We start from the raw sequence: 72,089 nt of genomic DNA on the forward strand, positions 1-72,089 counted from the left end.
ATCACCATGTAATAAGAGATATCTGTCTCCAGTGGTCACACAGTTGGGTCTGGTTAGGGTGTTTAACCATTTGCTGCATCTGAGATTTATACTTTATATTCTTTGGAACGTAGAAGTCTCACTTACTTTCTTCTTGGTGATAATTTTGATGGCTACCTGCATCTGTGGAGATGTAAATGATGGCTAGTAAAATTTGATTAATATAAACAGCGAAAGGAAGCTCAGTCTCTCTCACACACACACGCACACTCACATGCACACAAAAGAGAATAGTGATAGATATTTTGTAATGTAATCTTCTTAAATTGGGATATGAATTCAGTAGCATATTGTTACTTTCACCTATTCACTTGAAGCTGAACTTTTTAGTAGGTTAGGATTGATAATAACTGTGCTAAAATGTACTTATATTTCAGCAATCTATTAGCTAGACTTTTGTGGACTTTTCTGACATGGGTATCAACAAAGCTGACTGGGTTATCCTTTTAACTGTAGAGGACACATTTCTTAATAAAAATTTCATGAATGGTTTATATCTTAGAAACACATAACAACCATAACCAAAAGACATAATTAGTTCAGAAATATAAATGATTAAATATGGAACGAAACCCTGCATACCAGTAAAGCTGATGCTACAAGGCACTCTAGGAAAACTTGTTAAAATTCCTCCTTAACTCTTTTCTTTTAATAGTTGTTAGTTTGACAGCAAGAATTTCTCCCTTTGTTTTTAGTAGGAACAGATAAAGAGGCATTTTGTTTGAATGAGAAAACCACATAGTTATACATTTTCCCATTTAGGTTGTTAGATTATATTGAGCAGAGGTCCTGAAACTACCAGAGCATTGTTAATCAACTATACTCCAATATAAAATAAAAAATTTAGAAGAAGAAAGCCAAATAGAAGTTACGCTGTGATTGCTTTTGTTTCTTTGGATTTATTTTTATCTATTGTGAAAATAAATTGATTTTAATATATATTAATGTGCTTAGTTGGGACACACACACACAGCCTTTTTCGTCACTTTGACAAAGAGAGCTTCTTGATCATTTTGCCCAGCAAATATGTCCCAATTTGCATGGTGTGAAGGAAGGTCATCTCCAGGTCACAGGAGATCTTCCTGAACCATGCGTCACCTGAAATCCCCTTGTTTCCTCTTCAGGACTGGGAATGCCTGCCCAGGTGACTGTGTTGGTCACCTGCTAAGCTGTGTCCGACTCTGTGCCTCAATGGGCTGTAGCACTCCAGGCTTCTCTGTCCTTCACTATCTCCCAGGGTTTGCTCAAATTCATGTCCATTGAGTCAGTGATGCTATCTAACCATCTCATCTCTGCTGCCCCCTTCTCCTTTTGCCTTCAGTCTTTCCCAGCATCAGGGTCTTTTTCAAGACAGCTCTTTTCCAAACACCTTTTCATTAGGGCCTTTTCCAAGGTCTTTTCTAAGTCAGCTCTTTGCACCAAGTGACTGTGGCTGGTGACAAAAGCATTCACCATTATGTCCACTTCTTTGGGCATCATCAATAAAACAGATTGGCCCTGTGGTCCCAGAGAGGTGACTTGTGACCAGTAACAGCTGCTGCTGTTGATTCCTTGTAGACATTTCTGAAGCCTCCAGATAAGGCAGGTGCTAACACTTCTCTCTTCCCGTACATTTGTCTCTGAGCTTGTGCTCACGTAAGGAGGATCAATGTATAGATTATTAACCTAACCTGGTATGTGATGTCAGGGAATGACTTGCAGTTCTCTTGACACCCAACCCCAGCCCTTGAACAGAAAAAACATTTCTTTTCACAGAGTAGAGTCAGACTATATGATAAACACCTTATCAGGTAAAAATCAGATAAATTAAAATCTGGGCTGCTTAACTGGCTTTTTTTAAAAATCATGTTATCCAAAATTAATTCTTAATTGATTACAATTCAAAAAAATCCAAATAGATTAAAAACTTTAAAACAGTTTTGGCTCAGCAGATTCAAATTATTATATATATATATATAGAATGGATAAACAAGGTCTTACTGTATACCACAGGGGAGTATATTCCATATCTTGTGATAAACCACATTGGAAAAGAATATAAAAAAGAGTGTATATATATGTATAACTGAATTACTTTGCTGTGCAGCAGATATTAACACATTTTAAATCAACTAACTTCAATTTTAAAATGTAAAAAGAATTACTTTAAAACAAACTTTTAACTGTGGTAAAAACTTTTTCTTATGGAAAAATTTAAGCATATACAGAAGTAAAAAAGAATAGTGTAATATTCCCTCTGTATCTATCACACAGCTTCTTGCTTTTTTTTTTTAATAGTATTCTTTATTTTTTAGGACATAAAAACTGAACAGACATATACCCACATACGGGCTTGCCAGGTGGCGCTAGTGGAAGAATCCTCCTGCCAATGCAGGAGACATAAGAGATGTGGGTTTGATCCCTGAGTCAGAAAGATCCCCTGGAGGAGGGCATGGCAACCCACTCCAGTATTCTTGCCTGGAGAATCTCATGAACAGAGGAGCCTGGTGGGCTACAGTCCATAGGGTCACAAAGAGTTGGACACTACAAAGTGACTGAGTACACACACACATACCCACGTACTTCCCTTCCCTATCTACTGTTTCTACTATTATCTCTTACATTAGTGTGGGACATTTGTTACAATTAATCAACAATGGATGTTCATGCATTATTATTAACTAAAGTTTATTCAGTTCAGTTCAGTTCAGTTCAGTCGCTCAGTCGGGTCCGACTCTTTGCGACCCCATGAACTGCAGCATGCCAGGCCTCCCTGTCCATCACCAGCTCCCGGAGTTTACTCAAACTCATGCCCATCGAGTTGGTGATGCCATCCAGCCATCTCATCCTCTGTCGTCCCCTTCTCCTCCTGCCCCCAATCCCTCCCAGCATCAGGGTCTTTTCCAATGAGTCAACTCTTCGCATGAGGTGGCCAAAGTACTGGAGTTTCAGCTTTAGCATCAGTCCTTCCAATGAACACCCAGGACTGATCTCCTTTAGGATGGACTGGTTGGATCTCCTTGCAGTCCAAGGGACTCTCAAGAGTCTTCTCCAACACCACAGTTCAGAAGCATCAATTTTTCGGTGCTCAGCTTTCTTCACAGTCCAACTCTCACATCCATACATGACCACTGGAACTAAAGTCCATAGTTTCTATTAAATTTAACTCTGTATGATGCAGTTTTATGGCTTTTCACAAATGCATAGTGTCATGAGCCAACCATTATAGTATCATATAGAACATGTATTATTTTGAAATTATTTTAATTTAGAAACAGAAGACATTTTGAAAGAAAAGAATGAAAGGAAAACAAAAAATATTTAGGCAAATGTTTCCTCCATAAGGGCTTACTTGGTGACACAGATGCTGAAGAATCCACTTGCAATGCAGGATACCCAGGTTTAATCCCTGGGTTGGGAAGATCCTCTGGAGAAGGGAATGGCTACTCACTTCAGTATTCTTGCCTGGAAAATCCTGTGGACAGAGGAGCCTGGTGGGCTACAGTCCATGGGGTCGCAAAGAATTGGACATGACTGAGCAGCTAACACTTTCACTTTACTCCATGAACTCAAGTCGTCACTGGTTCAGCAATCTCCAAGATGAAAACCACTTCTCTAAGAAGGTATTAATCCACCAACAATGACGTTAGTAATAGGCATGTAGATTAATTTCACAAAAAAGTCAAATGAATCCCATTATAGCAAATGAAATTATAGTTTGTTGCTCTAAGAATCCCCTCTTCTTCACCTATTCATCCATCTCCACTCCCTCTAAACTTTTGGAGGCTACTGACTCTTTTACTGTATTTTCACAAAGTAGTGCCTTTTCTCTAATGTCATATAGATAGAAACATGCAGCGTAGTTTTTTCAGACTAACCTTTTGTACTCCATAATATGCATTTAAGGTTTCCTATGTCTTTGTATGACTTGATGTGTGCTAAGTCACTTAAGTCGTGTCTGACTGCGACCCTATGGATTGTAGCCCGCCAGGCTCCTCTGTTCATGTGGTTCTCCAGGCAAGAATATTGGAGTGGGTTGCCATTTCCTCCTCCAGGGGATCTTCCTGACCCAGGGATTGAACCTGCATCTCCTGCATTGCAGGTGGATTCTTTACCCACTGAGCCACCTGGGAAGCCTGCATACATAGGTCAGTTAACTGCAAACTTGTGATAAAGGATTTAAAAGTGCTGAGGTTACAGTGATGCCTGAGTATATATAACCTACTTTACTGCTTTTTATTGTAGTGGAGCAATTATTTTTTGTAGTCTTTTCTGGAAATGTCTATTTTTATAGTTAGGCAGACTTAAGCTATAACTAAAAGCTGGCTAGATTTTGTATCTTAAAAACCTTTCATGTTAAAGGGCTAAAGCTGGCTATACACTTAAATTCCAAAGGGAAACTTGATATTCACTGTTTAAGGCCAAAGTATCTTTTCTAATCATATTCTAAATAAAGTGTTGTATAGTGCAAATCCTTGTTACCACCTTAAAACTGTGGCTGCCACACAGCTGGTGGCATGTCATAGTGGAAACAATTTCTTACCTCACTTAGGAAGATGTGAACTCCAGTGTGGCTCAGAGATCACCTTGGATCAGATACCATGGCTACCAGGCTCTAGACCTTTCGAAGCCCTTATTCAGTTCTGCTAACTCTGGCTCAACGGCAAAAATAACTCCTCTTTCTACTCAAGGAAAACTTTGTGTATATAGAATGTACTTGCTGGGAAACATTGGATGACACTTGAGTTTTTTCTCTTAGTCAGAAAAGCTTGTATTTTCTAGGCTGAAGGGAACAAGGTCGTTTTTTCTTTTTCTTTTTTTTTTTTCAAGCTGGAGTAGTTGGCATTTTCCATTTTTATTAGTTGTTCTACTATAAATCTGCTCTAGAAGTGATGAATGTTGATGAAATTAGGGTAATAGCTGTCCAAATATAATGTGATGTTTGTTTTTTTGTGGGGTGGTGGAAAAACATAACACCTTATGACATTGATCATCTTCAGAAAGTGAATCCCATTTCAGGAGGAAATAAATTTTAGGAAAGAATATCATAAGAGCTAGGATGTTTTCCCCTGAAAGGGTAAGGAAAAATATTTGGTATGTGTTAAGATCAGGGTTTTTAATGAACTGAAGAAATCAATCTGCTTGACCACAACTTGATGTTTATAAAGGTCTTTAAATCATCAAGCTCAGGGTTATACTCTGTTGAAGTTCAAGAAGCTCATCCTATTACATATTAGTACTTTTTATTATAGGAAGAAATATACTTCAGGATTTTCCAGCCACCAAGTATTAGTCAGGACAAGCTTACTGCTCTAATGAACAATTCCAAAGTCTTAGTGACTTAACACAATAATATTTCCTTTTTACTGATGTCATGGTACAATGTAGGCTGAAGGGAAGGTTTGAGGAGAGGTCTCTTTCACATGGTCATTAAGGCCATGGCTCATTCATCTAAAAGATCTTCTACCTCCAGGCCTTTGGAAACCACTTCTGGATCTTCAGCATCTGGTCTGCAATGAGAGATGAGAGGCGGGAGTGTTTTTATGGATCAGGCCTGAAGTCAGCAAACATCGTTTCTGTCCCTTGTTCCACTGGCCAGTCACAGAGCCCTACCTATCTGTGTGGGAGGCGAGGAAATGTACTCTTGAAGTATGCCCACGAGAAAAATAAAACAGGCTTTAATGAATCAAAGTCATCTCTGTCACTTATGACTACACGCACATATACATCTGTGTAAAGAAGATTCATAGCTCTGAGAACCTTCAAAATTGGATGAAATTTATGGTTACATTGCTTATTTAGCCTCCTTCTGTACTTTTAGGAATAATTTACTGCATTGACTTGATTTCTTGTATTTTTGGAAGTCAAAAACCTAAACCTCAACTTTTTCCCTGAATAAATGGTCGTCCTTGAATGAACATGCTGAAAGATTTGAGAAGTTTAAGCAAGATGTCCCGAGTGGGGTCCCACAGTGCTGGACGGTCCCTATTCACCCCGTCTTCTGCTGCTTGCCTTGGCGGTGCTGGTGGAGAGATGAGAGGAAAAAAGAAGATTCATAATTGAAAAGCACAGACAATAGACTTGAACTGTTTACTTTGGGCCGATGATGAAGGGAGAGAAGGAACAAAAACCCTCTTTAAAAAGCCATATACTGTAAAACCTGACCTCTGACTAATCTATGAATTGCTATTATTGGGGATCAGCCCAAGTTGACACCTTGAAAACATTCAAGAAACTCCCACAAACATTTCTTCAAGTCATTCTTTTGGCACCATGCAGAATCTTTTCAGAAAAGAAAATTTGCTGCAGCTCTTTTGGGTTTGGGAATATGTTAATTTTATGGACATCCCCACTCCCAGTCATTGAAGTCAGTCCTCAACTATGAAAGCGACTACAGGTCTAGGGAGGCAGTTTCCCTCAGGACTGGACTTGCCGCCTGAACTTTAATGTTCCGCTGCATTGAAAACGCATAGGAGAAATCACAGATGCGACGCTTTGGTGAATGGTTTCCAGTCTGTGGAGAATCAGTAGACTTCCGGAGAGAGGGAGTGTTGGAAATGTCCCAGTGTTCATCACATGGGTTTCTGTTCAGAAAGCCACTGAGCCTAATTCATCCTCCTGGAATTCTCCTACCCTCTTAGTTTTCCATATATTGAAAGGACATTTCTGAAAGGAATGAAATGAACTGAAAAAGTATGAGTGATTTCAGAAATAAAGTCACATTTAGATCTGAATATCAAAGGAATGAGTGACTCATGTTTCATAAAGTTCTTTCTTTTCTTCTTCTTTCCTTCCTCCCTCCCCTTCATTCCTCCCTTTACTCCCTATCTCCTTCCTCCCTTCCTTCCTTCTTTCCTTTCTCTCTTTTTGATTCTCTTTAGAAAATGCTAGTCTGAAAAGTAACTGACAGTGTCATAACCACAGAAACAGTTGGTGAAAAGCTTTAGTCCCTAAAATTTACAAAATGGAAAAAGTAGAAGTTAATTCTCTGCTTTTGGCAAACATAAGAATTTATTTGCATTTGGAATCTGCATCTATTAGTAAGGTTTAGAGAATTTTATAAGATATAAGGCTATATTTATGGAGATATTATTTTAGCTGATAAATGTGGAATCCTAATGATTTATATTTCGCCAACTGTTTCAGTGGTTATGACATTGTCAAATGCTTTTCCAGTGGTCATGTATGGATGTGAGAGTTGGACCATAAATAACGTTGAGTACTAAAGAATTGATGCTTTGAACTGTGGTGTTGGAGAAGACCCTTGACAGTACCTTGGACTGCAAGGAGATCCAACCAGTCAATGCTAAAGAAAATCAATCCTGAATATTCATTGGAAGGACTGGTGCTGAAGCTCCAATACTTTGGCCATTTGATGCAAAGACCTAACTCATTAGAAAAGACCCTAATGCTGGGAAAGATTGAGGGCAGGAAGAGAAGGGGATGACAGAGGATGAGATGGTTGGATGGCATCACTGACTCAATGGACATGAGTTTGAGCAAACTCTGGGAGATGGTGAAGGACAGGGAAGCCTGGTGTGCTGCAGTCCATAGGGTCACAAAGGGTCAGACATGGCTGAATGACTGAACAACAAAATTATTTAGAATTTACATTTGCTTCAAAATGTTTTCTTAAAAATATCATTTTGTATGTAATTTAATGTGAAATTAATTAGATCCTGAGGCTATTTCTTTTTTAACCTGGATGGAGCCCATAATGGCTTATCCCCACGGTTCTAGTGTTAAATGGGTTTGTACCTTCAGCAAACAGAGTCCTTTGTTTAGGGGGCAGACTTCTGTTTTGGCTTCCCGGGTGACTCAGATGGTAAAGAATCTGCCTGCATTGCTGGAGACCCAGGTTTGATCCCAGGATCAGGAAGATCCCCTGGAGAAGGGAATGGCAACCCACTCCAGTACTCTTGCCTGGGAAATCCCGTGGACAGAGGAGCTTTGGTGGGCTACAGTCCATAGTGTTGCAAAGAGTTGGACACAACTGAGTAACTGCCACTTTCCCTTTCTGTTTTATATTCTCAACTTACTCGTTGGAAGCATCACATCAGGTGAGTTTTAGGAATATCTGGGGTAGCTTCAAATAGGTTCCAAGAATCATGGAAAGGTCTAGAACTTTGAATTCTCAAGATGAATCTGGAGAGTAAGTGCCTGTAAATGTACACGTCTCAGTATGGGGACATTTCTTGTCTCCTGGGGCAGGAAATAGAGTGAAAGGTGAGGACGGGGTTTCTATTTGGGGGACTACTTTTGGAAGTTTATTATAAAATGTAAATAATGCTTCTTCTGATGGTCCAAGCCTGCATGAACTGTGAGACGACTTGGGCTTTGTCTTAGGCCTCCCTCTTCATTGTGCCAACGTGTCCCATTTTTATGGCTTACGTCATGTCCTATGGTGTGTAATTTCTTATGTTTTACATATCTCTTGGCAAGAACATAGTTTATTTTAAGAGTTAGTGGTTCATGGCTGCAAGGTTAGTAGTTTTTGAGATTTTCTTTTGGGGGATGTGTGTGTCATCTATGAAGAAGGTGTAAATTTTTGGCCTTTTTGATCCACTGGGCCCCTTCGCCCTGAATCAGCAGCAAACTTTAATGAGAACACTAACCACAAGTGAACAGCACTTTTCTCTGCCATATGAATGTCAGAATATTTAACCAAGTGATGCTGACTGGCAGTGCAAGGTAGTAGGCCAACTTTTAGGCAGTTTAGGGGTAACTTTGGCTTATGTGGAATTACTATAGAATCATAATCCATGTGATAGCTGTGCCTGTACTCATTTTTTAGTTTTAGGTTAAAATTAGAAAACCACAAAATCATGTTAGAATCATTGGGTGACACTCAAGTTTGCTCTTCAACAATCATGTAGAGGATTGAAATCAGAAATTGTCATAGTTGACAGTTTCTGACCAGGACTCTCAAGTTGTGCACCAGAAAATTCCTGCCCAGAGAGCTCCACACTCCACAGAACCATTTTTCCTTTTCTTATTGGCATTCATTTCAGAGCCAGCCCCACAGATAGTAACCCTTCCTGGAAGTGACAGTGCTTGCTTTTCTTGTTTTTGAAGGCTACAGGAAAGTAGGAAGCAGTTTCTGAGATGAAGGAAAGCAGTTTGTTTGAGTGTGGAACTATGTGTGTGTGTGCTTACGCTCAGTCGTGTCTGACTTTGTGACCCCGTGGACTGCAGCCTCCAGGCTCCTCTGTCCATGGGATTCCCCAGGCAAGAATACTGGAGTGGATTGCCATTTCCTGCTCCAGGGGATCTTCCTGACCCAGGGATTGAACCCATATCTCTTGCCTTGACAGGCAGATTTTTTACCACTGCACCACCTAGGAAGCCTGTGTGAAACTATAGATCTGAACAGTATTAAAAATTTGATGTAAAGTCAGTAGTCCTTCTGTTGTATTGAAAAATTAATGCTTGATAATGCTATGGAAATGGGCTTCTAATACTTCTTATTCAGGTTCAGAGGATAACAAAGGTGTTTCTCAAAGCACTATTTGGGTGAAGAATGTGTTTGCCTCACCTTCTAAGCCTGGAGCAGAGGAATGACTGAGCTGGGTCAATTCAGGGACTATCTGGCTTTAAACCGATGGTCACTCTTGGTTTTCCAAACTCCCCTCTCTCCCACTATGTACATGCTTGTGTGCTTAGTTGCTTCAGTCATGTCAGACTCTTTGAGACCCCATGGATTGTAGCCTGCCAGGCTCCTCTGTCCATGGGATTCTCCAGGCAAGAATACTGGAGTAGATTGCCATGCCCTCCTCCAGGGGATTGAACCTGTGTCTCTTAAGTCTCCTGCCTTAGCAGGTGGACTCTTCACCACTAGCGCCACCGGGGAAGCCACCACTCCCACTCCTAAATCACCTACCTCAGGTAGATCCTTATGAAAGGATCCCCTCTTATCACAGATATACAAAACTTTTATTGTACATATTTTCTTATGTTTCCTCAGAAATACAGTACTTTCTTATGTCGAGTATGTGTTGTCAGAAATTAAGAAATACTAAGCTTTCCATAGAGGTGCAACGTTCTGTCAACCAAACCCAAATAACCACTTCAATAACCCCTAATTGTCACTGACTGTATACTTCACACTTAACATGTAATCATCACAGACAGTGGTTTCATAATTAGCCCCCGACTGACTAAGGCGAGAAGTGTAACCAAGAGAGAGGGGTGTGTTGTGTACAGCAGTTGCCAACGCGACAGGCAAGTGGATCCACCCTTCCTTGGGCCAGAGAGGAAGGTTACAGCAGCTTTCCCCCTTCCCCACTCATAAAACATGCTTCTGCAAATATTCATGTTGATCATGACTCTTCCAGTGTATAAAGGATAGTCATCTCTGGTTGCTCTTTGGGGAGAGAGCATTCTCACAGTGTAAACTTGATGCAGCAAATTATAGGATGTGTGGCCAGTTTGGAAGTGAGACTAAAGAGTCCAAGTTGTAAATTCTTGTCCCTTTCGAGTAGCAAGTTAATTTTAAGTGCGTAGACATCATCTACACATTTAAGCTTTCCCAGAGTGTCCTGTGGCTCAGAGTTATTTTGAATGGTGAATATATTCAGGTTGTATTCATTTTGCCCTGGTGACCACTAGGCTCACAAGGAGGCTGTGAACAAAGGCTGTAAAAGTGGGTGATCGGTGACGCCAGACCCAGGTGTTCTAACCTCCTACACTATTGCTCAGGGTTTCTTTTCTTTTCATTTTGTTTCTTTTTTAAAATGTATTTAATTTGGACTGTGCTGAGTGGCTTGTGGGAACTTAGTTCCCTGACCAGAAATTGAACCCATGATCTCGGCAGTGAAAGTGTAGAGTCCTAATCACAGGACTGCCAGGAAAATCCCTCTTAGGGTTTCTTATGACTAGAAACAGATTCCTGAAAAGTAGGAGTCTAGGATTCTCCCAGGAACCTCCCATCTCCATCTTTACCCTCTTGGGCTGCTCCTTCTTCTAAATAGTAGCATCATTCTTTGCCTTTGTCTTTTTGCTCTCATTAATCTATCCTTTCATCCAGTGTATAATTTCTTGGCTATCAGCTAGCTACATACGAGGCAGTAGGGATACAAAGATGACAGGGCACAGCCTCTGGCTGCAGTGAGTTCATGTGGGGGATAGATATATAAACAAGTAACATCGACACGGTTGAAAAAGTGATATACCTAGTATTATGAAGGCTCAAAGGGGACATGGTAATTTTCCTGGGAGAGTTTGGGTTGGATAGCTTGGTAGAAGAGTTGATTTTTATGATGGTAATGAAGGGTAGAAGTATACCAGGCAGAGATGGAGGAAATAAAGGTGCTCTTTTGACAAAATTTAGAGTTTATTGTGTAGGTAACATCAATTCATTCTAAGCAGGGTGGAGTGGGGGGTAGGGAGACATGGTTAGACTATTATAAAGATAACTAACAGTAATTTAGAGAGAAACTTAAAGGACTTTAAAACAAGGAGGCAATGAAGATGAGATGTCATAGTCTGGCAGGCAAAAGTGAGGACCTCAGATAAGGTGATAGAGGTCCTCACTTTTGCCTGCCAGACTAGGAGATGCAGAGACAGTGGATAAAAACAATTTCTCAGAGATGGAATTGACAGTTGTTTGTTGCTGACAATATTAAGTGGTCCTATCCATGAACATGGAATATCTGTCTCTCTAATTACTTTTGATTTGCATGGGTATTTTTATTCGTCTTAATTTTCTTTGTGCTGGATGGGATTTGGGACCCCATGGCTTTTCATTCAACAGTAGATGTTGTAATTATTCATTCATTCAATAAATACTTATTAAACCCTAGATGTATAACACATATAAATATTCAAGATGAAATTACTCTTCTCAAGGCCAGATATTTTAACTTTTAACTGGAAACAAGAATTATCTGGGGGGGGAGGGATTTTTACAATTACAGTGCCCAGGTTGCAATTCAGACTAATTGAATTAAATTCTCAGATGTGTTTTAAATGTTCTGCAGGTGATTCCAAGGTGTATCCAGGGCTGAGGGCTCTGCTCCATAGCATTGCAACCTGGTCAGTCAGTCAACATGTCATTGCAAAACAGTGTGACAGAGCTCTTAACAGAAATTGGGACATGGTCCTTTGGCAATAGAGAGCAAAACCATGAGCCCTCATCTCCAGCTCAGGGTGCCTGTTGTAAAGGAGCTGCCGCTTTAGCTGAGGCTGGAAGGGTGTTTTCAGGAGTTTAAGTGGGGTGGGTGTCCTACTCCAAGGACCAGCCCCTGCAAGAAAACATGCCACTGCAGGGACTAGTTGAGGAGGAGTAGCGGGAGGAGGGGGAGAGACACAGTACTTTCCACTTTCGGAGGATGATGGACCCAAGGGATATTCAGGTAGATGTGTCAGCATCAGTTGGATACATGAATCTGCAGAAGTGCAGTCTGGAGATAAGAGTTTCGAGTCTCAATTTGGTGGCTGAAGGTAACTCAGGAATATTGTGTACAGTGTATGCTAGGCCTAAAGGGTGAAGAGGAGAAGAGAGAACTTGCATGGTAACCCCTTCATGCTTCCCACCAAAGTGTCCTTTCCCTCCCCCACCTGTCCCCTGGAATTCTGGGATGACTGGCGGGCTTGGATCTGGGTGGGGATGGAGGATGGAGAGGGGAAGGATGGTTGTGGCTAATGTGTATGCATGGTTGCCCTTTAATACTGTGAGCTCCTGCAGTAGAGAGATTGTCTTGCTTAGCTTTGCATCCACCCCATAGAGTCTAACATAGAGAAGAACTTCAAAAAATATCTTTTGAATGAATGTGTGTGAATAATGTTCAATAAACCTTATGTTTTGCTTTTGGAAACATACACTTATAATGATAGAGCTTCTTTTAGACACAGGATGCATTTCTAAGAAACAAAGATCCTGAAAAGTTTGGCTAGGATTTTTTTTTTTTTTTAAATGCCGGTGAGGTATAAGACACACCAGGTTTGGGTCTAGAGATGTGAGCTGGCAGGGTTCTGTGTTCACTGTATATTTAAATTATTCTGAAAATAAAAAAAAATTTATTCTGAAAATCATATCAGGTGATGATAAATTTACCTCGGTCCTCCATCTAAAAGCTTTGACTCTTTTCCTTTGTTAGAACCACTCTGGGCCCTTTGAATTAGAGGGTTTCTGCACTTCCGCACCATGTCACCAGGACTGTATGGATGGTGGGGACAGAAGGGCTGGGAAGGCCTGAGTCATGGTCCTCAACCTTGGCCTCCCTGGGACTTCTGTCCATTGAGGGGTGGTGCAGATTAGAGCTGGAGGCTTGGGGCATTTCTCCAAGCAGCACCGTAATTACAGTTGGCCAAAAGAGCAGAATCTCTATGAGGATGAAGGCAGGCTGAGGCCTGTCTCCTGCCACTGCTGATACCCTCCTACCAGAAGGGAGATGGTGAACGGCTTTGGCTTCCAACCTTGGCAAGACTGCTAATTCTTTCTCTGATACAGAATTTGCTTTCCTTTTGTCCGTACTCATTGAGCTAGCATTGTACTTCTTTAAAGGCATAATGATTTCATAATGATGTCCTCCGCCTTGTCAAGTAACAACCCTTGTTAAAATTGAATGTATCACATGAATTACTTATTCTCTTCATTGAAGAAAGGATGCATGCACAACTTTAGTTAACTTCTTCTTCTGTTCTTTTGATATTGTCTCTGGAGACCTTTGAACATTTCTCTCCAAAATTACCCAAGAACCAAGGGCAGAAACCCATCTAAATATAGAAGAAGCCCCACTTCTCGTGAGGGGCAGCATGAACAGACTGGAATCCTCAGTCTCCAGGGTAAGACCCATGAAAATCTGCTGATATGATTTGCTTTATGGCAGAAGGCACTTTTTAGATCTGTGTTTCTGTGAATGCTATTCTGGGGTACAGATTTATTTGCAAATGTTTTTATTGGATTCTCCTGAGAACCATTTGATAAACTTAAACGTACCAACATTTCTGTGGTTCTAAAACAAGTGTCACAGTGTTTATCAGTTTATTTTCTTGGTGTCATTTCTACTCTCATTCCTAGCTCCATTCTCCCCTTAATTCAGAAACAAGATCTTATATTTAAGTACTTACTGTTAAACATAAAAGGATTACTGGAAAAACAAAAATCTTGAAAATGTCCCTCCCATCTGACCAAAATCATCTCAGTAATGTGGATGACAAAGAGACTCAACTCAGATTTCTTAACTACAAAGGATGTAGTGCATCTTTCTCGGAAGAAAGGTTTTGAGTAGAATTTTCAGTGGATGGGGCCTTTGAGATTTGTGAGATCAACTGATCTGTCCAAGGTGATAGACATAGCTGTTAATTTTCCTTTGTTTTTTTTTTTTTTTTTACTACCATCCAGATGGAAAAGAATACATAACCTTTCTCATTTTTCACCTATGAATAGTCTCTCTCCTCATAATCCAAAATTATTTCTGGTTCCCTCTTTCCTACCACAGGCCCATTGAGATTTCTCTGCCCTTCCCTTAAATAAATCCAAGCCCCTGGAGCCCCTCTCGTCCCATTTAAAGGTCACTGCACCCAAATGTGCTGCTTTGCTGCTTTCTTTAGTGAGTGACTAATGGTCCATGTGGGGCATCCCAGGAATGTCTGTTGCTCAAAATTACAACCTCCCTCTTCTACCAATGAGATGGAGAGGCGTTTCATAAAACCTTTCAAAACTGGTTAAATTGGTGATCAGTAAGATGGCCAGCTCTATTCAGTGCTATCTTGGGCTGTTTCCCCATTAGGAAGAAAAATCTTCCACTCACTTCTGTTTGTCATTTATGACGATAGCAGACTCTGGGTGAGGAGAAATGTGACTTTCTGCTTTTAGGCTTAAGACTAAATGAGCTATTCCTTCAACTTTGCCTCTTGAGTTTCCCAATACATTTTTTTCCCTCCTGGAGAATATTTCAATGATGTTACAGGTTTTTCTTCTGCTCTTTGTTTTGTGAGAGGAGCACGATCGTTCATGTGACTGGCCCGCTCAGACCACATGCATATTTCAGGGATAACTCCCGGGGCCCACTTTCTTCCCCACTGGCCTCCAACAATGGAGCTCTTCATTTTGAGATTAGAACTTCTCTCTGGGTTGTGGCACATTTCTGAGCCACATCATTCATGTTCACTAAAGGAGAAATTCCCTTCCCCCAGTAGGGGGCTCTGGACTACATCTCAGTGAGGCAACATTTGCTGGTTTCAACCGTGATGTTCCTGCCATGAGGTCCTGCTAAAATGTCAAAAACCCCAGGTACCCACTATGACTCTTCCTCTGAGAGACTGCAGGCCCTCCTCTGTGCTGGCTTCTGACTTCTGGTGTCTCTAAACTCTTCTGGTATCCATTGTTGTTTTGTTCTTTTAGTCACTAAGTCCTGTCTGACTCTTTGTGACCACATGGACTGTAGCCTGCCAGGCTTCTCTGTCCATGGAATTTCCAAGGCAAGAATACTGGAGTAGGTAGCCATTTCCTTCTCCAGGGATCTTCCCAACTCAGGGATTGAACTTGCATTTCCTACATTGGCAGATGGATTCTGTACCACTGAGCCACCAGGGAAGTCCCCATTCTGCCTCTAATTCGCCCTGGGGAGTCACCCTCTTCCTCCCTTAGTCCGTGAGATGGTAGATGGTGCTGACCCCAGCCATGGGTGGGGACTTATGCCTAAGCCAGCTTCTCACAGTCTGTCAGCCACCAGGGCTGCTTCAGGGACCAGCCATGGGGCAGAGAGTCCACAAGATGTGGTAAGACCTTTCCTGGGCTCCTGGACACACATAGGGGCTGTCTTCTTGGAGTTGTGAGGAGAGAAGGCAGAGGGCACGGGCATCCTGCATCCACCTGGAGGCTGAATGTGGAGCCACTGCCGAGGGAGAAGTGCTGAGGAGTGAGGGATGAGAAACTGGTCCTTGATGACATTGTTTGAGCCTTGAATCAAGCTCTGTGAAGCTGGTCTTCTCCATTGCACCACGAATAAATGATCTTTTCTTGCTTAAATTGGCTTAAATGACTTGAATGGGACGTTTGATCACTTGTAGCCAAAACCCTGTCTGCTAGACTCGTAGCCAAGAAATAGCGTGTGTGTGTGTGTGTGTGTGTTCTTTTGATTTTTCAGGAAAGGAAAAAAAAAAAAAAAGATGAGGATAAATCCATTCCAAAAATGCTCTTCAGTAGATTAAAAAGTTATTTAGGGGACTTCCTTGGTGGTCCAGTGGTTAAGACTCTGTGCTCCCAACACAGGGGGCTTGGGTTTGATCTCTGGTCAGGGAACTAGATCCCACATGCCACAACTAAGAGTTTGCATGCTGCAACTAAAGATCCCGCATGCTGCAACAAAGATCGAAGATCCTGTGTACTGCAACTAAGACCCAGCACAGTCAAATAAATAAATAAGTAAAATTATTTAAAAGGACAAAGTAGAATTGGTAAAAAAAAAATTTTTTTAAAGCCTTGTGAAAAAGTAGAAAAATCTAGAAAAAAAGACTTCTGGGTATAAAGGTCACTAAAAATTACAGCAGAAGTTAAGTTTTTAAATACTTGTATCATTTATTTACTCTTACCCACAGGCTGGTCCAGGTTGTTTTCACAGTTTGAGCCTTTCTGTGGGCTATTAAATAGTTTGGTGCAGAATACAGTTTGGTGTATTAAATTGAGTTTGTTTGGAAATGTGGTCTGTTCTTTGACCTTGGGCAAGTTTCTTCACCTTAACATTTGAGGGATATTATTCTGGACATAATGTGTGTGAAGCTCCTAAGTTGGGGCCTGGAATAAAGCAGGCAGTCAAACGTGGGAGCAGCTGCTGTTTATTATTATTACGCTTTACTCTGGCCACTTGCTAGAAACATGAGTCACCCTCCATGTGTCCCTGTTTTCACTAGACCTGGTCAGGAAGTGCCTCTGGCCTGTTGTTGGTCTTTCCTGATGGTGTGGAATTAGCTGCCTTTCTTCTTGATTGTAACTAATGACAAAATGGCCTCTTTTGGAAATTCTGTATTTCTCCTCACCAGTCATCTCTGGACTTCTAATTTGTATTCTCAATAAGGAAGAACATAAAACATAGTTAGTTAAGTCTGAACTGGGGGATGAAACAACAATCGGAAGTTATGGATTGTGACTTACTTTGGTGCAAACAGGTATGCTTGTAATCCATAGGTTATTTCCTGCTGAGCAATACTAAAAAGTTCAAAATTGTGCAGTGGTTAACTAATACTATTTTATGATAAGGTATCCCATGGATGGCCAACATAAGACTTCTGTCGGGTCATCTCCCCAAAGTGAAAAGTGAAAGTGTTAGTCACTCAGTTGTGTCCAACTCTTTGTGACCCCATGGACTGTAGCCTGCCAGGCTCCTCTGTCCATGGGATTCTTCAGGCAAGAATACTGGAGTGGGTTGCCATTTCCTTCTCCAGGGGATCTTCCTGACCTAGGGATCAAACCTGGGTCTCCTGCACTGCAGGCAGATTCTCTACCATCTGAGCCACCAGGAGCCTGGGGCCATCGCCCAGTCCTCTATCAGCCTTAGCCCTGTTTCTCAAGCCTGAGGTTGGGCTCAGACTCATTCTCAACCCAAAGCACCAGCAGTGAGATACTAGTGCTTGAGTTGGAAACATTTCCCCCCCTTCATCCCTGGGTTTCTGCATTTTGATTTTATTATTGAAATTGTTTACATATTTTGAAGTGTTGAAAATGTTTCTTTTAATTCTCTTCATACTTTGGATTTCAGTAGGAGAAGGGATTATTTGTACAGTCATGAGGCTAGGAGCATCTGGTTCATGATTCAATATCCTCTTTTCATGGAAACGGGATTATATTTCTGGGATTGCTTTATTTTATTTTTTAATTTTATTGGGGTATAGTTGATTTACAATGGTGAATGTTGTGTTAGGTTCAGGTGTAGAACACAGTGATTCAATTGTACATATATTTATTCTTTTTCAGATTCTTTTCCCATATAGGTTATTACAGAATATTGAACAGAGTTCCCTGTGCTATCCAGTAGGTCCTTGTTGGTTATTGATCTTGTATATCACAGTGTGTGGGGACTTCTCTGGCAGTCCGGTAGTTAAGACTCTGCACTTCCATTACAGGGGGCACTGGTTTGATCTCTGGTGAGGAAACTAAGATCCCACTTGCTGTGTGGTGTGATAAAAAAAAAAAAAAGAATATAGTAGTGTGTGTATGCTGGGATTGCTTTCTATCTTAGCCTAATATATGAAAACAATAGAAACAAGAAACCCACTTCCCATACAAAATAGGTTAAGAAATATAAATCTGAAAAAGCAATAGCAGCAGATAAAAATCTGAGAGGAGAAAATCAGGGAAGAGATGTCATAATCAAAAATTCTGGACTGAGTTTGGAGTCATCAAAAACAGGCATTGGGACATCTGCTAAGGGAAGCACTGTGGTGCAGAAATAAACAGGAAGAGTTCTTACTTCTGAGGAGCTCACAGTCTGGTTAGGAAGCTGTGTAGAACAAAGCCCTCAATAACCAGGCACTGTGGCAGGGGTGGTTCTCTGTCTGAGGAGAGGGAGATTGTAGGACTGAGTGTTTGAGGTGACCTGATGACACTGAGTGAAGTGGTCCCTGCTGATGCTGCCTCATACCCCTTATTTCATAACCCAAAGATTGTGTATTAATAACTGAGTTGTTACTTGACTTGCTCTTATCCTGTTTGAAGTCTTAGTTTTCCTGGTAAGAAAGAGAAGCAAGTGAGGTGATAAATAGTTCAAATACCCAAGTTCTGGAATCTCACAGTCTGAGCTTTGAGTCCTGACCTGTTGCTTACTTGCTGTGTGGCTCTGAGAAGGCCAGTAACCACTCTGGGTCCAATTTCTTAGAGTCGTGGCAACTAAAATAGAGAAGATCTCTGTTTCACCTGGGGCAATTTGAGTGATGAGTAAATAAAATTTATTATTATTGATTCATTTTATTGTCTTTATTATCAGGTCACTGGTGTTGAACTCTGCTTCAGCATTTGTGTTTTATTTGTCCACTTCCAGTTGGAAGTTTATTGTTTCAATTACAAAGAAAATGATGGACTCGGAATCAAAAGACAAGGACTGGGGACTTGGTAGTGGTCAGGGGAGACTTGGGACTTTGTGTTTGGGTTGGGGGACAGAGGTTGAGAGAGAAAGCTCCTGATGGAGGGAGCAGAACCACCAGAGTGGAGAACAACAGAGGTCTGGGATGAATGACCCAAGCAGGAAGCTAAGAGAGAAGGAAGCAGACCTGGAGCAAGGTCTGCTCCTCGGCATTCTCTCGGGGACCGGAGAAAACCATCCTAGACTTTGGGGACAGTTTTGTCGATGTGTTGACAGCTAAGGTTACAGTGGTGTTTCCTTCTGAAAATCCCAAGTGTGTAGAGAAGGAACTCTTGTCGAGTATTTCGGCTTCAGTTTAACTTCTTCCTGTATAACACGTGTGTGTGTGTGTGTGAGACACTTGTGTGTTGACTATGTGGAGTTGATCATATCCTCAGTAAGGGAGGTCAGACAGGACAGAACAAAATAGTGTGGCAGGGGCAGGGGGCAGATAACCACAACAGAAGTTTCATTTGTTTGGGGAACTAGCTAGCAGTTGACAGAGCCAGCAGACTTGACTGGTGGGAGAGCACGTGGGCAAAGGCAAATGTTACACAATATTCTCAGAATTTGGGGCCATCTACACACACACACACACACACACACACACAACAATTAGGAGTTGATAGATAACGTATGATCAAAACTTATCTTATAAAGAACATATTTACTGTGTAGGTCAAATGCCATACTGTCTACAGTGTACTTTTTAATTGGAACATAAGGATAAAGAGCTAACTGTACCTAGTAATTCATATAATCTTGTTGGTAGAACAACTCTCTAATCAGGTTTCTCTGTTGTTAGAATTCATTTGAGCAACTCAGGTCCTAGTGACTTTCTGTGGCAAAGGATATGCTGAAACTCTTCTGGATAACTTCACTGCTGAGAAAGCCCTTCTCAGGCAAGCACCATGTGTTAGATGTCCAGGGAGCAGATATGCTTGCAAAGTGTGAAGAGCACTTGGCTTGTGAGCTGGGAGAGTCTGGTAACTCTCAGACTGTCGTTGGAACAAAGTGTTCAACAAAGAAGAAGCAGTACCTATTCCAGGGGAGCTGGAAGGATTTAAAAAAGGGGGATTTGTATCATCTACTAACAGTGTCTTATTTTTTATTTTAATAGTCTCTTTAAAAAGTCTGACTTAGTAAAGCAAAGAGTTTTCTACACAAAGAAGCAGAAAACTGGAGACTCGGAGCACATGTGTGTCCCAGATCCTTCCGAAAGATACTGAATCTGCAGATGTCCGTGTCCTCAGTTCAGGAAGGGCTGGGTGGCGGTGAGGAAAGGTCAGCTCTCAGCAGCACAACACTTCCAGGTCATGGTGTTCACAGAAGACAGGGGACCAGACAGAGGCAAGACTACAGCTAGGGCATGTCCAACTAGGGCGCAGGCCCCTGGACATGGCCTGGTTTCTGTGACCCAGGGGTCAGAACCACGGACAATGCAGCAAGGAGTCTGTCCTTGGTCTTCGCTGGAGCTCAGGGCTGAAGGGGTGCAACACTGCAAGGACCACCCTGTGTCTTCAGAGAATTCTGGCTGACAGCTGGGGGTCTGTGGGAAGGGACTCTGGAGCAGCATAGCATGCGGTCTTCTAGAAGTCGCCTCCCCACCGCATCTTCTCCTCAAACTCTACCCCCCAAGTGAGACAGTCAAGCCACAAATATTATGGATTCTTTAAAAACTGTTAATATCTGCCCCTCCCCTATGGTAATTCATAGAAGTTGTCGTCAATTTCATTTAGATGAGAAAAATCTGAAAGCGCTGTTTGCTCCAGTTACATATTAACAATACCTCACTTTTCTATTTCATAGAGTTGGGGAGTGTGGATGTGTGTGGGTGTGCAAACATGTATGTAAAGATAGACACATATGAATAGAAATACATGTTCTCATTTAATCCCTGTAACTTTGTAAAGTAGTATTATTCATAACTACATATGTAACACATATGTCTGTATACATATTTACATACACAGCAACTTCATAAAATGGCACATCTATTTTATTAAAGAGAAAACTGGGACCCAGAGAAATTGACTGACAATCCTGAAATGTTGGTGCCCATGAGATGTGCAGTCTGGATGAGAGCCTAGGGTTTCTGACAGTCCCAAGCCCTTTGACCAGCACCCCCCCACCCCTGTCCCCAGTTTCAACATAAGGTCAAGCTCCAGGCATGCTTGAATCAGGATTGTCCTGGGATGTTTAGCCACCTGCTACACAAGTCATCAAAATAAGAAAGTCAGAGTGCCAGCACAACACTTGCTGAGCACGCCCCATGCCCACGGGGTCTGATTTCACTGAACTTGACTTCATTTTTGCAGGACGGGGTTTAGGCTTTCACTGGCTGACCTTCCACAGTGGGGAGTTTAGTCTCCTGTTCAACAGCATAGGAGGCGGTGTGGTGCGGAGGAAAGAGGAGGGAGTGGTTTGCAATTCTGCGCTGACCCGTTGGAATCCTGACTCCAGCACTTAGGGGATATGTATGTGTCCTTTACAAATGACTTTGTGAACTTGATTTCCTAACCTGTGACGTGAGCATGACAGTACCATTCAGAGTTGTGGTTCAGTTGTGGTATGGTGGCAGGTGACTCCTTGGAGCTGTAATTACTGCTCCTAGAATCATAAGTGGCCCAGAAGTGGAGGCGGGATTCCTGCATGGCAGTGGCCTAAGGGTCCCAGTAACCAATTTTTAGGGACCAGAACATCAAGGGTCTGAGTGATTCTTCTCTTTTCTCACCTGCAAAGCCTCTGTCTGGTCCTCTCCACCTTCCCATCTTGCTGATTGGACCACCAGAGAGATACAATTGCCCGGGGACTCTGAAGAGATTTGCAGAGCTTCCCTCCTGCTCTGGGGCCCCTGGTTAGAACTGCATCCTCTAAAATGCACACGTCCGCTCTGGACATCCCAGAGCCCACAGCTATCCTGGAACGACGTGAGCACACCACAGGCCGTTGTCACTGCAGCTGTTGCTGTTGTTCAGTTGCCAAGTCGGGTCTGATTCTTAGCAACCCTGTGGACTGCAGCATGCCAGGCTCCTCTGTCCTCCCCTATTTCCTCGAGTTTCATGTCCATACAGTTGATGATGCTATCTAACCATCTCATCCTCTGCTTTCCCCTTCTCCTTTTGCCTCCAATCTTTCTCAACATCAGGGGCTTTTTCTGATGAGTTGGCTCTTCGCATCAGGTGGCCAGTAGAAACAGGATTTCCAGCCACCCCATCACTTCTTGGGGCTCACCCAGCAGACCAGTACTGACATTGTCCTGGTGTACTGCGGGTGGCTGACAGCAGACAGCACCTCTTACCTGTGCTGGGAATGCTTAGGGACAGAGCATCCCCCCCACCTGCCCTCCCCAGCAGAGAGATGAGGAATAAACCATCCCCCACGGTGGCCACAGTCACTGCTGCTCTTTCCACTTCTCTGGCTTCCAAACACTGTATTTGTTTCACCACATTCATTCCTGACTCCACCAACTCCCGTCTCTGCTGGGACAGCCCTGTTGGTCTTTCATGACTTCTGAGTGAAGAAAGAGCTTTGGACTTGGAGGGGGCGGCATCCCCAGGAAGCCTGGGCACGGCCTGCAGTCACTCCTATGGGTCTTTGTTGAGAGAGGCCTTCCAGTGGAACTCTGGTTTATTAAATCTGATGAGTTCTATATTTCTGCCACATGTCACAGATCACCCACGTTGACTGAGCCCTGCCAAAGCTGGGCTGCTGTTACCCTGAAATGAAGCCAGATTTTTTTAAGTGGGTGGGGGCAGTTCCAGTTTGGTGCAATAAATTATATAGTTCTGCCTGATTTGCTTTGCTCTGGGCTGGGAGCAGTTGATGATGGAACATATCTTACTCTGTGCATGTGTGTGTGTGTGTGCGCGCGCGCTGGTGGTAGTGGAGCCAGGGTGAGTGGCGCTGGGGGAAGGCATTTTAATTTTCTATAGTGAATTGTCTGAAGAATAGATACAAACATAGCCTCTGGCCTTTCTTTTTCCACTGTCTTCCCTTTTCCGTATTCTTTCCCAACTTAGCTTCTCCTATTTTTATGCTTTCAAATCTTGGGGGCTGGCTTTCTGAAATTTCAGGAAGAAATTTGGGGACTCAAGTTACCCATGAAAGGTGACAATTCCCTGAGCTCCTATATACTACTCTGTCATAGGAGTTTCAGAAATTGTGGAGACTTAGAACACCAAGAAGCATGCCCTTTAGAAATTCTGAGTGTGTGAGTGTATTAGGAGGTTGTTGGGCTTTGAAGGAGAATGCTGGAGGGGGCTTCCCCGTTGGCCCAGTGGTAAAGAATCCGCCTGCAATGCAGGAGCCTCAGGAGACATGGGTTTGATCCCTGAGTCGGAAGAGGAGGAAATGGCAACCCACTCCAGTGTTCTTGCCTGGGGATATCCCGTGGACAGAGGAGCCTGGCAGGCTACAGTCCATGGGCTGCAAAGAGTCAGATGCTCAAGTGATGTAGCAGCAGCAGCTGGAGGGGGTGGAATCACTGGTTCCCACACACATTTAAGCGTGGCCAGTACTCTTGCCTGGAAAATCCCATGGACGGAGCAACCTGGTAGGCTGTAGTCGATGGGGTCGGAAGAGTCGGACACGACTGAGCGACTTCACTTTCACTTTTCACCTTCATGCACTGGAGAAGGAAATGGCAGCCCACTCCAGTGTTCTTGCCTGGAGAATCCCAGGGACAGGGGAGCCTGGTGGGCTGCCGTCTATGGGGTCCCACAGAGTCGGACACGACTGAAGTGACTTAGCAGCAGCAGCAGCAGTTTCCTGGGAAGATGCACTTGGAATCACATTGCTAAGGAAAGAAGGTTTAAATCTTATCTTTAAACCTTAATTAGATGGAACATTAGAATCATCAGAACTTTAGAAGCTGGGGGCTAATATGTAAATATATTATGGGAGAGTTCAGAGAGGATAAAGGAAAAACATTTTCTTCTAAATTCTGACTCTGCCCCCATTCCCAATCTCTCCAAGACTTACTTTGTTCATCAGTGAAAATGGGAATAAAATCTACGTCACAGACTATCATGAGGTTAGGTAAGAAAATGTGGGTGAGTTCTAACTGTGACATCAAGAGAACTTAATAAGCACTTTTTTTCCCCCCTTTTGATGCAGTTCTGAGGGACATATTCAGACTGTTGTCAGGAAACATTTGTCTTCTGTGCCTTTTCATCAAAGGGCAAGGCTGAGCAGACCCACCAGTGTGACTCTCATGGTCTACAAGTCAGAAGAAAAGGATACTACAGATCTAAAAAAGTCTTTTGTAGAGAAACTAGGAATCACATTTTGAAGGTGCTTTGTATTTATAAATGTGCCTTTCATTTGTTTCCAAAACAAGTAGATTTATCACTGTATATATTATAATTAATTCCAGGTTTAGAATTTTATAAATAAAGTTTTAAAAAATTCTAGTGAGATCCAAAAGGCATCTGAAAAATTCCTGAGTGAATAAAACACCTTTTTTTCCCCTCCAACTGCAGAGACTTCTAAGATATATATTGAGTTGGTCAAAAACTTCTTTCAGGTTTTTTTTTTTTTTTTATAACATTTTACAGAAAAACCCAAACAAACTTTTGGGTCAACCCAATATTTTGTGGTCTTCACTGGTGGCTCAGATGGAAAAGAATCTGCCTGCATTGTGGAGACCTGGGTTTGATCCCTGGGTTGAGAAGATCCCCTGGGTTGAGAAGGGACTGGCTACCTACTCCAGTATTCTGGCCTGCAGAATTTCATGAACAGAGGAGGCTGGCAAACTATAGTCCATGGGGTCACAAAGAGTTGGACACAACTGAGTGACTTTCACTTTCACACTTTCTTTCAATATTTTGTAAAAATTTGCTTCAAAAATCATAACTTTTGGAAAATCACAGCTGACCAGAGTGGTGAAAACTTCTTTCTTATTATAACAACTTATTTGCACTTGTATCCCCATGGGACTGAGTTGAATTGAAGGTGGCTGCATTGGAATGGTGGAGGCACCTTGAACTTCCTTCTCCACATCATATAATTTGTTGAAAGCTTGGACTCTGGTGAAAATTATAGCTAGTCAAGGAAAACAGAGTTGTCTTGCTTTGCTGATCGCTTTGTTTTGTTCTAGAGGGTAAGCTCTCTGCTTTCTGGATAGCACCTAAAATATCTATTTCAGGTTAAAAAATTCTTAACATTTTTGTCTCATAAACTTGTGAATGAAAGGCTTAAGCAAAAATTTAAAAAGCTGCTAGATTGAAAAAAGTTTATAATCCTTTGGCAAGCACAGGATTGAGCTGGGAAGACTTGCTCATGACCCTAAGAGGCTGCCGTGTTACCGAACCCTTCCTTTTGCTTACATCCATCACCCTTTTTGCTATGGGTTTCCCAGCTGTTTCCCCACCCATGATTCTTTGTTTTCCTGACCCAGGTAACAGCAAGTCCTCTGTTTCTTCATGTTCTCTGCCTGGGCATGGTCCTTCTCCATCACTCAGCTTTCTCGAGATACATTATTACAGGAAATTAGCTAACAGTATTGATGTCTGCTTTTCTCAGGTCCTTTTTCAGATTCCCTGACTATGCAAACACTCACTTTTCCCTTTGAGACTGTTCACAGTGATATTTTCTCCTCTATTCAACTTGCCAAAATGCAAGGAACGTATCCATTTAAAATCACATGGAGTTTGCTAAATCTTTCCTGAAGCACTTTATATAGAATGCCACATATATATCTACTTGAATTTTCCCAAACTACACTATTAGTAGAAGAAACACTTATGATTTTTTAAGTATTTTAGAGTGTAAACTGGTGCTAAAAATAATTCTTTTCAAGGTGAGAAAGAAGATTAGGCAGGCTTTGAAGATAACAGAAAGACCCCACAGCCATCAAAATGAACTGGAATATTTTAAGAGCTCACAGCTTGTTTTCATAGCCACAGGATTTATGTTATTTAGTTCCTTGGACTCTAAATACTCTTTCACACTGTTCTGTTTTCTACATCATTGGAACTCAGTACTCACTGAGTTCCCTTCTTATGCTAGAAGACATTATATACTCCACTGGGTAGGACTTGAAATGGACAAAAAGAGACACAGAACTTCATCAGCTCTGACACATCTCTGTTCTATTTTTTAAAATTCTTAGCTTTATCTTTTAATTGAATCAACATTAAAGGCAAAAGGGAGATGGAGGTGGTGGGGCTCAGAAAGGTTGGAACCATCTCTGATATAATTTAAGGTATAGATATAACTATATTTCAATACATATATTGAAATATTTCAAAATATTATATTCTTTATATAATATTTCAAAATACAACTACATTTTGTTCATCATATATAGTTTTGGAAAATGTATAATTATTTTCCAGCATCCATCAAAGAACATCCTGATTCTTATGATTTATTCAGTATACATTTGCTGAGCATCTCGATGTTCACAGCAGTGGTTTACCCAGAGGAGGAAGCGAAGTCATAGAAAACAGTTCTCCTCCCCTGCCCCCCACTAATTTGGTCATAGTTGCAATCAGGGAGAACTATATAGAACAAAATATACTAAGTAACAATGAATTGATAAAAGAAGAAATGGGAGATATTAAATACAATAAGAGGCAGATCAGTTCATTTTTCAAGGAGCAGAGAACACAAATGTAGAGGTGGCAATTTGAATGAGTGGAGAAAGTTTTATGCGTTGGTTATTCTCTCTCTCTCTCTCACACACACACACACACTCACCCATTTTCTGCTCTGGGTCTTGGAAAGCTGACCTCCATGGACTGCCTCCCTTGCCCTCTGACTTCCTGCCGGCTCAGCCAATGGAATGCTCTCCCGCAGCAGGTAGCTGGGGAGACTTGGCGTGGTTCTTCCTCTGATCCCTGCTTGTTAGCAGCTGCACCATCCTCTCCACTTGTCAGGCAGGCCCTCTTCCAGGTGGCCTGTTCTCTCCTCTTTCTGCACAGGTGGCAGGGATCTCACTTGCTGCGTTCCCCCAAATGCTGACCACACCTCTGTAGAGTCCCTTCGTCTGCTAAGGCTTTTGAGTGCCACTGTCTTGTCTGCTGCTGGGACTCTGACTGACACCAGAGGTTTTCCAGGTGCAGAAAACAGAATAAATGGAAACCATGAGCAGAAACAAGCTTGGGCAAACCCAGTCAGAGCAGAGAAATGGGTTAAGTGGTAAGTCACACAAGGTAAGTATGGAGAAGGTGGTAGAGGCCAGGTAGGGAAAGACATCAAAAGCAAGATGCTGCAGTCCTGTGAAAAGGAAAAGTCAGGGAGGTTTTGGGATAAAGAAGTCATAAAGCAAAATAGTGTAGAAAAATCAATCTGGTGGGTGAATATGGATTAGAATAGAGAGAGAAGAGATGGATGGTCAGAGAACCATCTGGGAGGCCACGACAGAAATTCTGTAATTTTTGTTGAGGAAGTGTCCTGGTCTGTCATGTAGAAAGCACTCTTGAAAACTTGAGCTTCCAGACTTACAGACAGGGTTGAGGCTGAAGAGGTCACGGCTTGGGTGCCCAATGAGGCTCCCAATATACACATACACAGGAGACAATCCTTGGCTTCTTTTGGGTGACTGTAAGAGTTAGCGAACACCTTAGCAGCTGCTGCCATATCTTTGCATGATGAAAATGACTGACACATGACCCAAGGACTTGGCAGCGAGGAACGTTTGAAAAGAGACATGTTTTCAGCTTCATAATATGTTTTGAATTAGGGATCCAAATATTACATTTCTCACAGATGTTGGAAGAGCATCTGCATTTCCCTGATTAGTTTCTCGTGGCTGCAGCTGTGCTCCGCCGTGAAGTTGGGGTCTGGAAAACCCTGCAATTTGGATAATGCAAGTGGTGGAGCTGTGGGGCTGTTGGTGCTATGTAAACATAGTTGACTGGAGGGAGATTATGAGAACCTTTCAAGGGCAGGGCTCAACTTTGTTGATAGAGTCTAAATTGAAGTTCCACAGGCAGAGATGAGATGGAGTGAGAGCTCTGAGTGATGGTCATGGCTCTTTCTCCTTTTCTGTGTGCATAGTTGGACTTCAGGATGGTATCACCATAAGAAAGAAACAAGATGCATAAACATGCTAAGAACAGGGAGTTTCAACAGTGTCATGATTGGCTTTTTGGGCAAGATGGTTCCTTAGGACTTGTCCTGTGCATTGTAGATGCTCCACAGCATCATCAGCCTCTGCCCACTGGAGGCCAGTAGTCCTCCACTCTCCCGTCCCCGCTGTGCCACCTGGAAGACGTCTCCAGACAGTCAGATGTTCCCTGGGGGCAAAACCAGACTTGGCTGAGAAGCACGCCTAAGACCAAGTAATAATAGAAGCAATCTCTTTGGTAAGTTAAGACAGTTCTTTGCAAGTGACTGGTGATGCACATTCACAAGAAAATGATTTTAGTAACAGCTTGGTGTGATACCAATAAAGTCAAGAGAAGTTGATTGATCCATGAGCTCAGTCACACCAGCAAGATGCTTTCACTGTCCAGTCAGATAAAGACAATGGAAAGCAATACATTTCCTAGCTAGGTAGTGTAGCTTTATGTTTGATATTTAACTGGACCATCCATGGTTATTTCACTGCAGCTGGGGAATTTCCTAGTGGCATCACCATGGAGGCTACTGATGCCTTGCTGCTTTTTTATTGCACAGTCTTGGAATTTGATTATTCATTGAAGACAGGAAGGAGAGTCTAGACTTCTCTGTCATATAAGGTTTGGGAGACTTTCAAGAAGCTAGGAAAGTCTAGGAATTTCTAGATCAATGTTTTTCAATACTGTATTCACTACTGTTTTTCAATACTGGCCCATTAGTTTTGTCCCATTTATAGATCATAAAATCATCAGTGGGCCATGGTCAGTATTTTTTTTTTAAATGAAATGAAATTGAAATTACTAGATTGCATCAGGCAAAGCAAGGGTAAATATTGCATTGAGAACTTTTTTATGTGTGTGAGAGTGTGTTTGTGTGATGGGTTGTGATTTCATGGTTAAATTTTGAAAATCATTTGTCTTTATGGATGAAGAAAGGGAACTTCTGCGTATTCACCGAGTATGGTTTGGAATCATCACATGGGATAACTTTTGGTTTGGTGTAATCGATGACTCAACTACATTTCTTTGCATTATTACAAAGTAAAGTGATAAAATACTTGATGACTATGAAGGCATGATGCTAGGAACTGTGGGGAGTTTAAAGATGAAGAGAATATAACTTATGTCTTCAAAATTTAAGCAATGCAAGTTTCAAATTCTGGCTGCTGCTGCTGCTGAAGCTTTGCAAGTTATAGTTGACAAGTATGGGATGTTGTATGACTACAGAGATCTCTGAGGGCTGGGACTTCTGAAAGCTGCATGGAAAAAGACAGGGTTAGGGTATACTCGATCTCATAACTTAAAGGGGATATGTAGGTTTGTGTGGGAAGGGGAGGTGGGGGCAGTCCAGGCTGGGGGTAGAATGTGACAGAAGACAATATGTGAACAGTTTGCCAGAGTATTTTTATCCAGGCAGTTTAGAATAAATCCTAAAGTTTCATAGGGGTCAAATTTGGAGGGCAGTCCAAGACATTTAACTTTCTTCTTAATTTAGGAAAATCATGAAAGGCTTTGGGGCAGGGGTTCCAATATGAGCATGGTATTTAATTCATCCTTTCACTGAATGGTAGGTGTGTGTGCATGCTCAGCCATGTCTGACTCTTTGTGACTCCACGGACAGTACCCTGTGAGCTTTCTTTGTTCATGGGATTCTCCAGGCAAGAATACTGGGATGGGTTGCCATTCCTTTCTCCAGGGCATCTTCCCAACCCAGGGATCAAACTCTCATCTCCTGCATTGGCAGGTAGATACGTTACCACTGTGCCACCTGGGACATTACCAGTCACTTATTATATAAAGAGAAGGGGTAAGTGAGGTCAAAAGATGCATTATATCTGGTTCTTGACTCAAATTTCTTAAAGTCCAGAGAGCGAGAACTGTACACACAAACAGCTTCTGAAGTGATACAAAGAGTGGCCCACAAGCCATCAAAGAGTGAGCTGCCTGATCCTCAAAGGATTCTCTTTCCTTTTTTCTTTTTGACCAGAAAAATGGGCTTATTCCGGAATAGCAGAGAATTTTGCAACTTGGGACAGGCAAATGTGGTGAATCACAGGCACGTCAGGAGAGCAGCGAAGGACGTGTTTCCACCAGGTTTAGGAGGAGCTCGGGGAGGTGTTTTTCTTTTTTCACTGAGGTATAGTTGCTTTATAACATTATGCTAGTTTCTGCTGTACAACGAAGTGAATTAGCCATAGGTGTATACATACCCCCTAAAAATGGTACAGATGACCCTGTTTGCAAAGTAGAAATAGAGATACAGATGTAGAGGATAAACGTATGGACGCCAAGGGGGGAAGGGAGGATGGGGTGAATTGAGAGAGCAGGATTAACATACATTCACTGCTCTCATGGAGCAATGACTAGTGTGAGCCTGCTGTATAGTAGGGGGAATCTATCTGATGCTCTGGTGACCTCAGTGGGAGGGAACGCCAAGGAGTTTTACTTGTAGAGATGAGTAAGGATTTCATTAGCCAAGTCAGAGGCTAAGAAACAGGAACAAGTAATCCAGTTGGGCTGGGGCATAGGCATGTGAAAGAGAATATTTGAATGGAACACTGGTGAGGTCCTGCTGGGACCTCAAGGAGGAAGGCCTTGGACACCATTTGGTGTGTGTCCTACCTTTGGTGGGCAGGCTTACCCTCCAAGACTGTGTCCACCTGGGGACATACAGTTGGAGTTGTACTTTCACATGGGCAGTCCAGAGGTCCTGTTGAGAATGGAGTATGACGGGGTCACAAACCTTTGTACTATGCACTGTTATTCTATCCTATCCCTCATCATTCTCTGAAGTCCAGAGTGAGCCAGTCTTTGTATGCCTGGGACTGAGGACAAAAGTTGAGTGTCAGCAAGTTAGTAAAAAATAGCAAAGCATGATGACCACTGCTAAGTGTATTGTTCATTGAATAAAAAACAAAAACAAAATGATTTTTTGGATCCAACTCATTTTCTTTAAGTGATCTCTCTCTCCCCTCCCTCTTTTTTTTTGGTTTAAACATTGGGGGAAAAAAAAAAAAGAAACAATAAAAGGGCAATATTCAAACAGCTCCTAAAACATGACATCAAATCTCCACATTATTTGTAGGGCCCGCAGCCTTGGAAAGCAGCTTGTATAATACCAGATTTCTAGAGTCTTTGTATTTCCTTCCCTCTGTGGATCAATAAATTAAGCAACACGTCGATACCGAGATAGCAGATGAACATCTGTCAGGGAGAACGGGTCCTAGGGGCTTTGCGCTCTGGTATGGGAAGTGTTTGATCTTGGTGTGCCGTCATAAAAGATGGGAGAGAGTTTATTATCTTTTATGATCCTGACTTACTAACAATACCTGACAGGGTGATTGTGTCTCGGCCTCTGGTTGGAATTGGGGATGTTCTCGTTGGCTTATGCCTGTATGAGGCACAGAACTTGCTGGTGAAACATCAAAACAAGCTATAATACACCTCTGGCCATGGGATGCAGAACAGCTGTGAGGTTTTCTCCTGTAGGGGGCTGGCAGGAAGAAGAAAAATGAAAGTAGAGCCATCAATCTCTATATCATTCTATATATTAATAATGTTTGCCAGCGCCAGACATGTCTAATCAATACCGGATGCAGGGGTTTGCTAAGTTTGTAATACTTCATACGCCTTGTCCAAACAGCCTGAGTCCATGGCTTGGGGAAGGGGCCGTCCTCGGGTGCCTGGTGCTAGGACCTGGAACTTGACTTAAAAAAAGCCATTTTATCACAAGAACCGATTCCTCAAAAAGCTGGACAGCCCCCCGATTTTTCTCCTTTTTTCCGTCTCTCTTGTTTCTCTCTTTGCTCCTCTCTTTCTCTATCTCTTCTTGTTTCTGATGCCTTCAGAGAATCCCAAGGGTTTTCCCCTGAGACTAGCAGATGAGAAGCGGGGTTCAGCCGCCAGGGGGAGCCCGTGGGGCAGAGCCCACAGGAGGCTGTGAGCGAGCCTCTGAGGTTCAGAAGAAAAACATTGATTTCATGGAGTTCTGGGATTAAAGATGATTGTAAACACTTGGGAGACTCCCTGAGTGCAGACATTTGTGAAACAGTAAAAGTACAAACGAAAATCGTCTCATGCCATCGGAGAATGTTATTTAGCTTAAGTTGGAAGGTACGGAGAAGGATTTTCCTCTTTGGAAGGTTAATTTGGAAGGCAATGGTGAGCCGCCAAGCAATTCTTGCTAGCAGGAAAAGCAGCAAATAGCAAACACAGATAGGGGTGCTGTGGGAGAGGCATTTCAGCTTGCACAGAAAACTTCAAAGTATTAAGTGGATTTATATTGATGCCTTCAACTGTCATCAGTAACTCTTTCAGGTCCTCACTAGCACTAATAAAAAAAAAAAAAAACCATCAAGTAAATGTTTGCTACAAATAAAAACAGAAAAAGCAAAACTCCAACCTCAGAGTTCAGCCCTTTTACCTTCCTACCCTGCCTCCCTCCTCCCCCACCTAATATATTTTGGCAACATCATTCAAAGGCTGAATCTGCTGAGAGGTTGCCAAGTAAAAAGTGTGTGCACACACAGGCATCTAACAAGCTGAAAACCAAAGCTAAGGTGGCAATTTGCTCATAAACCAGATAATTAAGGATGTGCCAAACTACCTGTGGGGGACCCGGGATTTATCAGTGGTTTTTATTTACTGTTTAATAGTATGGCATGTTATATAAACCTTGAAGTAAAGCAATTTGATTATAAAAAATAGCCTTTTCAAAGTCACAACACCTCCCCTACAGAGTTCTAAAATCAGTGGAAAATGGGCAACATCAATAAACACAGGGACTTATGTCAATAAATGTTCTGCCCACCCGGGTACCTTGTTACCCGAGAGGTGTGTACAGGCCAAGGTTTAAATACAAAGATATTTGTCAGTCCCCCTTCTTCAATCACTAGGATTTTAGAAATGTACAAATTTTTTTCAATGGGTCTTCTTAAGGGGTAGTCTTTTCTACATATATTTCTTATTTTGATATTTCCTTAATTTCAAAGCTTAATTTTTGCTAAAGGGACTGGAGCAGTGGTTCTGAAACCTGGCTGCACACTGGAATCATCTGGAGAAGTTTAAAATTTACTGATGAAACTCTGGTTTCAACTCCAGAGATTCCCATATAATCGGCCTAGGATTTGATCACAGGATTAGTGGTTTTTTTAAAGATTCCCTTACTTGAATATGCACAGTGATGACCTGGGCATGGCAGGGTTGTCATCTGCATTTTAACCACTCCTGGGTTATGTTGCTGCTGCACTCTGAGAACCCACTTCTTGAGTAGTGAGTGTCTAGAGGAAGTGGTTTTGAAGTTGCTTCCCTACTGACTCAGAAGGTAAAGAATCTGCCTGCAATGCAGGAGATGTGGGTTCGATCCCTGGGTTGGGAAGATCCCCTGGAGAAGGGAATGGCAACCCACTCCAGTATTCTTGCCTGGAGAATTCCACAGACAGAGGAGCCTGGCAGGCTACAGTCCATGGGGCTTGCAGAGTCGGGCACGACTGACTAAGCTCACATGTGTTTGAACTGTGAAGGTTTTTGATATAGAAGGGAAATAAAAGGTGTGGAAGGCTCTTTTCATTGTTCTCATTGGTCTTATATATTCAATGGCCTAGATCCTTTCACTAGTTCTAGTGTAGGTAAATCCTGTTATAAGGTAAGATTTTCCTAAAGCAACAGCAATCTAATCTTAAACGTAACATGCTGAGTAATGTTTATTTAGGCTAAGTTGTTTCTAGGGATGACTGGAAGCAGAAAAAGAGAAAGCACATTTTCTAACTTTTGTTGAGCACTTACTGTTGGCCAGGCATTGTGCCAAATTCTTTGCGAACTTGTGTGACTGAACCCGGAGAGGTGACTGCTGTTCCAGGAACGGCTCACAGGGAGAAGTTACTCGACCAAGAACAGAATTTATGGATTGGGGGGATGATGTCTCTGTGTTGTCCATCCACCCTTTCATATCTGTCCCTCTTTGGGAGCCTGGCTTGTCCCATTGGGTTGAACTTTCTTCTCATTCTTTATCAAGATCATGAAGTCATCTCTTTGGCTGGGTCACAACTATCTGGTAAACTGATTTATGTTCACATATTTTAAAGGGTTTTGTGGGCTCATTATCACTGTCCCGTGATATAATTATTAAGTGTTTTCTCTTTTATCTTCATTTAAAAGGGATAAAGTTCTGATTGAGTTTCACTGTTTGCCCGGCAGCTCTTAAGTGATGCCAAAGTAACCAGTCAGCTCATTAAGAAAACAAATCTGTCAAGTGGCATATTTGAGGTCTTGTGGAACAAGCAACTGCTTGACTGACAGTGTTGTTTTCTTTTCCTCCGGTTTGGTTGGCATCGGATGAACCCAACCACAGAATCTTAAGTACTTATTTTTAAAAACCTACCCGCTGACTTGTGTCCAATCCGGGCGACTTTTCTCTGTGCACACAGTAACACCATTCATCACTGCTGGCTGAGGAGGATGCAGAGGTGGAGAGGGGAGGGTTAGAGCTTCAAGTCTCAGGCAGGCCCTCCCACCCTCCGCCTGACCCTACACCTCCCACTCTTCTTCCCTCCAATCTGAAGAGCTCCCTGGGGGAAGTCAGCTGGGGGCTGTTCTCTTTTTTCCCTGTTGGAACTTTCTAAAGCTTGGGGCACCTACTGTGCAGACATTTGTGTTGGGGGTGGGGGGAGAACAGTGGTTCTGATGGACGCACGAAACAGGTAGCAAAGACTCTGGCTGCCAGTCCCCGTGCAGAGAGGCCTCTCCCCACAGCTGCAACTGCTAAAACAATCTTGTTCTTTTGTTTTCCACACTTAAAGAAAGGCCTTCAGCCAAACGGTCGCCCCTGACCTCACTTTATATTTCCAACGTGCCTTTTATTAACTCCTTTTTCATATGGTACATATGGAGCCTGCCACCAGATGAGGAGGTGAATTTTGCAATCCTGATGGAGAGAGCAGGGGTGAGCCATGAGAGATGTGATGAACAGTTTTTGTCGCAAATATATCTCTTGCGTCGATCTGAATTCCATTTGGGTAAATAAGCTCCAGGCAGAGATGATAAAAACGCATTGAAGTTGTACAAGTCACTTTAGTTAAAAATCAAATATGAGCCAACCTACCATTAGCCATGCCTTCGAAGCCTTCTTAAGACAGAGAAGAAGTTGTTTTGACTAGAAGATAACTGAAGGCAACTAAAGGAAGATGTTCTGCCTGGTGATGGGACTTCTACTTTTGTTCTTCAACTTGGCAGTTTACGGGGACAGACTTACAAGCTGGAGTGCTGGATCGCTTTAAAGGAATCCAAGTAAAACTCCATCTTGCAGTCCCTTTCATTGATTTCTAACAGCCCTGTTCTCTACAGAACAACAGCCGGGAAAATAATTTTTGTCTATGGAGGAATGATATACTGCCACTTTTTTTTTCAAAACCAAAGTTACATTTTTTTTTCTCTCTGTTTTTTCCCCCCCGGAGTGTGTGCCTGTATGCAGGGTGTCTGTCTAATTGGCCACAAGAGGGAATTAAACTAAATAAAATCACTATCCACGGGGGGCCTCTAAATATGCCTTTTTAATTTGAAAATTTTTGTGGGTTATAGTGTAATTCAAGCTTTTCAAGGTTTATTAGTGCATAGCTGTTCGCGGGGCTCCCAGAGCTCAAGACTTCCAGTTCGATCCGCCTGCCGAGGGTAATGCAAGAGCCAAGGCGCCTTTCATGTGCCGAACCGCCGAAAGTGACACAGCCTTCAAAAAGCCCTCCCTCCCATCAAAGGCATATTAATAAAAGTGACTGAAGGGAGCTGAAGCTGGTAATTTGTGCTGCTGCCTTGACACTGTATTCGTCATTCCGGGTCCGAGGAATTCTGACAATTCGCTGCTCAGCCCCCGGGACGCGGGGCTTGACGATGAAGATGTTGCTGGCAGATGGACGTCAATGCCAAGGACTTGACGCGCCTGCAACCGCGGAGTCAAAACACGCCGCTCTGGGTAATTAATTGCCGCGCGAGGAAACGGACCAATGGCGCCTTCTGCCGTGAAACTGTTAATGGAGAACTCATGGAGAGCAAGTCGAGTCCTCCCATCCAAATTGGAATGTGAAAGAAATCTGTTGGAAGGTGATGACAGAAATGAAGTAAAACAGTTGTTTCCTGATCCGCGTGCCAGGTGTGTCTCATACTGTGATAAATAAGACCTGCGTCTTACACTCCAGAAATTGGGGATATTACAAGCGTTTATTATGGGGAGTCACAAAAACCCTGCGCTTGAAATGCTTTGTTTCTCCTGGCACCAAACAGTGAACGGTTACAGCACAAAAGCCTGAAGCTGCTAATTCCTTTGTTTAGGTTTGAGCCAACCTAGCCTATTAAAAGCTTAAATTCAATTTTATTGTTAAGGTATTTATTAACTGATTATGAAATGACATTAAAAGACTCATAATTAAGCTACTAAGTGGCTCCTTAGCTTGATTAATTCTCTCCTTTTCTTAAACCAGCGAAATGATCCCTGTGTTTGGAGGGAATTGTACACCACCTTGACGTTATTTGCTTTAGCTCTCACCTCTGCTCTGGCCAGAGCCTTAAATTAAGGGAAACTGTGGGAGCCCATGGATTAGGGTTGCAAGCATTTCCCTGTAGCCACAGTTGTGTGCAGTGCTGATACTCACTTTAATATAGTTGCTGTGTTCCACCTGAAGAGGATGTATGAATGATTCTTGACAAGTTTTGAAACTGTATCACCAGCTACTTACTTGTTAAGAGGCTGGTCCTAACGTATTAATGTGCACATGTGAAAATGCACACACAAGTGAACAGAGGATGTAATGTATCCCCCCCACACACACACACACTTAGGTAGCTTGTTTGCAGTTTGAACTTGGCTATCCAAGTTAAAAAGATCATTCTACTGAAATGATTTTCTTTTAATGTTTTTTAAAGTTTTAAAGCATTTTGATATATTTTATTGGCTATTACTTTCTCTGGAAACTTCAAGAAGAACAGATTTATCAATACAACATTTTCTTCTTGTGGGTAAAAGAAAAATTTTGTGAAAAATTGTTGACCCTCCTGACCATAAATTGTAGTCTTTTAAACTGTGTCAAATATCAATTTATAAAAAATAGATATCTTTCCCACAATGGAATTTATTTATTGAAATTGAAAATTTTTTTTTAATAGCAATAATTAATTCTTGGATTAACCTCATTGGTTGCAATACTGCCAGTAGTCAAAGCAGGATTTGCAACTAACAAATCAAAGGGATTGTAATAACTTTGAACACACAAATTATCTAGTTACTGTTGAATCAGTTATTTTAGTAAGATCTTTGATTTCAGTACCACATGCCCCTGCTACTGTGCAAACATTTAAAACTGGTTTAAAAGATGAGGAAGCCCAATTCTTAAAGAGGCCCCTTAAGCATATTAAGGAAGTTAAGCACAGTTAGGTAGATTTGCCCACATAATGAGTATGACTTACAAAATTATAAAATATCAAATACAGCTATGCTTCTCTCAAGGTTCAACTATAACTTTTGTGCTCCTGTGTATCATCAGGAATTTATAGAATTAGTACTAACATTTTGAAAGCGCTCTCACTTTTAAAAAAATAATGAATATGGCCAATTTGAAGAAATTGCAGCTTGGTATCGTTTGATTTTTGTAATGTTGAATTACTGCTAATTTCAAAAATTTAAAATAAATGCTCACTGAAACTAATGTTCTTCCCTTGTACAGTAGTCTCAATGTAAAGTGCTCAAAATCAGGGTTGTTGGTTGCCATTTAAAATTGTCTTGTTTATTTCACAAAAAAATGTCACTTAAGAACTCAAATCACTCTTTCTGAAGTAAAAATAAATTTTCTTATTTGTTGTTCATAGTTAATAATCTTTTAAATAATATCCTTTATGCATTACTTGTTTTGGAAAAGTAAGAATGATTTTATCTGAATTATTCTCTGGAATTAATTTATCAGTCATTTTTCCTTAGTTAATAAAAAGCACAAAAATGGGATTTTGTAGTTACCATGAATCTTGAAAATTGTAGGATCAGACTGTTTGTTTTAAAATCTTTCAATAGTTTATTTTTAAAATTAATTAATTTTATTTTTGCTGGTGGTGCACTGGCCTCTCATTGTGGTGCCTTGTCTTGTTGCAGAGCGCCAACTCGGGAGCACAGGTTCAGCAGTTGCCTTGCAAGACCTTAGTTACCTTGCCACGTGTGGGATCTTAATTTCTGGACCAGGGATCCAACCTGTGTCCCCTGCATTGGTAAGCGGATTCTGAACCACTGGACCACCAGAAATGTTCAGTAGTGTATTTCATTTTTTTTTTAATTAGAGAATAATTGCTTTACAATGTTGCTTTACATGATTTCTGCCATACGACAATGTTTCTTTCATTCATTTATTCACCCACTCGACAGGGATTGAATCTCTATGCATTTGGGGAATGTAAGGACTACTAGTAGTAATAAAGCACAGTCTTTGTTCTTGAAAATCTTGACTGAACAGAGGAATTTGTTCAGTAAAAAAAGAGGATTTGGGGTGGGGGTGGGGACATGACCCAATAAGCTGTATTGTCTCTTCATACTTTGAGTGGAGAATGGGAGAACAATCACGTACAGATGATTGTATTTGACTGTGGATAAGACCATCTATGCTATCGTCTCATCTCTCATCCTGCTGATCAGACTCTTGAGTTCTTTTCTGCCTCTGTCTGTAGTCCTTTCTCCAACTCTCATATTGCAAGCCTCACGTCCAGTACATCCACAGCCCATAGCCCTTCTCTGATGGTTCCTGATGTCCAGCCCATGACAGGACATCACAGCCTCTCTGTCTGCCTCTAAATGGTCTGCTTTGGGCAGAAGCAAACACAGTCCCCACAGAGAGTGTGTCTACTTCTCTGACCTCCCCTACTGGACTGTGTTGGGTTCTAGGCTTTAAAGTCTTTTGAGCAAAGGAAGCAACTGAAGAACAATCCTATGTCCCTCCAGAAAACCCATGTGTCCTGGAGGTCCAAATGGGGAGATTGGTGGGGACATGAAGGAGCTGTCTCTTTGTAACAGAGTCCCCCTTTCCCACTTTGGGCTGCCCCAGGCCAAGAGTATTTGCCAGACAAATATTATCTGGTGCTGGGCCGCAGCCACTACACCTCCCACCGCCTGAGTTGAGACCTGTTGGCAGCTACAGAAGTTAGGTGTCGCTGACTGACACATAATTATGGCGGACAGAAGAATGTAGACGTGTTAGCAAAGTCAATATTATGGAGACCTCTGTCTTCCCAAATAGTGCAAGTAAAAGATACTTCTAGAGTATAGCCAATTACATTCTCTGTTTTTACGACCAGTCACAAATGTTTTTTTTATTAGCTGGTATGTTCAATGTTTTGAATGCATAGCCCTTATTTCAGTCTCATTTTAGTCTGTGGTAAGTGCAAAAGGATTTTTGCTGACTTGAAATAGTGAAGCTGCTCTCTTTGAACTGAACTGCCGGGCCTGTGGCACGGAGAGTTTATTCCACAGCCTTGTGTGACTCTTGACTGTAAATTAGTCTGTGAAGTGGTGTTTATTGCTGAATCGGGAGGTTAAGACAGCCTAATTATATGTTTGTGCAGGAGAAAACACCATGCCCCCACCATGAGCAATTATCCTGTCCCCTTTTCACAGCTTAATCTAGCTCCAGCTAAGAAGAATGAGGAGATGGCCTGTCTTCACCTCACACTTGGCTACCATGTATTTTCAATGTTAATTAGAAATTTTGTTCACTGGAAGAGTGACTTCTTCCATAAGTCAGCCTTCTGCCAAGTGGAGGGCATTTGGTGAAGTGACTTGCGGTGTCTTTGTGGATTCCATCTCTAATTTTACTCATGAACAACACACAAGTGGGACTCTTGCCATGCTCTCAACCTCATTATATGGTACCATTTTATCCTTTTTATTCATTTAAAGCTCTATATGGCAGGAGAGAGACTGTTAGGATGCTGGGGATCTGTGTAGTTTTTTTTTTTTTTTTTCCTAGAAATGAAAATCCTGCTTATCCTAAGGGACTTTTTCTTATGTTAAGAAGGATGTAGCGAATGAAAACCAGAACGAGATCAACAGGTCAATGTCTTTAAAGTTGGTCATAAAATGTATCACAACAAAGAATCCACGGGGTAGGAATGGCATGCCAAAATACCTCTGTCTTTGTTCTTGGACACTTCTCTGTCACAAGGGCAGCATACTTCTGTTTCTCTTCAAAAGCATTTGGCTTATATTTTTCATACACAGGCCCAGGCTGAAGTCTTACGATGCATAGGTTCAATTTCCTCTTAGGAAAATAAAAGATGCCCTCATGTCTTCTTGCACTCAACCAGAAATGCTCATTGTCATTGAAATGAGCTGAGGGAAGAACCAGTTCTCTGAGAAACAGCATCTCAAGTATGGTCCAATCTACTCTGAAATGATGAGTTGCCCCTAGGGAAATTGGCTTCTCATTACTAGCAAATTTCCAGACTATCACTCAGTTTTCCCCCTTTTATCCCATCTCTATGAGTTTTGTTTCTAGGATGAAATAACATCTATCTTCTTTCTATTTTTTTTCCCCCTCTTTCAGCTCTTAATTCTCTTTGCTTCTTAAGACTTTAGCAAGATTCTATTTCTGTATTGGTTAACCCTTTCTGTGTTTCCCATTAGCTTAGCTTGGCTTCTCTCTCTCTCTCTCTCTTTTTTGTCACATATTACTCACACATTGTGCTGGAGGTCCAGACAAGAAAAACCAGAGGAGGCTGAGAGCTTTTCTGCTTCATTTAAAGAACCTAAAACCTTCTCACCATGTTACAGGACAGTCAAGAACTCTAGGGTGACCTTTTCCATCTTTCTCTCCTTCCTATTTTCTTCCCTGCTTGTCAAGGGAAAATGATTGGGGTGGATGGAGGCTTGAAGAACATCCTGCTATCTTCCTTATTTTTAACTTCTTTCAAACAGTTCTTGAAAGACTGTGTACTTCTCCCAGTGAAATCATATCAGGTCTCCCAAACCATTCTCCTCCTACTTCATGATATGCCAGTGAATTTTTCCAACTAGAAACCTCCGACCTTTTGACTGGCCTCTCACACTACAAGGTCATTCACTTAACACACACTTGACAAACACCCACTGTGTTCTGGGGCTTCCCTTATAACTCAAATGATAAAGAATCTGCCTGCAATGCTGGAGACTTGGGTTCTATCCCTGGGTTGGGAAGATCCCCTGGAGAAGGGAATGGCTACCACTTCCAGTATTCTTGTCTGGAGAATCCCGTGGACAGAGGAGCCTGGCGGGCTACAGTCCATGGGGTCTCAAAGAGCTGGCCAGGACTGAGCAGCTAATACTTTCACTACATGCTGAGTGTTATTCACAGAAGGCTGCTGCTGGTTTCTCAGGCTTTTTTGTGTTGTCCTAGAGCACATCTTTGTGTTTTGACAGATAGTTTTTTCTTTTTTTTTTTTTCAGTTTTAATCCAAATTCCTTGAAACAATTTTCAACTCATGAAGCAGCAATCTGTTTTAGGCCTTCAACTTGCCAGAGGGAAGAAGAGATTGTCTTCCATAGTGAAAGAAAAGTGAAAGTGAAGTTGCTCATTCATGTCCGACTCTTTTCAACCCCATGGACTGTATGTAGCCTACCAGGTTCCACTGTCCATGGGATTTTCCAGGCAAGAATACTAGAGTGGGTTGCTATTTCCTTCTCCAGGATATCTTCCCAACCCAGGCATTGAAGCCGGGTCTCCCGCATTGTAGGCAGACGGTTTACCATCTGAGCCACCAGGGAAGTCTTCCATAGAGGTGTGTTTATATTATTAAGGAGTTTGGTGAATGGTGATCTGGTCAGGTCTTGGGGTAAGGGGCAATACAGTGGCTATAAAATCCCTGGCAAGATCTCTCTCACACTTTATTTACTTAGTTTTTTGATGATGAGATTTTTTTAAGAATATTTATTTCTATTTATTTATTAATTTGGCTGCACCAGGTCTTAGTTGCAACACATGAGATCTTTTAGTTTGGACATGTGAACTTTTAGTTGCAGCATGTGGAATCTAGTGCCCTGATCAGGGATGGAACCCAGGCCCCTTCATTGGGAGCACGTAGTCTTAGCCACTGGATCACCAGGCAGGTCCCCTCTCTCACGTTTTAAACCATGACTATCTTTGACATCCATTCGGCTTTATTCTCTCTTTATGTCAGGGAGTCACATGAAAATGACAGAACTTTTTTTTTCAATGGGAATATACTTTCTAGTTAAGAAATTTGAAAGGGACCCTTTTGCATTTGGAACTTAGATATTATTTGACTGCGGAAAGCACAGGTTTAACCTCCGCATTTTATCTCTTTGAAGGCTGGAGAGTTTATAATTCTCAAGTCCAAGGTCACACAGCTGGTTAGCAGAAGACTGAATGTTTCCCTGGTGGCTCAGTGGTAAAGAATATAGCTGCAATAGGGAGACACAGAAGACTCTGGTTCAACCCCTGAGTCAGGAAGATCCCCTGGAGGAGGGCATTGCACCCACTCCATGATTCTTGCCTGGAGAGAATCCCACGGACAGAGGAGCCTGGCGGGCTACAGTCCATGGGGTCTGAGTCGGGCATGACGGAAGCATCTGAGCACACATGCACAGGGTGCTGAACCCCATTCCAGCGCTCAGCCCACACACCCCGTGGGTGACCAGCTATGCAGCCCCAGGCACCATCTGCCATGCTGCTCACCATATTTAACTTTGACTTTGTTCAACATCAATCATCTTTAGAAAGTTTTCAAAAGGATTTCTAGAGCATTCTTCTCCAAGTCCATTTGCAAACCTCAAAATAAACCTTGAGATAAAATTCCATAGCTTACTGTATTACATTCGTACTCAGCTTTGTCTTATTCCTGACTTCAATTTCAGCTGGAACCAGGTTTCTTGGCGTTGTTAAATCTGAATTAAAAACTGGCTGACTCCTATTAAAATGTGCAGGTACTATGTTTGTGTTGGAGTCAGGAGAGGGAGAATTAGTGTTCTTCTGCTAGGGAGGTCTGTGGAACAAGAAGGTGGCAACACCAAGAATTCCTCAAGAATTCCCAGGAAATAAAGCCCTGGTGTGGAAGATTGCTTCCCTCCATGATGACCCAGTGGATACAAATGAAAACTTGAGTCCTGGCTTTGTGAGGTGATTAAGGAGGACAAAGAGAAGCCATCACAAGACATGGAGGAAAGGATGTGATCATAAAGGATGGAAAGACTCAGGTCTGAATACGGACTCTGCCCCTTTCTGGCTGTGTGCTCTTGGGGCAGTTTTCTAGCCTTGCTGAGCTTGTTTTCCTATCGTTAAAGTGCTTAATTCACAGTGAATCATGACTGGTGAAGGAAGGGACGGACTATGGATCATTTATAACACTGTGCCTCGGATGCTTGCTGCCTGCCCATCCTGCCCATCCCCTTTTGTTTCCACAGATATGTGGCATTCTCACTGATCCCCTGCATCCCAGAACCTGATGACATAACGCTTGACCAGTGATTTTCACACTCAGTCTGAAACCTGTTAGTGAGTTGAAACATCAATTTGTTGTTCATGGGTTTGGTAGGCTGAAAAATGCCCCCCAACACGAAAAAGCCAAAGATGTCCACATCCCAATCCCAAGAACCTGTGAATATGTCACTTTCCATGAAGAAAGGGAGTTTGTAGATGTTATTTAGGATCATCAGACAGGGGGATTATTCTGGATTATCTGTGTGAATCCAGTGTAATCACAGGGGTCCTTTTAAGAGGGAGGTAAGGGGTTAAAATGAGAAACAGAAGCTCTGACAGCAGCTTCTGGTTGCAGTTATGTGAGAAAGGGACCATGAGCCAAGGAATGCAGGTGAGTGCTGCAAGCTGGAAAAGACAGGGAAGTGGATTCTCCCCACAGAGCCCCAGGGAGAACCAGCCCTACTGATACCTTGGTTTTAACCCAGTGAGTCTTAATTTTGGAATTCTGATCTTCAGAACTGTAAGATACCTGTTATCTGGTTTTAAGCCGTTAGATTTTGGTGAGTTGTTACAGAGGTCACAAGAACTAATCCAGTGGTCAGCCTGTTATGACAAATGAAACAGAAGAGCAAATGCAAGTTTGGTTTCAGTTCACATGTGTGTCCACATTCATACCCACACAAACACACATGCATATTACATGTGTGCTCTGGATTGCTGGGATATTGTGGGGTGTTCCTAGCTGTGGCCTGTGGGAAGACGGCCACTGCCTCCTGGGGTGTTGCTGGATGGATGGGCCTTGTCCTCTGAGCTGTGCTAACAGCTTGGGGAGTGCTTGCTCTCCAGGGCAGCTGAGTTGGCAAGTCCATCTTGCCTTTCCCAATCCTTAATTATTCTTAACAGCCAAAGCCAAATGAAAGTCTGGCTTATGGGACGCATTTGGAGAAAGTGCTGATTTGGGCTCGAGAGCAACACATGAGCTCATCTACAGATCACGAGCTGGTGTCTGACAGAGTTTCACAGGAAAGTTAGAAGTGGTGTTTCTGTCGGTGACATGAGTCACATGTGAGGTAAACTGAGGAACAGTAGCACTCAGCTGCAGCTGGAGGAGCTGGGCACATATGAATTTGGCACGCAGTGGGTGTGCTGCTGATAGAATCTTGCAGGAAACAGACTAAAAAAATACCAGGGCTGATAGTCATCGGATTGTGTGCTTGCAGGTGCGGTCTGTGAGCTCAGAATGAGTTCCTTTCAGAAGGCAGGCAGGACTCGCCTCGAAACAAAAAAGTAACTCCTGAGTGAGGAGTAAATCTCAACCCAGTGATGTCAATAGCCAGCTAGCTGAGTCCTTAATGACAGACTTTCAACTTCAAACTCAACTTCAGGACAGGTTTTGTCAATGACACCTCCTCTGTCTTAGCATCAAGTGGTGGGCAAGATTTTCCAAAATAATGTCTCCTGCAGGGATGTGGAGAGTGGGACCCAGACCTACCAGAACCTGTAAAGCCTCAAGAGAACCTTTGTCATTGTGTCATAATGGCTTCTCCTAGACTACCCCACCTCACCGTTATCTCCTCTCTCTTTCCTATTAATAAATGCATTATCAATTTCCTGGTCATGCCTGGTGACTTGATCAGGTCTTCAGGAATTGGAATTGGACATGGGCCAAAGCAATTAGACTTTGGCATTAGACTCTGTGGGTTACATCACTTACTAACCCGTTGGTCACGACAAGTTACTTAACCTCCTCAAGCTTCAACTTCCTTACCTATACAATAAGGACAGTAATCACACCTTCCTCAATTGGGTTTTTGTGAGAATTAAATGAAACATCACAGGAAATGCTTATTACAAGGTAGCTGTTGTTAGTGTTATCCTCTTATACTAAGTTTGGATCATAGAAGTGTAAATTATCCATAAAAGTTATTTTTAGAACTTATGTTTTTGCCAGTATGAATACAATGTGAACTCACCCAAAGGGTCTGAAAATGTAAATAGGGTTTGCTGTTGTCTTTCTCTGAAGTTTAAAGGTGAGAAATATGACAGCTTGGACTGAACCCCCCAAAAGACTCATGATCATGTGATTTCTTCTGAGAAATTAGAGGTAGAGATTGATATTATATGATGGTGCAATTCAAGTCTTCCTTTATCTAGGAAAAAAAGTCCAGTATGATGAAACAAAACTTTCTATAATTATGAAAAGAAATCCTTACCACTTGCTACTTCGTTAAGGTATCCTAGGATCACCAGGGAATTGGGATATCAGAATTTCTCCTCTTTGTCTTCAGGCTAAATTGCTACATGTCTGTGTCTATAAGAATATTGAGATAAACAATAAACTGATACTCAGCACCAACTCAAAGCATATATTACACCTGCATTTTTTCCATCTATAAATCTTGCTATCCGTGTGGCCAAAGAACAACTAACTAGTGAAATCCATCATGGAAATGCAAACTAAAAACCTGAATTTTACAAAGCCACCAAGCATTTGCTTAGGAGGAGGATTTTTTTTTAGCACTGGGGGAAAAACTAGAAATTTCTATCAATGTTGATTGTCATTTTAAAAATTGCCTTCCAATGCATAGTAACTTAAGTACCTTCATCTTGTTAGGATTATCATGATAATAAATCAAGTGTGTTATTCTTCTTTTGAGTAGTGCTGATCTTTTAAACCATCATTATGTTCATATATAGAAATTCATATACATAACCTTCCAGAGGTACTGAATTCTTTAGTTTCCTCTTTGCAAACTGCTGACAAATGCAAAATAGAAGAGGTGTGTATCAGAATACCTAATAAGAGGATAAGTCTTCATTTTCAAAATGGTGGAATGGGTTGACTCAAGAAAAAATCTTGATACACTCCTGAAAAATTGCTAGTGTAGAATTAGATCACATAAACAGAATGAGATGGCACAGTGGTAAAGAATCTGCCTGCAAATGCAGGAGATGCAGGAGACATGGGTTCAATCCCTGGGTCAGGAAGATCCCCTGGAGGAGGGCATGGAAACCCACTCCAGTATTCTTGCCTGGAGAATCCCATGGACAGAGGAGCCTGGCCGGCTACAGTCCATAGAGAGAGTTGCAAAGAGTCTGCACATGACTGAGTGAGCACAAACAGAATGAGAAACAATGTAGTAACCGGGATCCAGAATTTAAAAAAAAAAAAAAAGTTTCACAAGACCCACTTTTACTCTTTTTTAAGTGAAGTTAATACATTTTTCTTAATTTCATTTGATAGAATCATTTTCTGAGTAGTTAAGGATCTCAACTTATTCTTACTCATGGGTTGAATAAGTCCAAGGATTTCAGCAAATCCTTAGGAGTTTCCTCTTGGACAAGATGAAGAAATGTGGGTAAATGATTGTTTATTTTGGTTCATTGATAGTTGCTTGAACAGTTGCTCCCAGAGTGGGTTGATTAATGGATCAATGGCAACCACGAGATGAATGGCTTGCCTAATACCAGCGGCTCTGTCCCTGCCTTGGTGCGGAGCCATCGAAGACTAGTCAGATCTGTGGCAAACACGGAACTGGAATGTGGCAGCAATGAAATGAATGTGTGAGTCATTTTGCAACCCCATGGACTGTAGCCTGCCAGGATCCTCTATCCATGGGGTTCTCTACACAAGAATACTGGAGTGGATTGCTTTTCCCTTCTCCAGGGAATCTTCCCCACCCAGGGATCGAACCCAAGTCTCCGGCATTGCAGGCAGATTCTTTACCATCTGAGCCACCAGGGAAGCCTTTTGCAACAATGCAAAGGGAGATTAATTATTTAAATGAGAAGCTTTAGAAAAGGGGACAAAATCATGGGCTAAAATTTAAAGATGAGCAATCATGTATCTGTGTTAAAAAGCCAGTGACACAACTACTGAATGTGGAATTTTGCTTGAGAGCAGTTAATAAGAAAATAATAACTAGGCACAATAGTACATAAATAGTTTATAAAATAATATAAAAATGACACAAATACCAGCCTATGCTTTCTGAATACAATCTTCAAGCACTCCTAAATGCTTGCAAATGTTACCTCAGTTCCTGTGGAAAAGAACCATGCATGATAAAAAGTAAATACAATCTGAGATGCTACAGAGAGGTTCATGTGAGAAGTGAGTCTCCCATTACTCTGTACGGTTCACTCAACAACTACATTATCAAATTTAGTTCCAGATGCCTGAAGTTGAAAGGAAAGTGTGAGGAGAATTACTTGACTGAAGAGCATATTTGGTTGAGGAGGAAGGACAGCTTTAAGGTTGGAGTCAGGGTGACATTGCAGCTGGCTTTCCCTACTTGGATGAGGCATGAAATGGAAGAAGGAGGGCAGGAACACCACCACAGTGTCAAAGAAAATAGGAAGAAAAGAAAACAGGAAGACTCCTGACTTTCTAACCATCAGAGCGGCTTGACTTCAACACAATCCACTGCAAGAATCTCTAAGCATTCTGGAACTGTAAAGACTCAAACCAAGGTTAAATAACTGATTTTTAAGAAATACATGTAAGATCAAAAATCAATTGAGAGGAGAGAATCTATCTCTGTATATATCTCCCTATTATCTATCTGTCAGTTTATCCATCTTTCTGTTAATCATCAACCTGTATTGCTTCTATAATGCCTCATGAATTTCAAGACACTGATCAACAAAATTTTATTTTGTGTCTATTTTTTTAAGATTTTTTTTGATGGGGACCATTTTAAAAGTCTTCATTGAATTTGTTAGAATACTGTTTTTGCTTTTGGGGGGTTTTCTGGACATAAAGTGTGTGAGGTCTTCACTCCCTAACCAGGGATCAAACTCACTTCCCCTGCATTGGAAAGCAAAGTTTTACTGGACAACCAGGGAAGTCCCTTACTTTATGTCTTTTTGCAGCTCTACAAATGCTTTCAGGCTAAGTTTTCTGTAGTAGATGATGCTGAAATTCCTTGCCGCCCTTTTGCCCCTGTCTTCTCCACTGAGGCAGGAAGCATGTGGCTTGAGTGTCTCTTGTTTGGGGAAGAGCATAATTACAGAGACAGGTCAAGGAGGAATTCTTTCCTGGTGATTTCAGTCTTATCAAAGGGACCACTATGATGACAAGTATGCGTCTAGGTTATTTACTCATCTTTGTCTTTCTTTCACAATTTGATCCTGCAAATGCTTAAAATGGAACTCCCGTGTGTGTGTGTGTGTGTGTGTGTGTGTGTGTGTGTGTAAAGTGACGCTAAGTCACTTTAGTCGTGTCTAACTCTTTGCAACCCTGTGAACTATAACCCGCCTGGCTCCTCTGTCCCTGGAATTCTCCAGGCAAGAATACTGGGGTGGGTTGCCATGCCCTCCTCCAGGGGATTTTTCCAACCCAGGAATTGAACCTCATCTCTTATATCTCCTGCATTGGCAGATGGGTTCTTTACCACTAGCACTACTTTTGCATTAAAAATATTGAGAAAAATACATGTTTTTCTTTAGGGAAACACCCATTCCTTATATCTTGGGTAATGAGCATTTTTGCATCACTGGAAGTGCATTGGAAAATGTGTGGAGGCCAGAAAGTCTCTAGGTAAAAAAAAGTCATTGAGGTATTATTGTGTATGATTCCCTATTAACAGCAACAAGTCTGCGCTAGACTTCAGCTGTTTGCTTTCAAATTCAGGCTCTGCTCTTCCTTCTCCAATAGTACTGAGGGACTGCCTCCTGAAAGCTACCACGTTCAGCCAGTGGGAGGTGCTAGAGGGTTGCTGAGAGGTAGGAGGAAGGGCCAGGGCAGGGCATTTATTCCCTTTCTCTTCCAGATGACCTCAGAAGCAGTGTTTTTTCGAAGGTTCCAGCTCCTTCTTGACAGACCTTCCTTTGGGGATCTCGCTCCTTCTGGGCAGCCTGCTTTGCCATGCTGCTTTCTTTGGACCAGCGTCACTCTCTTTCTTGGGTGCCTTCAACCTTGGAGCCAGCTGTGGCTTCTGGCTTTGTTACTGATAAGGTTTTCTAATCAGGCTTTTCAGCTCTCCCAATACCTTGATAACTGTGTCCTGATATAAGATCCTCCTTACAAAGTACTTATATGGGCTCAATTGTTCTGACAGGATCCTGGCCAGTGCAATGTCTAATCAAGGTTTGTCACAGACAATGTCAGTGTTTAGTGCCAAGAAACAATAAATTTCGGCTAAGTTATAAGATTATTTTCATGGAGGAGCATCCTATGGAGATGTCAGGTTGGATCTTGAGCTGGAAGGGACTCTTGATTTTCCTGGGACCCATAGCAATGCCCTCATCCAGGAGATCTTCCAGACCCAGGGATCAAACCCGTGTCTCTTACGTCTCCTGCATTGGCAGGTGGGTTCTTTACCACTAGCACCACGTAAGAAGCTGTTGGTTGACACCCTCAAGTGTGGAATCAAGGTGTGTCAGATACAAAAACTTAAACAAAGTGGCTCAAATCAAATAGAACTTTACTTTCTTATATAAGTCAGGAGATCTGCAATTGCTGATCCTTGTTCAGTGACTTCATAGTATCAGGACTTTAGCTTGGCATACCTGTGATCCTCTGAAAGCAGTCTAATCAAAGGGACCACTATGATGACAATGATGCTTCTAGGTTATTTGCTCTTCTTCTAAAATCCAATCCTGCAACTGCTTAAGATGGAACTCCCTTGTGCTTTTTTATTAGAAGTCTTGAGAAAGATGCATGTTTTTCTTTAGGGAAACACACCTCTGATATCCTCTGTGATGAGCATTTTGTGATCATTTTAACTTCATTGGAGAATGTCTGGGGATGGAAAAAGTTGGCTGTTCTTCCCCTCATTCTCTCAGTGCAGCTATAGCTGCATCCATCTTGGTGTTCAAAGCACCAGGCAGGTCAGGGAAGGCGGTGAAGCTAGCTACGTCTGTTACTTTTATTAGAAAAATAAAATCATGATAGTGGATTATTTCTTGTGTCCTTTTGGCCAAAATTAGGTCACTGGTAACAACAGGGCAAGTTGGGAAAGTGGGGAATGGGAGTGTCCATGTGAGGACAGAGAGCTGGTGCCGACAGGCGGGGACACTTCCTCTCTTGATTTCACTCTGTTTCCCTAGGCAGCGCTCTCTCTGTCTCATTGCGGGGCTCTATGTCAACTCTAATTGTATCTTTGAATGAGTGCAAAAGCCAGAATTTATTCTTAGTATTATCTGTTTCTTAAGATTTCTTTAGTGTTTCTTACATAAAGTGTTGGTTTTGTTTTCTTTTTTAACATGAATTGCATAGCAACCAGCCATGATCCTTTTCCCTTCAACAGGAGATACTTTATCCCAGGGAAGTTGCTTTGCTATATGATGAGAGCTCATGACACCTGAATGGGGGATTTTTAAACGTCTCTTTCCAGAATAACCAAATATCCACATGGAAGAAAGTTCTAAGCTTAGGCAAGTACCCCGGTGAGGGCACATTCTGTTTGGCATGGAAGCCAATTATTTGAATGGAAACATAAATTAAAACCCTGGAGAAGGGCATGACAACCCACTCCAGTATTCTTGCCTGGAGAATCCCATGGACAGAGGAGCCTGGCGGGCTACAGTCCACAGGGTCACAAAGAGTCAGACACAACTGAGTGACTAACACACACATAAATTAAAAAGTTGGGCCATAATTCAAGAAGATATGTGTACACCAATATTCATAGCAGCACTATTTGCAATAGTTAGACATGGAACAAACCTAGATGTCCTTCAATAGGTGAATGGATAAAGAAATTGTGATACATATATATAATGAACTATTAGCTAGCCATAAAAAGGAATGAATTTGAGTCAGTTGTAGTGAGGTGGATGAACCTAGAGCCTGTTATACAGAGTGAAGTCAGAAAGAGAAAAACAAATATCATATATTAATGCATATATATGGAATCTAGAAAAATGGTACTGATGAACCTACTTGCAGGGCAGGAATAGAGACACAGATGTAGAGTGGACTCTTGGACACAGTAGGAGAAGGAGGGGGAATCAAACTGAGAGAGCAGCATTGACATGTATATACAACCACGTGTAGAGTAGACAGTGGGAAGCTATTATATAGTACATGAAGTTCAGCTTGGTGCTTTGTGATGACCTAAAGGGCTGGGATGGGAAGGGGTGGAAGGGAGGCTGAAGAGGGAGGGCGTGTATGTATGCATATGGCTGATTCATGTTGTTGTATAACAGAAACCAACACAACATTGCAAAGCAATTATACTCCATTAAAAATAAAAAATTAAATAGCTTTCAAAAAAAAAAAAGATTGGGCCCTTTAATCAGGGAAAGATCTACTGCCTACCTAATGCAAGATGTTTATGAAATGTAACCATGTATTAAGCGAAAGCAACTAATAATTAAGAGTTAAACTTGATTTCTGGGTCCTGCCTCCCAGTCCTTTTAACTCCTCTAGTAATGGTCGCCAGATGCTGTTTCTTGGTGAGTGTGGATCATCTGCTCCTGAGGGAGGGGGACAGTGCGCTTTATAACATGCATTTTTTTGTTGGTGGTGTTCATTCAACAACTATTTATTTTTAACTGGAGGATAATTACTTTACGATATTGAGTTGGTTTCTGCCATACAACAGCATGAATCAGCAGCCGTAAGTACAGAAATGCCCCCTCCCTCTTGAAACTCCCTGCCACCCTCTACCCCATCTCAGCCCTCTAGGCTGTCACACAGAACCACGCTGAGCTCCCTGTATTATGCAGCAACTTCCTATTAGCTATCTGTTTTACAAATGGTAATGCACATGTTTCAGTCCTGCTCTTGTTTGAAGTTATTATTAAGGAGGAATTTGAGAAAAGACAACTTGGTTGATAATCACAATGGAAACAAATCAAAATCTTCTATCTTTTGTGTCCAATGTAAGTACCCAGAAATGTTTGTGGTTAGAATACATCAGATGTAGAGGCCTTCTGATTTTAAACTCTTACCACCCACTGGTTGAGGAAATTGCACTATCCTTGTGGTCTCTCTGGAGAATTGATGTCTTTGGTGAAAAGAGATTCTTTCCAGCAAATAGACCTTATTTGGGCATGTTATCCCAAAACTCCATTTTTCCAGGCTCTGTCTGGTACTCATTGTCTGTCAATTATCATAGGAAAAAGATAGAATTTTGGAGTTTTAATGAATTTCAGAAGCCATTTAATCCAAAATTTTGTCCAACAACCTATTAACTGGCATCCCTGCCTCTGCTTTTCTCCCCTACAATCTATTTTTTCACACTGCACACTTTTTTCATATCTCTTCCCACTGCACCTTGAATAAAATCCAGTGTCTCTCTGTGGTCTACCATGACCTTTTGATCCGAATTTACCTCTCCAACTCTATCTCATATTCTTTATCCCCTTGCTCAGCCACATTGGATTCTTCTTTCTGAAACATGCCTGCTTCGTCTCAACTCAGAATTTTCATTCTTGCTAGTCTCTCTGCCAGGGATGCTGTAGCTACCATGTCTCTTCCCATAGGCAGCTCTCTTTTGTACCCAGAAGCCAGCTCCAATGACACCTGTTCAGGGAGGTTATTCCTGACTGCCTCATCTCAGGAACCCTATCCCATATCACAGCATAGAAAGATGCATTGCAATCATGGCCCTTCTCAAGCTCTAAGATTACATTTTTCATGATTTATTGCTAGTTTATTATTTGTCTAGAGTGGGAGCCTTATGACAACATCAATCTCATCCATCTGGTTTACTAAAGTATCTTTCCAGCACTCAGGATAGGAACTAGTACAATACATACCAGTGTCTTGGTGGCACGTGCGTGCTAAGTCACTTCAGTCGTGTCCGACTCTTTGTGACCCTATGGACTAGTCCACCAGGCTCCTCTGTCCATGGGACTCTCCAGACAAGAATACTGGAGTGGGTTGCCATACCCTCCTCCAGGGAATCTTCCCGACCCAGGGATTGAACTGGCATCTCTTATGCCTCCTGCATTGCAGATGGGTTCTTTACCACTAGTGCCACCTGGGAAGCCTCAGGGTTTGGGTGGTACCTTCATATAAAGGGGGACTTGGAGTTGCCAGGAGAAATTGCGGACGCATGTGGGCTTATTCAAACAAAGTTACCGAGGAGCATCTTAAATAGATTCTGCTGTTGCCGTGACTCATCCTAGTCCTTCTCAACTTAAGATTCAACTGAACTACTTTCTAACAATCATATTTGGCACTGGGGTCAAATATTAACTAATCACAGTCTAACATAATGCCATTATTATGCTTCAGGGCCATTTTGCTCATCCTCTATTTGAACAATAATAATAAATCATTTGGTGCTTTTCAGTGGGGTTGTCCTTGGCATTTTGGAGTGGCGATTAGTTAGTTGTGTCTGATTTCCCTGAGCATTGATGAGACATTTAACGTTCTCGGCCCCTGCCCACTATCAGTGGCCTGCCACTCCTCATCACTGAGACAGCCTGGCGATGCCCGCACGTTCGCAGACGCCGCTTAGAGGGGCGGTGACGCTAAGCCTGGCTGAGGGGCTTAATCAGAAAATGTGCTATAGAGCAGAGGTCCCCAGCCTTGAGATTTAAAACCTGATGATTCAAGGTGGAGCTGATGTGATAATAGTAGAAATAAAGTAAGAAAATAAAGTGATAAAGTAAGAAAGAAAGTAAGTAAGTGTAATATGCTTGAATCATCCTAAAACCATCCCCCACTCCCCGATCTATGAAAAAATTGTGTTCTGTGAAACTGGTTCCTGCTGCCAAAAAGGCTGGGGACTGCTGCACAGAGTGATGTTAACCGATCACTTGTATTAAAAAGGGGAACTCCCCCTGCCTGCCGTGTACATTTCAGCAAGGGGCTTTTTCACCTTCTGCTCTTCCTGAAGGAAGAGTGGGAAGGCCACCCGGAAGGCATGGTGTGGAGGCAGGCAGACCCCAGAAAGTGAATGGTCTCTGCTGGGGAGAAACCTGACTCCTATTCAAGTGATGACGATGATGGCGAGCAGCTAATGGCTACATCTTTTGAGATCTTACTATGTGTCACACGTGACTGCGAACAGTCTGCAGTCAATCCTCCATATCCACAAGTTCTGCATTCATGAATTCAATCAACTGAGGATCAAAAATATCCGGGGGTTTGGGGGTGGGGTGGGGGAAAGGACTGGAAAGTTCCCAAAAGCAAAGCATGAATTTGCAGTGCTCTGGCAACTATTTGCATAGCATTTGCAAAGTATTTAAAACTACATAACATTTACATTGTGTTATGTATGAAAAGTAACCTAGAGATGATTTAAAGAATATGGAAAGATGTGTGTCGGTTGTATGCAAATACCATGCCATTTTATATAAGAGATTTGAATATCCTTGGATTTTAGTATCCTTCTAGTCCTGGAACCAATTCCCCATGGACATGATAGATGACTGTTTATGTCTTAACTCGTTTAATTCTCACAGCAATCCAGTGAGTGAATACTATAACCCCATTTTAAATTAAAAAGCCCTGAGGTGCAGAGAAGTTAAGTTGTCCAAGCAGGTGAGCTGTAGAGTTTTGAGTCTAGCCCAGCAGACAGCATGGACAAGAAGAGTAGAACAGGTCTTGGAGGTGAGCCGTGTGGTAGGGACTGTGGGGACGTAGAGCATGTTTTCTCTACCTGGGGCAGACACCACTCACCTCCAGCCCTTATGGCCAAGGAGGAAAGTAGCCAAACCTTCTGGTTTCTTTTTAAGGGATACAGACTGTCTATAGAATCTCTCAGTTTTAAAAAATTGACTAAACTTTAAAAATATCTTTTGACCCACATGAAATATTGATTTCCGCTGTAGGAGAACTCCATGTTTCTGGCCATCAGTATTTTTTCCTATCTGAACAGAAACCATCAAAAACAATAACTAAAACTCTAGATTTCAGGTAATTAACAAGATGGGGTGTGCCGGATTTTCTCCATTCTCTTTTGGCTCCAAGAATGTTCTCTTTCTGTTTTCTCAAGTCACAACCATCTGTTTATGGCCATCCAGCTAATTGGGCCCCATTGAATGTCCTAATGAGGGCAGAGCAAGCAAACGAGTGGATTTAATGCTCGTGGAAATGCATGTTTCTAATTGTGCTCCAGTGAAGGTGGAAAGGTTAAAGTAATGAGCTGCTCTCAAGAGTTCTGGCCAAGAGAGAGAGGGCTTTGTTGTTTCACATTCCATCTTTGTTATTGTCACTGAGATGTGCACTTATTTCCACCATGGCATTGATTGCCAAGAGGTTCTGCTATTACATTTCATTATCATGCCATTTCTGAAGGAAGGGAGTCTGTTATTACTAAACAATGACAGTGTGCAGGCAACCATAATCGCCCCTCACTCAGCTGCACTCCCCAACATCTTGTATACAGCTGTGAAGGGCTGTATTAGTGCCAATTAATCTGGGGAAGGTTTCCTGAAGGAGAGGGTGCTGTAATGTAAAAGGGATAGTGCCTAGGTTTTTCAAGTGGCATTTCTAGAAAAGATAGGATAACTGGAAGGAGAGACAGACAACGAGGCTGTGAGTTTCTAGTGCGGGTAAGGGGTTGACATCACTCCACCATTCCTGTCACCCAGCTTTCCCAAGCCAGTATGGAGGCAGAGTGTGCATGTCCGCTAAGTCACTTTAGTTGTGTCCGACTCTTTGCGACCCTATGGACTGTAGCAACCCCACCAGGCTCCTCTGTCCATGGGATTCTCTAGGTAAGAATACTAGAGTGGGTTGCCATGCCCTCCTCCAGGGATCTTCCCAACCGAGCGATGGAACCCGTGTCTCATTAGGTTTCCTGCATTGGCCGGCAGGTTCTTTACCACTAAGCATGGAGGCAGGGTCCAAATCAAAAGACTGGATTTAGAGTCTCTAATCAAAGGGATCGAGAAAATAGGGAAAACCACTAGACCACTCAGGTATGACCGAAATCAAATCCCTTATGATTATAAGTGGAAGTGAGAAATAGATATAAGGGACTAGATCTGATAGACAGAGTGCCTGATGAACTATGGATGGAGGTTCATGACATTGTATAGGAGACAGGGATTAAGATCATCCCCATGGAAAAGAAATGTAAAAAAGCAAAATGGCTGTCTGAGGAGGCCTTACAAATAGCTGTGAAAAGAAAAGAAGCAAAAAGCAAAGGAGAAAAGGAAAGATATTCCCATTTGAATGCAGAGTTCCAAAGAATAGCAAGGAGAGATAAAGCCTTCCTCAGTGATCAGTGCAAAGAAATAGAGGAAAATAACAGAATGGGAAAGACTAGAGATCTCTTCAAGAAAATTAGAGATACCAAGGGAACATTTCATGCAAAGATGGGCTCAATAAAGGACAGAAATGGTATGGACCTAACAGAAGCAGAAGATATTAAGAAGAGGTGGCAAGAAGGCACAGAAGAACTGTACAAAAAGATCTTTATGACCCAGATAATCACGATGGTGTGATCACTCACCTAGAGCCAGACATCCTGGAATGTGAAGTCAAGTGGGCCTTAGAAAGCATCACTACGAGCAAAGCTAGTGGAGGTGATGGAATTCCAGTTGAGCTATTTCAAATCCTAAAAGATGATGCTGTGAAAGTGCTGCACTCAATATGCCAGCAAATTTGGAAAACTCAGCAGTGACCACAGGACTGGAAAAGGTCCGTTTTCATTCCAATCCCAAAGAAAGGCAATCCCAAAGAATGCTCAAACTATTGCACAATTGCACTTATCTCACATGCTAGTAAAGTAATGCTCAAAATTCTCCAAGCCAGACTTCAGCAATACATGAACCATGAACTTCCAAATGTTCAAGCTGGTTTTAAAAAAGGCAGAGGAACCAGAGATCAAATTGCCAACATCTGCTGGATCATCAAAAAAGCAAGAGAGTTCCAGAAAAACATCTATTTCTGCTTTATTGACTATGCCAAAGCCTTTGACTGTGTAGATCACAATAAACTGTGGAAAATTCTGAAAGAGATGGGAATACCAGACCACCTGACTTGCCTCTTGAGAAACCTGTATGCAGGTCAGGAAGCAATAGTTAGAACTGGACATGGAACAACAGACTGGTTCCAAATAGGAAAAGGAGTACATCAAGGCTGTATATTGTCACCCTGCTTATTTAACTTATATTCAGAGTATATCATGAGAAATGCTGGGCTGGAGGAAGCACAAGCTGGAATCAAGATTGCCAGGAGAAATATCAATAACCTCAGATATGCAGATGACATCACCCTTATGGCAGAAAGTGAAGAGGAACTAAAAAGCCTCTTGATGAAAGTGAAAGAGGAGAGTGAAAAAGTTGGCTTAAAGTTCAACATTCAGAAAACTAAGATCATGGCATCTGGTCCCGTCACTTCATGGGCAATAGATCGGGAAACAGTGGAAACAGTGTCAGACTTTATTTTTTTTGGCTCCAAAATCATTGCAGATGGTGATTTCAGCCATGAAATTAAAACTCTTACTCCTTGGAAGGAAAGTTATGACCAACCTAGATAGCATATTAAAAAGCAGAGACATTACTTTGCCAACAAAGGTCCATCTAGTCAAAACTATGGTTTTTCCAGTGGTCATGTATGGATGTGAGAGTTGGACTGTGAAGAAAGCTGAGCACCGAAGAATTGATGCTTTTGAACTGTGGTGTTGGAGAAGACTCTTGAGAGTCCCTTGGACTGCAAGGAGATCCAACCAGTCCATCCTGAAGGAGATCAGTCCTGGGTGTTCATTGGTAGGACTGATTCTGAAGCTGAAACTCCAATAGTTTGGCCACCTCATTCGAAGAGTTGACTCATTAGAAAAGACCCTGATGCTGGGAGGGATTGGGGGCAGGAGAAGGGGACGACAGAGGATGAGATGGCTGGATGGCATCACCGACTTGATGGACATGAGTTTGAGTAAACTCCAGGAGTTGGTGATGGACAGGGAGGCCTGGCGTGCTGTGGTTCATGGGGTTGCAAAGAGTCAGACACGACTGAGCAACTGAACTGAACTGACTGACTGAATCCAGGGATCAGAGCTGAACTGTGTGTTGTCTGAAGACCTTGTGAAGACCTGCTTTAGTTGAGTCATGCTCAGTGACCTAGTGACTACTGGAGCTGAAAATGGGTTGTTATTTTAGAAATGAAGGGTTTCTGTTGCATTGAGACCCAGATGTTGGGATCCTGGGGCCATAGGATAACTAGGTGTGATAGGAGGAAGCTTTTCCTTTCAGTGTTGATGCATATCTTACATGTTGCAGCTGTCATAAAACAGATAGATTTGTGACTTCTGTTTTTGCATTCAAAGTTTTAAGTGTTAAAGATTTTCCCCCATTGTCCCATCTTTCTGCACCCCTCATTGATTTAGGTAGATTGTACATGTGTAGGTAGATTGTATATGTATAAGGAAATGAAATAAAAATAATCAGTTGAGCTAGTTTGTGCAGTGTTTTCACTGATCTGGTGAAAAATAAATATATGTGCATGCATGTACCACAAATATAAACTGAGAATATATAATTATAAAATGTTTTAAATATAAAATTCTGCATAGGAGATAAATTCTGTTATGTTGTGCTGTTGTTTTAGTTGCTAAGTCATGTCTGACTTTTTTGCAACCCCATGGACTGTAGCCCACCAGGTTTCTCTGTCCACGTGAATGCTGAGGCAAGAATACTGGAGTGGGTTGCCATTTCCTTCTCTAGGGGATCTTCCCAACCCAGGGATCCAACCCACATCTCCTGCATCTTCTCCATGGGCAGGCAGGAAAGCCTGAGCCACCAGGGATGCCCAAATGCCCTTATATTTGCATTTAAAACTGGCATTGGCAACATGAAGATTAACAGTAAAATTTACAGTAATAGCTTAAAATATTAATTTTTCTTTCCTGAGAATGATATGATATAACAAAAGAATAATAATTAAAAAAAAAAACAGAACACAATAACAAGTCAAAAAAGAGAAGGCAAAGGCAAGGAAAGGTTTTTTTGTGTTTTTTTTTTCTAACTATTTTAGTACCATCAGCAGCATCTTTTTCTCAGTCATTGAACAAGGGGCCCACATTTTAGTTTGCCCTGGGTCTTGCAAATTCTGTAGCTTGCTCTGCCCTTCTCTTATGGACTGCTTGCTGTCCATGTGTGCAAATTGGCAAGGAGTCACACTTGTCCTCTGATCTCCTGTCCTTGGACACAGAGTGGGAAGTGAATGAATCGATGAAGGCTCTTGGTGACAATGAAGGCCACCAGATCCTGGTCACTGTGAAGGAATGTCTCTGAACCCCCTGAAGATGCATATCCTGGGGACCAGCCTCCGGTTGTTCCAAGGTCTGAATGATGGCAGGCTTCTCAGAGAACAATTAATGTGTAGGTGATCAGGGGCAGTGAACCAGTCATGGAGTGTGGTGGAGTTGGTGTGGGTTTCCCTCTGGCATGCCCCGTCTGCACCGATGATGCATTGTCACCCCCAAAGCTGCCCAGATGGTGCAATGGGATTTGACCCACGAAGAACCTTCATTTTGTATTGTGTTCAGGAGGTGAGCACAAGGATTAAGTTTCTTATGCAGAGAGTATTTCCTTCTGTGGCACTAATCCCAAAACTAAAGTCAGTCATCCTTTTATCATTATTAAAAATGGCCATAACTTAACTACATTCATTATTGTGCAAGCTTGCTCAGTTGTGTCTGACTCTTTGGGACCCATGGACTGTAGCCCACCAGGCTCCCTCTATCCATGGGATTTTCCAGGCAATAATACTGGAGTGGGTTGCCATTTCCTCCTCCTCCAGGGGATCTTTCTGACCCAGGAATCAAACCTGAGTCTCTTGTGTTTCCTGTGTTGCAGGTGGATTCTTTACCACTTGAACCATCCGGGAAGCCTACATTCCGTATAGAAATGTAAAAATAGCATATTGTGCCTTAGAGTACCTGAAGCCTATTTGGGCAGCTGAGATTTGGGAAATAGAATTCAGTTCACTCTCTCAGTCGTGTCCAACTCTGCAACCCCATGAACTGAAGCACACCAGGCCTCATCACCAACTTCCAGAATTTACCCAAACTCATGTCCGCTGAGTCAGTGATGCCATCCAACCATCTCATCCTCTGTCATCCCCTTCTCCTCCTGCCCTCAATCCCTCCCAGTATCAGGGTCTTTTCTAATGAGTCAACTCTTCGAATGAGGTGGCCAAAGTATTGGAGTTTCAGCTTCAGAATCAGTCCTTCCAACTGAACACCCAGGACTGATCTCCTTTAGGATGGACTGGTTGGATCTCCTTGCAGTCCAAGGGACTCTCAAGAGTCTTCTCCAACACCACAGTTCAAAAGCATCAATTCTTCGGTGCTCAGCTTTCTTCACAGTCCAACTCTCACATCCATACATGACCACTGGAAAAACCATAGTTTTGACTAGACGGACCTTTGTTGATACAGAAGTAGGTATTTGGAAATCTCATGAAGACTGTCAGTCAATAATCCTTTTATTAGCTCTACCTTCTTCTCCCCTTTTTCCAAAATTCCTAGATTCTTCCAGTTCCTGAACCTCTTGGAGGTCCTGTGGCATAAATATGGCTTCTATTTAGCTTTACCTACTGCTATTAGTATTTAGCTTTATTGGATCTGCTAAATCTATTGCTCTCATTCATTTTATTTCTGCAATAATTTTGTTGTATTTATCTTCTCTATTCCCTTGGCTTTGTGTGTTTATGACTTCTTAAAAAAATCTCTCTGTTGTCACTATAGTAGAGTCCCTCTATTAGCAGGAACATAGATAATACAATAAGCTGGCATTTGTATCCAGAAGTAAATATACAAAATCTTTGATCTTTACATTTTTCTAAAGTATGCTTGAAAAATTTTAAATGAAACCAGATTTTAGTATCTGTTAAAATCTTCAAACTGTAATTTCCTTGTATTGCATTTCATAATTAAAAGGTTAATGTTCTCTAATTTGTAAATTTCCTTTGTAAACATGGGAGTTAATGTGGGAAACATAATAGATTGATCCAATTATGAATTAAAAGTTAGCAAAAACACAGCAAGGAAGCTGCCTATCTTGTGCTGGTAGCATTTTTGTGGTAGAAAGAGTAAAAGCTTGGATCTCTGTCTTGCCTCTGCTACTTAGTAGCACAATAAAACTTAATCCCTTTGAAACCTCCGTAAAATAGACACCATAAACCAGTACTGCGTTAGCCAAAGGCAAGACTGGGTAAGAGATGAATGCAGAAGCCACCAATGTATAGCATATAGGCTACTGCACAGAAGAAATGAGTTCTGTTCTGTGACACCAAAGTGAAGTGGGAAGAACGTTGGCCTCCCTCAGGGGAGATTAAGGAGGATGGAATTAGGAGATGCTCCCAATCCCTGAGGGCCCTCAACTCAACTTTACAGCCCATAGTTACTCATGTGGACATTACATGTTTTCTGTGAATATAAGGAAGTTAGTAAAAGGAGGTCCTGGAAAAGAGGGTTATCTGGCAGGGAGCAGGAGAGAAAAGGAGAGGAAAACAAAAAAGAAAAGAAAGAAGATGGATTAAAAAGAAGGGCATGATGGTAGATATATCATTGGCCAAATTGGCAGTAGTGGAACATCTAGTCACCTCCAGCATAATACCCAGAGTAAAACCATGCAGTTAGTAAATTAACCTAAAACCAAGAAGAAAACACCTTCAACTTTGACTTGGGGGTGATCTTCCAGTTAAAGGATTATATCTTTCTTCTTGAATTTATCTCCTTCTCCTGTTGCCTGACCCCGGCAATTCATTAGTCTTCTCACTAGAGGCACAATAAAATAAATAAAAGAAGATGAAACTTGAGCCAATCCTTTGTACTGACTAGTAAAGCTTATGAAAGTTTGATAAAGGAGAAAGCAAATGAGCGTTCTTGATCATGGGTGCAATTAAGTTATGCCTGCTATACCTAGTCTCTATTATGGGGAATAATTGTGTGCTGGCCACATGTCAATTTAGAGAAACAATTTAAAATTTAAATAAATTATCTACATCTGGAAGTTTCTGTTTCTCTAAAAAGAACTAAGACTGAGTTAAATAGTTGGATGACTTTCAAAATTTTGAATTTGTCAGATTTTAGTGGTCATTAGTAGAGAAGCAGAAAAAGCAGCAAAAGGAAGGTAATTAGTTACTTGGGGAGAGAGACTATTTTAAAAAATTGCTAAGGAACAGTATGTAACTCTGTCCAGGTAAGAAGGAGTTAGGATCAGGCACTGTTCCACGAGGAAGGCTGATGCTTATCCTTTGTCATCATCTAGAATCCTATAGCTCTCAGTTGGATCCACTCTGTGTAAGTACCTTCATAGAAGTCACTGGAGGGGTTTCTTTACTTTGAAATTTGTGAATATGATGAAGGTGTTTGAAAATAATTGAAACTTTACCACTGAGCGAGCCCTGCAACCTATAAACCAGTAAAACATTTACTTTAGAGAAAATACACTTAAAACAATTTTGATATGTAGTGGTGTCTCTGATATTGTTTTCAATTCCACATCCCTATGATAATCCTGGGCTTCCCTGGTGGCTCAGTACCTTCCAAAGAAAGAGATATGTGTTTGATCCCTGGTTCAGGAAGATCCCCTGGAGAAGGAAATGGCAGTCCACTCCAGTAGTTTTGCCTGGGAAATCCCATGGACAGAGGAGCCTGGAGGGCTACAGTCTAGGGGGGTTGCAAAGAAGTTGGACAAAACTGAGCAACTGAGGACATGAACACATGAGACCATCAGCATAACTCGTAGACAGATGTGGTTAAGGGAACAGATAGTCCTTGACTGGCTTTGTTCAAACCACCTTCTCCTTTCATCATCTTCTTCTGCATCATTTCTGGTCTTCAGTGTCCCATGATGCTATGCATCCATTTGACAAGTCACATCCTTGTAATGAGATGAATACCCAAATTGTGGCAATTCTCACTGTCATTGCTATATTCACTCAGAATTCATACTTTTAAAGTGTCGTCACTAGCTGTGTTTATATTGTGAATATAACTGCTGTTTCTAGTTCACTCACACAGGGTTGATACCTACAGGGCAGAAATATGAAGGAGGACCTCTCACCTTCACCGTGCTGCTCTCAACCCTCCCCAGACCCTTGACTATTTCTCAGCTCTTTTCTGGTGCTCTGCATATACTCAGGAATGGTAGAAGTTTTATAGACAGCCACAAATCAAAATATATATTTTCTTATGTATATGCACATATGTGTATATCAATCTCTTTTTCTGAAATTTCTACCATCTCGAAATTTCTCTCCCAATTTGTTGAAGTCATTGGGATATATCTCTTGCACTATACTTTCAAATATCTTTCTAACTGTGAAACTAAAGTGCTTACTATTTTACTGTTTGAAGTCTATTCTGTACCACCATAGGACCAGATAATAATTTTATAATTACTAAAGTATATGATGCAGTTTTAAAATTGTATTGTGAAACATGCCATACATAAAAAATTGTGTGTGAAGTACATGTACAATCAGAAGACTAATAACAAGTCTCATTTACTCATCACTTAGCTCAAGAAATACTATATTGTCAGTCCTTTTAAAACCTCTGTATGCCTCTCCAATCCCATCTTCCTTCTGTCCATCAAAGTCAATACTAATCTGAATTTTGAATGAATCATTCCCTTGCTTTTCTTTAGCTTTAACACATATGTAAATCCATAAACAACATATTAAACTTTATTTTTTATTTTTAAAAATATTTATTCATTTATTTTTTGCTGCACTGGGTCTTTGTTATGTAACAATAATAAAATAGTAATAGATAAGTCTTCTTTAATTTCTCTCAATAAAGTTGTATAATATTTCACTGAAAGCCTTCCACATGTTTGTTAGCTTGATTCCTAGTAATTTGATATATTAGATGTCATTGTAAACAACAAATTTGCATCTTTATTGATTATAGGATACATTGTTTCATTTGGTGTTCTAACAGCTTAATTGAATTAATTTTTAAAAATTCATTTTGTACTCAGCAGCTTTATCAAATTCTCCTATTAACAAACAAATTCTTGTACACATTTAAAAAATTTTCCTTCTATACTCTTCTGGGGGCTTAAATAGGGAAGAGAATTTATTGGCTCACATAACTAAAAAGGTCAAGATAGTTTTGTTAAACATGGCTGGGTCCATGTACACTCTTACCACCTATAAATTTTGTCAGCATTATCTCTTCCTTCTTAACACATGTAAAATGGAAGATATTTATTTTTCTTGAATTGCTGTCAGCTCTCCAATACAATGGTGGCAATCTCCAATACAGTGGTATTGTCCAAGCATCTTGTCCTATTTCCTATTTCTTGAAAGGCCAGTTTCACCATAGGTTAGTTGTGGATTTATTGTAGGTTTAGGAATTTTTTTTTAAGTTTACTAGGAGTTTTCATTAAACATTTAAAAAGTTATTTAATGCCTATTCTTTATGTAGTTAGATAAACATGTGTTTTCTATATATTTCTGGGTTTGTTTTGCAGATATTTTGCTTAGACCTTTTGAGTTTATATTTATGATAGGTCTGCAGTTTTACTTTCTTGTTCTGCCTTGGCTTTCGTAATAAGCTGTACTAGCTTCATAAAATAAATAGAGAAATGTTTCCTCTCTTTCTATTCTCTGAAAGAGTTTGTAAAAAATGGAAATGTTTGTTCTTTCCGCATTTGGTAGAAATCATGTTTAAAATCATCTGGCCCTGGTGTTTTATTCTGTGTATAAAGATTTATAACTCTGGAGTCAATTTTTTTAATCAATAATGGGAAAGTCATGATTTCTCTTTCTTCCTGAATTAGTGTGTAAATGTATATGTTTTTAGAGAATATTTCCATCTTATCTAACTTTTAAGTGGTCTATTTACTACAGATTCTTTGAAATTTGTAGACATTCACTTTATGGCCTAACATTTGTTAGATTTTTATGAATTAACCAAAAGTTGTTCATAATATTCTATTATCTTTATAATCCATGCTGCAAGCATAGTTATAATCTTTTTAGTTCTTAATACTGTATTTGTGCCTTCTCTGTTTTGTTCTTGATAAATCTTGTAAGAGATGTAATAATTCTACTAGACTTAGCAGAAAAGGAAGCAAACTTAGTTATTAGGTTTTCTCTAATATGTCACTGTTTTACATTTCATTAATTTCTGTGCATATTTATTCCCTTTCTTCTATTTTCTTTGGGGTTTATTACATTTATTTTCTTTTTCTAGCTTTTTAAACTGATACATTGTTCAGTTATTTTCAACCTCATTTATTTTAATACAAACATGTAAAACTTCACATTTTGTCCTAAGTGTTATAAGGCTAATAAGCATTTTTGATGATTGTTTAATTATTTTAAAATTTCTTTGGTCTATGTATTTTTTACAAGTGCATGTGTGTGCATGCGCTAAGCCACTTCAGTCATCTCCAACTCTTTGAGACTCCATGTACTGTAGCCCACCAGTCTCCTCTGTCCATGGGATTTCCCAGCAAGAATACTGGAGTGGGTTGCTATGCTCTCCTCAGGGGATCTTCCCAATCACTAGCAACACCTGGAAAACCCCATTGTTCACAAGTATCAATATACATTTCAGTTTCCTAATACAAGAGTGTTTTTAGTTAGTATTTTCTACTTAATTTCTAACAATTTTTTAAACTTTTTATTTTGTATTGGAGTATAGCTGATTAACAATGTTGTGATAGTTTCAGGTGAACAGCAAAGGGACTCAGCCATACATATACATGTATCCAGTTCTCTCCCCCAAACCCTCCCATCCAGGCTGCCACGTAACATTGAGCAGAGTTCCCTGTACTATACAGTAGGTCCTTGTTGGTTGTCCATTTAAACATAGCGGTGTGTACATGTTCATCCCCAACTCCTCAGCTATCTCTTCCCACCATCCTTATCCCACCAGCAACCATAACTCTCAGTCTGTGAGTCTCTTTCTGTTTTAAATTTGTTGTCATAAGTTGTGGTCTTCAAAATAAATTTTGAAATTTATTTAATTTCAAATTTTTAATTTTTGTAAAGATTTTTTGGGTGCTTGAAAAGGACACATTTTCCAGTTGCTGGGTGCCATGTTTTATTTATGTCTATTGCCTCAAGGATAGTATCTGTATGGTATCATCTGTTATAATACGTTCCTAATGCTCTTTGATTGTGAACTCCACTTTGGCCTGTATGCTTGTTTGCAGAGCATCCCTCCTGAGTTGACTTTCCTTTGCCTGTCTGGTGGGCACATGGGGGAATTGTCATGTGAGACTATTTTAAACTACATTTTTGGTTGGATTTTTTATTTGTTTGTTTGCTCTTTGACCATGTAGGTGGCATTGATTCGGCCCCTATATTTGTCCTCAGTGAGCGTAGCTTGAGATTAGGAATTAATTCTCAGTAGAGAGACAGAGGGAGGCATATATTGTCATTGTCTCCTTCCATGGAGTGTATTTTTATTCTACATCACCCACTGAGAAAACTGGTCTCCAGAGGTCCTGGCTTTTAAGTTCATGTATCTCCCAGGCAGATGCTGGTTCAAGCATTTACTCATCCCTGAGGATTTATGCTTTCTCATCATTTCTGACATCTGAGGAATTCCCTTACTCTCTAGCCAACTTATCCATGCATTAAAATCATGATTGTATATTTTAAATAGCAGCTTTATTTGTGCAGTACTTGGAGGGGTTTCCACATTGCTTGAAAGATAAGTCTATAATGTAATTTGGGAACCAAAAAAAGTTGGAGTAATCCAGTATCAGACTATGATTTCAGGTGAAAATGGCTCTGGATTTAATTTTCCAGTTGGACTGTTCCAGACTCAAGGAGGAAATAGTGGAGTTAAAAGGATAAATGGAAAAAGAACTAAAACTCATGGAAGATTTCTCATCATAAGTTCTTTCTTATCTGCCAAACCAGTGCAAAATTTTCTACTTCCTCTCTCTGAGTATCAGTGTCTATAATGAAATTAATGTTGCTACATTTGAGATTCATGAAGTTTTAATAAGGAAACATCTACCAAAATGCTGTATGTGAGACTACATAGAGAGAACACTCAGTAAATGTGGGGTGAAGTTGTTTCTGAACCTTCTATTATACTAAGACTTTGATAGGTGCTTCCCAGAGTTTTCTGAGAGACACAGATGATGCTAATCTCAAAAAGGGAACTTTGACTAAATCAAGTAGAACAGTGTGTTAGTTGCTCAGTCGTGTCCAACTCTTTGCGACTCCATGGACTGTAGCCTGCCAGCCTCCTCTGTCCATGAAATTCTCCAGGCAAGAATACCGGAATGGGTAGCCATTCCCTTCTTCAGAGGATCTTCCCAACCCAGGAATCAAACCCAGGTCTTCTGTGCTGCATCACCATCTGAGTCACTAGGGAATGATGAGAGGCAATTCAATGGGAGAAGAATCACTTTGAAGAAAACATGCTGATGGGTGCCCTTCAAACACAGGTCTCAGAGAATTTCCCCCAAATCTCCAAGGAACAGGGGCTCACAATAACTCCAAACACTTCAAGCATGGTAGATTTCAGACACCATTCTGATAGCTGGATTCTGAACAAAGCTGTTCATTTGTGACAGTGGTAAATGGAAGACATTTCCTTGGATCATAGAATCAAGGCTAAAATGTCCTAACTTACTGCCTTCATTCTTATTTGACTTTTTCACTGTGCATTTTTTTAATTGAGTGGGTTTTAATTGCTGAAAGGCAGAGGAACAACTTTGGGTCATTTGGATATGCAGACTGGGAACCCCAGGATGCCTCACAATCCAGAGAAATATTTCAACTTGGCTCACTCAGGGTGAATACCGATTATCTTTGACATTTACTGGATGGGGACATTCTCGTCACAGGAATGAAGTGTGTTCCAGTTTATTTTAGATGGAGAATGCTCAATTCACTGTGATCATTGGTTTGGCAGAGTGAGTTGCCATTAAAAACTCCCCCATCTTGAATGAAACTTAAAATGACTCTGAGCCTGGATAAAGAAGGAAAACTTGACAAAGTAACTCTGGGTACTGCATTATGAGTCATAGCAGAGGAAAGACATCAAGGGCATCTGTCACTGCCCATCTCAAAGACTTTAAATGATGTGGAGAATGGACTCCAACTGGTCACCTGGTCACACCCATCACTTCCCCCTGGCTCTTGGACCACTTCTCATGTTACTTAGCTAAGACTATGGAAAAAAAAAAAAACTGCCTTCAGCATGTATCACTTTCAGATCCTTTATATTCTGTGCACATGTACACATACACATGCACACATGTATGTTAAAAAGGGCAATGAAACAGAAGAATAAAGATATAATGAGGTCTTTTCACCAATGGTTAGAAAATTTGCAAAGAAATAAAGTTGTATGGTGAATATGAGTTGCTGGAAGAAAAGCAGAGTTCATTGAGGAAACATAATTTGGTTTCATCTGCATTTCTTTTTGCCTCTGGGAATGTGAATATCAGTTAATAAGCTTACAATGTGCACTATACAATATTAAGTTCTTATCAAAGGCCTGTTATCTAAAATACTTACATTATTAGATACGTTTGTAAGTATGTGTATTTTCTGATGATAAAAATGGGACCCAAAGGATATTTTCAATTGCATCTATTATTTCATTATGAATATAAGAACAACAGTTATTCTTATGATTTGTTTCACTTGAATATTGGCAATAAAAAGACCCTGACTCTTAGATTATTAAGTTACACTTCCCCATCAAGAACACTTTCATAGAACTGATTAGGAGTAGTGTCAAGCAGCAGGCCCTGGATCATGCATTTTGGTCTTCTGAAATGAGACACAGTTTTTTTCTAGAACACTTAATAAAGTTGAGCTCCATGTGCTCAGCCTCCCTGTGCAGGTTCTAATCTGCAAATCAAGCATTGTATGTTTTATTAATTGATAAAAATTAAATGTAGCCTATGTGAAAACCAGAGAAAAACTTGTTTCCTTTTAAAAAACACAGGTTAATCCATTGGGCAAGGGTTCCTATCCTGAGGCCATGAGTCCCCTGAAATGTGCAAAATTTTATGTGTGATAAAAAGTAGTGCATCTGTGTGTGTGTGTGTGTGTGAGAGAGAGTGTTCCTTGTTGATGGCTTTCTTTTTTCTGTGCAAGGTCTACAGCTTTTATTAGATTCTTTAAAAAGTGCATCCTTAAGAGCCCTTGCCCAAAAGTAAGAATACTTTCTCAGGTGAGTTATTTGGTTATATGAGCCTATTTTCTGCAGACAGAAGCAGGTTATATCATATTTCTGAAACAACCTTTTCTAATAATATTTATCATCAAAAGTCTTAATGTTTGAGAATTTAAAATGGAACATTCTGTAGCATTTAAGAAAGAAGTGTTCAAAAATAGCTTTGGGAGCACCCCAGGGTTTTACAATATTCTTCAAGTATGGCCTATTTTCCTGAGACATGAGTAATCAAGATATACAGCTCTATTTGACTCAATGTCTTAAGGCTTGTAATTTAGTTGTTCCATTTCACTTTGTCGTTTGCCAAGTGTTCACATCCATAGTTCTTCAACAGTGTCTAAAATTATGAAATTCAATTATGAGATGACTGGAACCTTAGGATAGCATTCAAATAACCACCTTCCCTCCTTCCTTTCCTTCTGTTTTCCTTTCCTTCCCTTTCCTCTTTTTGTTTTATTCCTTTTACTTCTTCCAGTAGTCTAAAAACAGATGGGTGTTTTGCAGAGAACCCTGTACAATATTATAAATAATAACAATAACAATAAAGTTTGATCACCTAAGATCTTTGTCATATTTATTGCTTATGATTTATTTCTCTAAGAAATAGGGGAAAAAAGGCTCTTACCTCATTAAGTAGGAAAAAAATAGCTATCCTTATTAAACTAACATCTGATCTACTGTAGTCCTAACTTCCATTTGAAAGCATTAATAACTTCTCTTTGGTAGAAATACTCTGAACAGCCCTGAATAGTACCATCCCTGATTGACTGCCAGGTCATAATTCAATCACCGGTCTCGACTGACACCGTGATCCCTAGGGGTGCGTCTTGAGGCTTTAGGAATGGCAGCTAAGTCCCAAGCCTGAATTACAGCTCCGTTATTCAATCTGGAGCCATGCTTTGTTATTTATAGTACATAGAAAAAGAGTGTGGACTTTTCCAAGAGGAAAATAATAAATCACACTAACAAGATGACTGGATCTAATATTAAAATGTAAACCTCTGTGATGTAGAAGTAGAAAGATTAATGAGCATATGATGTAGGGTTATTAAAGGTGTGATGGGCAGGAGAGGGAATGGATTATGGGGAAATTAAATGAAGTATTTCACTGGAAGGCAATCAAGTTCTGTGGAAGTTTTTAAATGACCAGCTAGTACAGCCGGTCCTATTACTGCAGTGACATAACCCAAACCCACATGGCTCTCTCCGATATCCTTTCTCCTAAAATCCCTGAGTCTTGATGTCATGACATATAATCACAATGCCGTGTAAAGACAATTACATGTTACAGCATTGCTACTGTTTGTTTGTTTTTTAACAGTTATTGCTCTCATGTCATTTGGGAAGGCCTGAAACAAAGAGATAATAAAGTAATGGTTGTCAAGAATGATCACCAAATAACATTCGTCTGAGGTCATTCAAAGATATTAATGTTGGTTTGAGGAATGAGAAGAAAAACATGTTTTCTGATGAGTTTGCTTAAGATAATACACCAAGTAAGATGCTGATGAGCTAATATCGGAGGATCTCAGTTTATTGGTTCTCCTTTCTGTGTAATGAATCAGTTGCTAAAACCAATTTCTCAGCACACACCCTTTAACCTTTGCTGTGGTGCTTTTGCAGTCCACTTAACCTGATCCCTCCTTCCCCTCTCCTTCATCATCCCTTCAATACTTTAAGTCTCACTTCCTGTCTAGCAGTTCGTAAAAGAAAAATGTCACCCCTCTAACCCTCACCCAGGCCACCCTCTCTTGCCTTCTTATCAGGCAAAGTTATTGCACCTTTGTTTAAAGTTTATTAACCTGTCAAACTCAGAAAGTCCAAATGTTCAGAAATCTGCAAGTTGACACTCAAACAACTAAGGTATCATTTGCTTCAGTGCAGAGACCTGAGGCTGAATCAGTGGAACCAGTATGATATATGGGAAGGAAAACAAATCTGGTGTTAAAAAACCCAATCCTCCCCAAACTACAAAAAGCCTTAACTGAATATGGTTTACAAGTTTTTTTTCAAGGTATATTACCCTCACTGGAGGTCCAGTGGGTCTGGTAGGACCACCGTGTTCTGTATTTGCTGTGACCACATCACTGGATGCTATCTTTCCCTTCAGTTACTTGTATGGGATATAAAATGAACTTGACTCTCTGCTAAGTTTCACACCAGAAATGTATTGAAGCAAAATTACAGGGACTACTTTATATAGTTTCTTATGGAGGAACAACCATGTACACTTAAAGGTTGCTCTCTCTTAAGCTGAGAACACTGAGCCTTAAAAAAGAATTTTAAAAGTTCTTTACGTACAACTTGGTTTGCAAGTGTTAATCAGCAAATTGTTAGAGAACTAATGAGAAGCAGTTCATTTAACAAACACTTAGATCGATACTTAGAGCATCTAATATTTTTACTTCTCTTGAGGGGAGAGAGGATCTCAGGATGGTAGAACTGAAGGGGACCTTAGGTATGTATTTGCTAGGGCTAGTATTA

Source organism: Odocoileus virginianus, unplaced genomic scaffold, assembly GCF_023699985.2.
Source record: "Odocoileus virginianus isolate 20LAN1187 ecotype Illinois unplaced genomic scaffold, Ovbor_1.2 Unplaced_Contig_24, whole genome shotgun sequence".
Lineage (NCBI taxonomy): Eukaryota > Metazoa > Chordata > Mammalia > Artiodactyla > Cervidae > Odocoileus > Odocoileus virginianus.